At 43.6% G+C, this 72,089-nt stretch overlaps 7 protein-coding genes and 1 pseudogene across 8 annotated transcripts in view; all 8 read left to right on the forward strand.

The window, feature by feature from the left end:
* Positions 1-13,754: 13,754 nt before the first annotated feature.
* On the forward strand, positions 13,755-19,752 carry LOC308152208 (protocadherin gamma-A11; the record flags this gene model as incomplete). The annotated part of the gene is made up of 4 exons (XM_080525128.1): positions 13,755-16,286; positions 18,806-18,864; positions 19,080-19,195; positions 19,382-19,752. The coding sequence occupies 4 exons, from the start codon at positions 13,755-13,757 to the stop codon at positions 19,750-19,752; spliced, it is 3,078 nt and encodes a 1,025-aa protein (XP_080381254.1).
* A 7,074-nt stretch (positions 19,753-26,826) lies between these two features.
* On the forward strand, positions 26,827-38,281 carry LOC308153807 (uncharacterized protein; the record flags this gene model as incomplete). Its single annotated transcript, XM_080526996.1, has 4 exons — positions 26,827-29,181; positions 31,079-32,149; positions 32,824-35,208; positions 37,202-38,281. The coding sequence occupies exons 1-4, from the start codon at positions 26,890-26,892 to the stop codon at positions 38,279-38,281; spliced, it is 6,828 nt and encodes a 2,275-aa protein (XP_080383122.1). The 5' UTR covers positions 26,827-26,889.
* A 679-nt stretch (positions 38,282-38,960) lies between these two features.
* LOC308153808 (protocadherin beta-16-like) lies at positions 38,961-45,491 on the forward strand (the record flags this gene model as incomplete). Its single annotated transcript, XM_080526997.1, has 2 exons — positions 38,961-41,330; positions 44,394-45,491. The coding sequence occupies exons 1-2, from the start codon at positions 39,039-39,041 to the stop codon at positions 45,489-45,491; spliced, it is 3,390 nt and encodes a 1,129-aa protein (XP_080383123.1). The 5' UTR covers positions 38,961-39,038.
* A 1,714-nt stretch (positions 45,492-47,205) lies between these two features.
* Positions 47,206-49,713, forward strand: LOC308153809 (protocadherin beta-16-like; the record flags this gene model as incomplete). Its single annotated transcript, XM_080526998.1, has 1 exon — positions 47,206-49,713. The coding sequence occupies one exon, from the start codon at positions 47,206-47,208 to the stop codon at positions 49,711-49,713; it is 2,508 nt and encodes an 835-aa protein (XP_080383124.1).
* A 1,379-nt stretch (positions 49,714-51,092) lies between these two features.
* LOC308152223 (protocadherin alpha-C2-like) lies at positions 51,093-57,389 on the forward strand (the record flags this gene model as incomplete). The annotated part of the gene is made up of 2 exons (XM_080525147.1): positions 51,093-53,465; positions 57,357-57,389. The coding sequence occupies exons 1-2, from the start codon at positions 51,174-51,176 to the stop codon at positions 57,387-57,389; spliced, it is 2,325 nt and encodes a 774-aa protein (XP_080381273.1). The 5' UTR covers positions 51,093-51,173.
* Positions 57,390-64,324: 6,935 nt separating this feature from the next.
* On the forward strand, positions 64,325-68,082 carry LOC308153810 (protocadherin alpha-C2-like; annotated as a pseudogene). The gene is made up of 2 exons: positions 64,325-64,421; positions 66,109-68,082. The product of its transcript is annotated as a protocadherin alpha-C2-like (transcript).
* A 710-nt stretch (positions 68,083-68,792) lies between these two features.
* LOC308152222 (protocadherin alpha-8-like) lies at positions 68,793-71,168 on the forward strand (the record flags this gene model as incomplete). The annotated part of the gene is made up of 1 exon (XM_080525146.1): positions 68,793-71,168. One exon carries the CDS (start codon positions 68,793-68,795, stop codon positions 71,166-71,168), a length of 2,376 nt encoding a protein of 791 aa, XP_080381272.1.
* A 673-nt stretch (positions 71,169-71,841) lies between these two features.
* The window catches only part of LOC308152219 (protocadherin alpha-2-like), a gene marked incomplete at both ends in the record, with an annotated part of 2,379 nt that continues 2,131 nt past the window's right edge, over positions 71,842-72,089 (forward strand). Inside the window, one exon of the mRNA XM_080525143.1 lies at positions 71,842-72,089. This exon is cut by the window's right edge and continues 2,131 nt beyond it. Coding sequence (XP_080381269.1) covers positions 71,842-72,089 — 248 coding nt within the window.

Genomic DNA, 72,089 nt, shown 5'->3' on the forward strand with positions numbered 1-72,089 from the left:
CAGTATGACAGTATGACAGTATTACAGTATGACAGTATTACAATATTACAGTATGACAGTATTACAGTATGACAATATTACAGTATTACAGTATTACAGTATTACAGTATGACAATATTACAGTATTACAGTATGACAGTATTACAGTATGACAGTATTACAGTATGACAATATTACAGTATTACAGTATTACAGTATGACAGTATTACAGTATTACAGTATGACAGTATTACAGTATGACAGTATTACAGTATGACAGTATTACAGTATTACAATATTACAATATTACAGTATTACAGTATGACAGTATTACAGTATTACAATATTACAGTATTATAATATTACAGTATTACAATATTACAGTATGACAGTATTACAGTATTACAATATTACAGTATTACAATATTACAGTATGACAGTATTACAATATTACAGTATGACAGTATTACAGTATGACAGTATGACAGTATTACAGTATGACAGTATGACAGTATTACAGTATTACAATATTACAGTATTACAGTATGACAGTATTACAGTATTACAATATTACAGTATTACAATATTACAGTATGACAGTATGACAGTATTACAATATTACAGTATTACAGTATGACAGTATTACAGTATGACAGTATTACAGTATTACAGTATTACAATAGTACAGTATTACAATATTACAGTATGACAGTATGATAGTATTACAGCATTACAGTATTACAATATTACAGTATGACAGTATTACAGTATTACAATATTACAGTATTACAGTATGACAGTATTACAGTATGACAGTATTACAGTATTACAATATTACAGTATGACAGTATTACAGTATTACAGTATGACAGTATTACAGTATGACAGTATTACAGTATTACAGTATTACAGTATGACAGTATTACAGTATGACAGTATTACAATATTACAGTATGACAGTATTACAGTATTACAATATTACAGTATGACAGTATTACAGTATTACAATATTACAGTATGACAGTATTACAGTATGACAGTATTACAATATTACAGTATGACAGTATTACAGTATTACAGTATGACAGTATGACAGTATGACAGTATGACACTATTACAGTATGACAGTATTACAGTATGACAGTATTACAGTATGACAGTATTACAGTATGACAGTATGACACTATTACAGTATGACAGTATTACAGTATTACAGTATGACAGTATTACAGTATTACAGTATGACAGTATGACACTATTACAGTATGACAGTATTACAGTATGACAGTATTACAGTATTACAGTATGACAGTATTACAGTATTACAGTATGACAGTATTACAGTATTACAGTATGACAGTATTACAGTATTACAGTATGACAGTATTACAGTATGACAGTATTACACTATTACAGTATGACAGTATTACAGTATTACAGTATTACAGTATTACAGTATGACAGTATTACAGTATTACAGTATTACAATATTACAGTATGACAGTATGACAGTATGACAGTATTACAGTATTACAGTATGACAGTATGACAGTATTACAGTATGACAGTATGACAGTATGACAGTATTACAGTATGACAGTATGACAGTATTACAGTATGACAGTATGACAGTATTACAGTAATACAGTATGACAGTATGACAGTATGACAGTATTACAGTATTACAGTATGACAGTATGACAGTATGACAGTATTACAGTATTACAGTATGACAGTATTACAGTATTACAGTATTACAGTATGACAGTATGACAGTATTACAGTATGACAGTATGACAGTATTACAGTATGACAGTATTACAGTATGACAGTATTACAGTATTACAGTATGACAGTATGACAGTATTACAGTATTACAGTATGACAGTATTACAGTATTACAGTATTACAATATTACAGTATTACAGTATTACAATATTACAGTATGACAGTATGACAGTATTACAGTATTACAATATTACAGTATTACAGTATTACAGTATTACAGTATTACATTATTACAGTATTACAGTATTACAATATTACACTATTACAGTATAACAGTATTACAGTATTACAGTATTACAGTATAACAGTATTACAGTATTACAGTATTACACTATTACAGTATGACAGTATTACAGTATTACAGTATGACAGTATTACAGTATTACAGTATTACAATATTACAGTATTACAGTATTACAATATTACAGTATGACAGTATGACAGTATTACAGTATTACAATATTACAGTATTACAGTATTACAGTATTACAGTATTACATTATTACAGTATTACAATATTACACTATTACAGTATAACAGTAATACAGTATTACAGTATTACAGTATAACAGTATTACAGTATTACAGTATTACAGTATTACAGTATTACACTATTACAGTATTACAGTATTACAGTATTACAGTATGACAGTATTACAGTATTACCTATGGTAGTATTACAGTATTACAGTATTACCTATAGCACTATTACAGTATTACAGTATTACAGTATTACAATATTACACTATTACAGTATGACAGTATTACAGTATTACAGTATGACAGTATTACAGTATTACAATATTACAGTATTACAGTATTACAGTATTACAGTATTACCTGTGGCATTTCAGATGCAGCCATACTGCCTAAAGCTCCTCTCCATACTGCCACCCTCAGGACAGATCTTTTCATTGACGATGATGGGTGCCATAGAACTCCTTATCTTCCTGTAGGTACAGTATTATTGTACCCTACTCCAATTATTATTCTCTTTCCATTGTCATGTTTTTACTTTTAAAAACAGTCTATTTGTTTTCTTTCTTAAAAGCCCACAGGAACAAGAGCTAACACACACTATGGTGCAACACATTGGATGATTGTTTATTCATGTTGATGTGTCTGTATCTGTCCCTATTCAAATCAAATGTAAATGAACAGATGTTTTACTCTTCAGGTAAACACACCCATACCAAAATGACAGGCCGTCTGCCAAGTTGTTGAGACAAACCGGTGGCTGCAAGTTCTCATATTTTCACATGTTAATTAGTTCTATGGCAAATCTCTGGAAAATGTCTGGCAAACACTTCCGGCAGACATTGTTGGCAGACACCAACACCACATTACGTGGGGGTGGTGGAGGTAGTGGAGGTGGAGGTGGTGGTGGTGCTAGCGGAGGTGGTGATAGTTGAGGTGGAGGTGGTGGTGGTGGTGGTAGTCGAGGTGGAGGTGGTCGTGGTGGAGGTGGTGATGGTGATGGTGGAGGAGGGGATGGTGATGGTGGAGGAGGTGGCAGTGGTAGTGGAGGTAGAGGAGTTGGTGGTGGTGGAGGTAGAGGAGTTGGTGGTGGTGGAGGTGGAGCTGGTGGTGGTGGAGCTGGTGGTGGTGGAGGTGGTGAAGGTGGTTGTGGTGGAGGTGGTGGTGGCAGTGGTAGTGGTGGTGGTGGTGGTGGTGCTGGTAGTGGAGGTGGTGATGGTGGTAGTGGAGGTGGAGGTGGAGGAGGTGGCAGTGGTAGTGGAGGTGGTGATGGTGGTAGTGGAGGTGGAGGTGGTGGAGGTGGTGCTGGAGGTGGCAGTGGTATTGGAGGTGGTGATTGTGGTAGTGGAGGTGGAGGTGGAGGTGGTGGTGCTGGTGGTGGAGGTGGTGGTGGTGGTGGTGGAGGAGGTGGCAGTGGTAGTGGAGGTGGTGGTAGCGGAGGTGGTGGTGGTGGAGTTGGTGGTGGTGGTGGAGGTGGTGGTGGTGGTGGTGGAGGTGGTGGTAGCGGTGGTGGTGGTGGTGGAGGTGGTTGTGGTGGTGGTGGAGGTGGTTGTGCTGGTGGTGGTGGAGGTGAAGGAGGTGGCAGTGGTAGTGGAGGTGGAGGTGGTGGTTGTGGAGGTTGAGGAGGTGGCAGTGGTAGTGGAGGTGGAGGTGGAGGTGGAGGTGGAGGTGGAGGTGGAGGTGGAGGCAGTGGTAGTGGTGGTGGTGGTGGAGGTGATGGTGGATCTCAACAGGGGTGGGACGGCAGTAGTGTTTTGTGTCACATGACCATCAGCCTGGTTGTCCAGCTCATCTCCAGGCTTTAGCTCTGCCGTTTAATGTCGCTTTATGATACGTTAATGACGCAGGTTCGAGGTCTGGTTCATTCCATAATCTCCATGAATAATGAGAGAGATAAGTCTGATGTGTTCTCTACTGTGGTGACAGCAAAGACTCTGGAATGGGGAGGATCAAAGGCTCATGATGGACGTGTTGCCACACCCACCTGTTCCGTCTTGAATTCCCTCTGCTCTCAGCATGTGTGTGTGTGTGTGTGTGTGTGTGTGTGTGTGTGTGTGTGTGTCTGTGTCTGTGCCTGTGTGTTATGTCTAGCTGAGTATTTGTGTGTCTGCATGTGTGCGTTCGCATCTGTTACCAGGTGGATCTGGAGATCTGTATGTATGTATGCCTGTCTGGGTCTGCCTGTGTGTGTGTGTGTGTGTGTGTGTGTGTGTGTGTGTGTGTGTGTGTGCAGGCTGTTTCGACACGTCTGTGTAACTTGCGGGAATCTTATAATCTGGAGCTAGCTGGAATATGTGCTCATGTCTGTGTCTGTCTGCCACCGCTCCACACCCTCTCACTCCTTCTCTCTCTCTTTTCTCTCGCTCCCTCGTTCTTTTGACAGCTCTAATAAGTCCAGTAGATCGGGTTACACCCCCCTGATCCGAGCCAACTTCTCCCCGTTTTTCTGTTCTTTGTCTCTGTCCCCCCGTTTCTTTATTTTTCTCTCCCTCTGTTCTCTCTCTCCCTCGTTCTCTACCTCACTCTCGTATAAATACGTACTCACTCTCTCTTACTCTAACACACTCTTTCTCACGAACATGCAGGCAGGCAGACACACACCAAACACACACACACACACACACACACACACACATGCGCACGCACACACACACACACACACACACACACACACACACACACACACACACACACACACACACACACACACTGACAGACAGACACCCACACCCATACATACACACACACACACACACACACTGTCTCTCCAGGCCTCTCAGGTTGCTGACATTTTCCATTTTTGCGCGTATAAAGTAATAATAATAATATTAGCGGGTGTGACAGAGCAAGGGTCCGTGGGCCGCCACTGCCAGCCTCCTATAAATATCCCCCTTTTTCTGGGGAATCCGAGACGCAGCACAGAACTTCAGTTTACACAGCTGAGGAGCATGTGGAAGAAACTCTCCATTTCCCCCCCCCCTCCCTCTCTCTCTCTCTCTCTCTCCCCCTTTTCCTCCCTTCCTCTCTCCTCTTTTTATCCCTCTCTTCATTCCTATCACTCCACTTCTCGGTGAGTCCTGCCCAGGCAGCCAGGCCGCTACTGTACCTCTCTCTTCTCTCTCTCTCTCTCTCTCTCTCTCTCTCTCTCTCTCTCTCTCTCTCTCTCTCTCTCTCTCTCTTTTTTCATTTTCTCTTTTTCATCTCTCACCTTCCTGTTTCTCTTTACTTTGCCCCCCCCCCCACCCCATTTCTACCCTGCATACCAGCCTATTCCTTGTGTCTCCTCACCCAAATCACTCCATCACTCCCTCTCTCTTCTATTGAGTCACTCCATCACTCCCTCTCTCTTCCGTTGAGTCTGTGTATCGCTCCCTCTCTCCTCGTGTGACTGATGTGGTGGTGAGACCTGGGTCATGGTGGAGGGGGAGGTCAGTGGAGGGTGTTGATGTGGAGAGGAAAGTGAGTGGAACTCATCCTTTTCTCCTCCTCTCTCTCTCTCTCTCTCTCTCTCTCTCTCTCTCCCCCCTCCCCTCCTCTCCCGTTGTTGCAGGCTCTCCCTCCCTCTCTCCCCTCTTTCTCCTCAACATCTGCTGCAGCAATCAAAAGTTATCTTCCCATAGGGGCCATGCATGCACACGCCTGGCCACACACACACACACACACACACACACACACACACACACACACACACACACACACACACACTCAAGGTCATGGACCTCTACACACATAAAAGCAGAAGCACACTGATTCAAGAAGCCATAGCACTTATACACACGTGACGGCCTTCTTGACATGTACATATTTGATCACATGGGCACACCAAAGTACGTACATGCGTATGTCTGTTTGCGTGAGTCTGATCGAAAGGCCAGCAGAGCTTCCCCTACCTTTGAGTTTGTTGGTCTCTGTCTCCCCCTAGTGCATAATCAATATGAGTACAACTGCTCGTAATTGCTCCAATCAGACATTACAACTTCTTACAATAATAGGCCTACGTCCACTCAGCGATGTCGTCTTATCGTGAGATTACCTCGGACGCTGCTTGGCGTTTTGCCGTCTTCCCTTTTAAAGTTGCCTAATTGTATGACGACTATCTTCAATAGTTCATTATGTAGTCTATATCTTTAATCATGCATTCATATCGGCCTAGTTGAGACTTGTTTGTTTTTTACTCCTGTGTCTAAATGAGCCATGGTCGCTTTTCTGTGACGATCTCCGTCATACGGAAATAATACGTCTTAAGAGTCTAATTGAATAAAACAGGCCAGGACCCTGAACATCCCAGAATGAGAAAACATGACAATGGCGCTCTTGAATATTATATGTCAAACCACTTCTCATTAATGGTGTTATCTCTGGGCGCAAACTGGACTGTATGTATATGTTTTTAACTGAAAGCAAACCACCTGCACAAACAAAGGGGTGAAACAAGACTACACAGCTACTATGAGCCACCAAGCTAAACTGTTACAAACTACACTACTCAAAGACATGCATCCCTAGACCATCACTGACACACCAAACCGGTCATGTTGGATGATGTTGCAGGCAGCATAACATTCGCCACGGCGAACCAGACTCTTCCACGTCTGTCACATGTGCTCAGTGTGAACCTGCTCTCATCTGTGAAGAGAACAGGGCACCACTGGTGAACCTGCCAATTCTGGTGTTCTCTGGCAAATGCCAATCGAGCTGCACGGTGCTGGGCTGTGAGCAGAAGTCCCACTAGAGGACGTCGGGCCCTCATGGAGCCTGTTTCTGACAGTTTGGTCAGAAACATGCACACGAGTAGCCCGCTGGAGGTCATTTCCTAGGGCTCTGGCAGTGCAGCTCCTGTTCCTCCTCACACAAAGGAGCAGGTGCCAGTCCTGCTGCTGGGTTATTCTTCTACGGCCCTGTTCAGTTCTCCTCGTGTAATGGCCCCTCTCCCGGTATCTCCTCTATGCTCTTGAGACTGTGCTGGGAGACACAGCAAACCTTCTTGCGATGGCGGATGTGCCATCCTGGAGGAGCTGGACTACCTGTGCAACCTGAATGGGCTGCAGGTACCACCTCATGCTACCAGTAGTGACAAGGGCACTAGCAAAATGCAAAACTAGAGAAAAGTCTGTCAGGAAGGATATGGAATGGAGAGAGAAATGCTCTGTGGCCATGACCTGCAAAACCATTTCCTTTCTGGGGGTTGTCTGGCTGTTGCCTCTCATGTCCACCTGTTGTCGCTTTCATTTGCACCAAAACAGGCAAAATTGATTAACAATCGTTTACGCTTCCTAACTGGACAGGTCGATATCCCAGAAGTTTAATTGACTTGGGGGGTATTCCATCAACGTGGCTAAAGGACAATCCAGGCTTATTTTGATAAATCCCCCAAGATTTATAAAGAAATCCAGCCTTATTTTGATAAATCTCACGAGACATATGCATAGAGTTAATACGTTCAGAAAGCATATTGGTTTACGCCGAATAATGTGACATTCATTTGGCGCAATCGAGCTCGTGCAATAAAATGAATGGGGGATATGGTAACTAACTACTGTTAGGCCACCAAGATCTCCAGGGACCCATCCCACCCTGGGAACGAACACTTTGTTAGGCTGCCCTCGGGCAGGCGGTTCAGGACCATGTCCGCACGGACAAATAGACTGAAGCTCAGCTTCTACCCTAGGGCCATTCAGGCCCTGAACACAGCAAAGACCTAGGTTCTAGGCCCTGGACAATCTAGACAACTTGATGGCAGCTACTAGATTGTAAACATAAGTGCAATATTGAAATACAACTGTGAACATTTCAAACCTGCTAACTGCGACACTTTAAATGAATGTGCAACAATACTATGTGCAATATGACAACCCTTGTGTACATAAGGTTCAGATATAGGAAAAGTTAGGATATTTATAGCATAGCATAGAGTACAGCACAGTGTTTTATTGTATAGTATAGTAGTATAGTATAGTAGATAGTGTACATAGCCTTTATTTATGTAAACCAGCTCTTTTCCCTTTTTTATTTTACCCTTGGCCCTCTTGTCTTTTTCCAAGCACCAGGGGAGCCCCCCCTCCTAAATTTCGTTGTATGGTACCTGTACTGTATTAATGACAATAAAGACCATTCATTCATTCATTCATACTGTCCCCTTGGCTGAGTGGCGTACGCCCGGTATAAACACAACCGGTAGATGGCGTGCTAACATAATTTAAAGAAAGACAGCAGCGTGTAAATTGCGGACTTCCCCAATATCTGACCCTTATTGGAAATAAATCCAGCTTCAATAAGAAACTGACTTTTGCCTTGACCATAATACTCATACAAATCCTGCAGCGAACCATAGTCGATCAATGCACCTGTTGATCACCGTCTCCCACCCATCCCATAACCCATCATTGCCTCATTTTAAGTACCCCTGCTCCACTACCCCCGCTATCCTTCACCTCCGCTCTTCCTCACCCCTACCTCCTCCGTCTCTCTCCCCTCTCTCTGACTGTTAGTATTTTAATGCATCTGTATTTGCCATTGTTTTATTGTTTTATAGTTTTATTGTTTTATTGTTTTAATGTTTTATTGTTTATTGTATTACTTAACCTTGTTTTATTTCTTGTTTTATTTCCCCAAAGAGCCATTGCTTTTTGGTCAGGCTGCATTTGCAAATAAGAATTTGTTCTTACATGTTTGCCTGGTTAAATAAAGGTTAAATAAATTTAAAAAATACTGTCGTTCTGGTGTGAGCTCTCTGTCTTCTTCTTTTATTTGGATGCAGATATGGTGGTTGAAACAAATGCAGCTCTCAAATTTCATTTTAATTCTGTTATCGTATATGTTATTTAGTTTTAATGAGTGAATGCTGTTGACTAATTATTCCTTTGTTGGTTGATTTTGTTGTTATTGTATATAGCCTAACAATGTTGTTATTGTCTGTCTTTCATGTGGACCCTAGGAAGAATAGTCTTCACTATGTGTGATGACTAATGGATATCCGTTTAAATAAACAAAAATAAACAGAAGAGGGAAGAGCTTTGAAATGAATCACAAAATAGCTATTTCAGTCTCTTAGGATAGCCTGCTAGCAGGGTTGCTGGTTCGTCGGGTTAGGCTACCCGTGAAGGACGCCTGTTTGCTCTGATTTTACCGGTCTCTCCCCGGTAGGAGGCGCTCACAGACTCCTGAATAGCAGCTAGACAGAATTCTGGGAATCGAGAATCTCATTTGATTTAGTGAGACTATATAATATAATAATAGGCGATATTTCAAACGGTGTTATTTTTGACAGGGTGTTCTCATACTCATGTGTACACATAGGCCGTGTCAGTTCCGTAGAGGCGGAAGTTTGAAGTCATACAATCCTCTGACGTAGCCCGATACACCGTGCAGGCTACACAGTCTTATAGCGTTTTACTGCCTTGGACCGCTGCGCTGGTTTAGCTCAGTGGTTACTTCTACACTCGATGAATGGTCTGTGGCCCATCTAACGGTGGTTCGCGGACCCGGCAACTCCACGGGCGCTGTCCAGCGTTTTCTTTCTTTTCTTTCTTCTTTCTTCTTCAAAGACCTAGGTTCTAGGCCCTGGACAATCTAGACAATTTGATGGCAGCTACTAGATTGAAATCAAGTGCAATACTGAAACACAACTGTGAACATTTCAAACCTGCAAACTGCGACACTTTAAATGAATGTAGCCTTTATTTATGTAAACTAGCTTTTTTCCCTTCTTGTTTTTAGATTTTTTTCCTAGCACCAGGGGAGCCCCCCTCCCAAATTTCGTTGTATGGTACCTGTACTATATCAATGACAATAAAGACCATTCATTCATTCATTCATTCATTATTATTATTCTTCACGGGTTTTTCATTGGTAGGCTAAATGGTACATTGATTCGAAAGCGTGTTGTCAGTGATGGCCGTTCTTGGGTGCAATAGTCATAATACCATCAAGGATACGTTTTTAGATGATTCCTGAATTGGCAGTAGACTACTAGAAATGGAGCCTAATTGACCCAAACACCAGAATGTTTTCGTGCTAAATCATAGCCTATGCCTTAACGGCTGCTCTTTGTAATGTACAATAGCCTTAGACAGGCCTATAGGCTACATTGAGGAGTGGTGAATAAAATATAATAATATAAATAATGTGTGTGTAGTTTTAATGAGACTGACAACACTGCTCTTATTGCTCTTTTTTGCCATTGTATATTATTGATTTTATTTTATTTTTGCTCATAGCCTATAGTTGTTTATGCACCAACCAATTCAGTCAATTTCCTGTATGTGCGAATATACAAAAAAATACTTATGATTCTAATTCTGCTTTCAAATCAATTGACCATTTACCAATGAAAAACACGTGAAGAAAAAAGAAAAGAAAACGCTGGACAGCGCCCGTGGTTTGTCGTCCGCGAACCATGAAATGGTCCATGAACGTGTTTCTTTTTTAGAAGTAACCACTGAGCTAAACCGGCGCCGCGGAACACCTCAGTGAAACGCTTTAAGACTGTGTTGCCTATGTCACCAGTGGGGTTACACCTACTCGGTGTACAGAGCTACGTCAGAGAGGACTTTGAACTTTCCCCTCCACTTCACCACTTCACTTGTCTCCACTTCACCACTTCACTTGTCTGTGCTTTCCTGCAGAGTCGTGTTCAGTGCTAAATAGACTTATAGCCTTCATATTTCTCTATCAATGTACGACAAAGCCCATTTATATACCAGCGCCGATAGAGCCAACCGTCACTAATGACGTTTATGAAGAAAAAAGAACAATCGAATAGGCTAAATAAAAGTAAGAAATTAATTTTTAAAAAGTAGCAAAAGTACCAAAGTAACATGTTTTAAAGATAGTTAGCACATTGTATTCTTTCTTCAAACACCTAACCATCCTAACTGCAATACATTTTGGAGCTAAATCATAAACTAAATCGATACAGGCTACAGTGCTCCGATGTGGGCTACAGAAACAATAGCCTAGTTAGGCCATTATGGCCTAAAGAGCACTCGGCCTATCGGTAGGCTTGTTGTCCTCAGTTTGCTCCGGTGTACGGGCTTATATCCGGCAGATGGCGCTCTAGGACCATGAATGAGAAGGGGCTCTGAATTCAGTCACTGGGTTGCGATTGGAGTTTAGGTCAATTCCATTTAAATTCCATCATTTCAGGAAGGGAATTTTGGAAATCCCACTTTTTATTTGAATATTCACCCCCTAAATTTAAATGGAACTGAACCAAATATAGGCTTAGGGCCTTTATACAACTGGAAGGATGCCTCAAGAAGAGTATGCCAAGTAAAAGTCTGTCAATCTCTCTCTCTCTCTCTCTCTCTCTCTCTCTCTCTCTCTCTCTCTCTCTCTCTCTCTCTCTCTCTCTCTCTCTCTGCAGTCTCCCTCTTGATTTTACTTTCTCACCCCTCTCTCTCTCTCTGCTATCTCCCTCTTGAGAAGTTACAAGTTCAGAGAAAGTAGTGGTGTACAATGGGGGTGGGAGGCGGGGGGGCTGTGGTGAGGGGGAAAGGGTTTAATGCACCGTGTAATGCATGTTAATGTAACCGGCACCCGGGCCTGTCGGTACATCCAACAGAGTACTCCGGGATTACTCGTCACAAAACATTTGTATTCTTCTGTCGGGGAACGGTTGATCCCGGATAGCTACACACTAATCCTTCACTCCGTTAATTAAAAAGACGAGGAAACCAATGGAACTGCATGGTGTTTTTTTCCAGAAATGTAATCATCATCTCGAGAAGCTTAACCATCTGCTGGAGGTTAAATCTGGGAGCAGATTGTGTTTTTGTGGTTATTTAAACTATGCGGATTTGACTTTTTCCGCGAAGGGGCGGGTGGTTGTCGATAGGAGTGCCGGCCGGGGGAGTATGGTCCTTAAGGGAGGGTGTCGGGGTGTTTGGTCTCCGTGGCTGATGTCGTCATCTCAACCGGAGACACGAGCTTGAGCCACCGCGGCTTTTAATTAGAATGCGACTCGAGTCTGTCGAGAGGCGAAAGCGAGCGCGCATCTTCAGCGTGTGTGTGTGTGTGTGTGTGTGTGTGTGTGTGTGTGTGTGTGTGTGTGTGTGCGTGTGTGTGTGTGCGTGCGCGCGCGCGTGCGTGTGGGTGTCTGTGCGTGCTTGTGGGTGGGTGGGTGTGCTGTCTGACTGACTGACCAGGATTAACGGGAGAAAGATTAGATCAGAGCCAACATGTGCCCCACTCTTAAGTTGTCCTCCTTGCCTTCTCAAGGCATAACTGCCTTATTATAAAGTTATTCCTTCATCATGCTCAAATTACTCAATGACTGCATGTGTCTGAGCAAACCACCGCCTTTGTCATCATATTTGTCACGGTGTATTTACCCTAATAAATATAGGTCTAACTGTAAATAATCGGACTTAAATCCGAACAATAATACCTGATAGATTAAATTGAAGTGTGATTATGGTTTTATGACATTTTTGCTTTTATGTTGATTGTGTTGATACGTGTCCGGGTCTACTTATAGAAACAAAGCCGTGTAATGCGTGTTTGTACGGGGGTATGAGCGCCACTCCGATCATCATTGTGATCATTATTATGCTTAAAGATAGGCTCTCATAAATATCTATTAAAATTGAATAACCCATTAAGGATTCTTTTTGTAAACCCCCAAATGGTGTCTGATGATTAATGGATGGGACTGGGACCGTTTAGGCCGCGTGGGCAAGTCTTCAAATAAAAGACATCATCGAATGGCGCCAGACACACAGTGGCCATATACCGCTGTGAAAAAGTCAACTTTTTTCTTCTCTTCGTATTTTTCTGAAGTCATATTTTATTAAGTGTTTATCTGCACACTGATTGGACACTGTGCCTCGACAGACAGTGTGGAAACCTGCGTCACTCAGATGCCCGTGAGAACGACACCCTGGATGAAAAGTAATTTAGTTTGAATCCAGATCAGACCTGTCTTGTGTTTCCGAAACGTATACACTTTTTCTCTTTAATCGGCCGCAGTGAAATGGTTAAACGTGGGACAGTAATTAGAGTCGCTGCTCTCGTGTCGCCGTCCTCCAATACGTTGCTGCGCGATGCCCCCCGCACGCGCCCCTCCCCTCTGTTACACACACACACACACACACACACACACACACACACACACACACACACACACGCACACACACACACACACGCACACACCAGCTCCTCCGAATGTCTAATACATTGGAAAATCAAAGCGCGAGCCTCCCCCGGTCCTCCTCACACACCGCTGGTGCTGCGCGCGGGGAGCAGACGCACAACACAGATAGCGCGCTCTCTTCTCTCCTCCGCCTCGAAGTTTACCTCGGTAGTCGTCTGATAAAAGCAGCCTGTATCTAGTACCTCTAAATGAGACACATATCGTTTTTAAATGTATTTATGATTGTTTTTTTTGTTTTTTTTAAACCAACGCGAACAAATCCATTCATCCGTTTATCGAACGCATGCATCATGTCAGTGACGGTAAACTCGTCTGGCGCTGTTTTAAACACTGTTGAGGGTCTCTGAGCTCCGCTGAGATGGACCACAGGCTCGCCAGGACCAGATGGACCCCGGTGACCGCGCTGCTGGTGGTGGGCTTACTCGTCTGCGCGTGTGTGGTGGACCTGGTCCTCGCGCAGATACGGTACTCTATTCCGGAGGAGTTGGAACACGGGGCTTTCGTCGGCAACATCGCCGAGGACTTGGGTCTGGACGTGGCCAAGCTGTCCGCCCGTCGCTTCCGGATAGTCTCCGGTGCCAAGAAACAGTACCTAGAGGTGAATCTGGAGAACGGTATTTTATTCGTGAACGAGAAGATAGACCGCGAGGAGCTCTGCGAGCAGAGTCCGACCTGCTTCCTCCACCTGCAGGTGGTCATCGAGAACCCGCTGGAGCTGTACCGGGTGGAGGTGGAGATCCTGGACGTGAACGACAACTCTCCCGGTTTCCCGTGGAGCGAGTTCAATCTCGACATCACGGAGTCGGCGGCGCCCGGGTCCCGCTTCCCGTTAGAGAGCGCGCAGGACCAGGACGTCGGCAGCAACTCGCTCCGCTCCTACCAGCTGAGTGCCAACGACCACTTTTTGCTGAACATTCAGACGCGCAACGACGGGAGCAAGTTCGCCGAGCTCGTACTGGACACCCCGCTGGACCGGGAGCGGAGGAAGACGCACGAGATGGTGCTGACCGCCGTGGACGGGGGTTCACCGGAGGAGCGCTCGGGCACGGCGCTCATCACCGTCACGGTGCTGGACGCCAACGACAACGTGCCCGTGTTCGACCGGTCCGTGTACCGGGCGAGCCTGGTCGAGAACGCACCGAGGGGGACGCTCGTGCTGAAGCTGAACGCCACCGACAGGGACGAGGGCTCGAACGGCGAGGTGTCCTACGCTTTCAGCGGGCACGCACCGCTCAAAGTGCGCGAGCTGTTCAGCGTGGACCCGTACACCGGGGAGGTCCGCGTGAAGGGGGTGGTGGATTACGAGAAGGCGAGTGTGTACGAACTTTACGTGCAGGCTAGAGACCGGGGTCCGTCGGCCGTGGCCGTGCACAGTAAGGTCCTGGTGGACATCTTGGACGTCAACGACAACGCGCCGGAGGTCATCCTCACCTCCGTGTCCACACCGGTGCAGGAGGACGCGCCGCCGGGCACCGTGATAGCCGTCATCAGCGTCACGGACCGGGACTCGGGAGAGAACGGCAACGTGGACTGCCAGATACCCAGTAACGTCCCGTTCCAGCTGCACTCCTCCTTTAAGAACTACTACACTCTGGTCACCAGCGAGTTTCTGGACCGGGAAGCCGTGTCCGAGTACAACATCAGCCTGACCGCTCGAGACCTGGGCTCCCCGTCGCTCTCCACGAGAAAAACGGTCCTCGTTCAAGTGTCGGACATGAACGACAACTCCCCGCGCTTCGCCCAGCCGTCCTACACCGTGTACGTGACCGAGAATAACGCCCCGGGCGCCTCCATTTGCTCGGTCACCGCGTTCGACCCGGACTCCAGTCAGAACGCGTACCTGTCCTACTCCATCCTGGACGGGGAGATCCAGGGCATGCCGGTGTCCACCTACGTCTCCATCAACTCCGATAACGGAAACATTTACGCGCTCCGCTCCTTCGACTACGAGCAGCTGAGGAACTTTCAGATCCGGGTGCAGGCGCGGGACGCCGGTTTCCCCCCGCTCGGCAGCAACGTCACGGTGAACGTCTTCGTGTTGGACCAGAACGACAACGCTCCGGTCGTCGTGTCTCCGCTCCCCAAGAACGGCACCGTGGCTACGGAGGTGGTGCCGCGGTCGGTTGACGCGGGTTACCTGGTGGCTAAGATCACCGCCTTGGACGCGGACGCGGGGCAGAACTCCCGGTTATCGTACCAGGTGCTGCAGGCTACAGACCCGGGGCTGTTCAGCGTCGCTCTCTACACCGGAGAAATCAGAACGATTCGCCGCTTCGTTGATAAAGACGCCACCAGGCAGAGACTCGTCGTCCTGGTCAAGGACAACGGCCAGCCGCCGCTCTCCGCCACCGTGTCCATCCTCCTCTCCCTGGTCGACAACGTGCCCGAGTCGCTGTCTGATTACAGTGACCTCACCCTCAGTCCGCAGCCCCCCTCCAACCTGGCCTTGTACCTGATCGTGTCACTGAGCACCATATCGCTCATCTTCCTGGTGGCTATTATCGTGCTGGCAGCGGTCAAGTGCTACAAGGACAGGGAGACCCTCAGCGGGTACAACCTCCCCCCGTTCGCCTGCTGCTGCTGCGGGGGCTTCCAACCCGAGCCTCCCCCCGAGGTGTTCAAAAAGTCCAACCTTAACCTGCAGGTCTCCACCGGAGCTAAGGTGCCCACCAACTGTATGGAGGTGAACGGCAACGGCAGCCTCTCCCAAGCCTACTGTTATAAAGTATGTCTGACCCCCGAATCAGCCAAAAGTGACTTCATGTTCCTGAAGCCTTGCAGCCCGAGTGGCACCCCGAGGAACAACGAGGCGAAGGGGGCAGACAATATGGCCTGGAGCGCGCAAAACCGGAGCGCAACAGTGAACAACGGTGCCACCACACCGAATGAGGTAATATAACAGTAAATGTGTTGGCGCTGCATGGGCAACCAGAATTCATTTCGTTATACTTTCAATACACTGTGTGTTTAGTTCTGATCATCATAACGTATGATTCTTAGATGTAATCGAATCAAGGTCAAATCATACATTATTACTCCATCCACGTAAGCCTCAACGTATTGTAACTTGAACGGAATTAGATTTACACCAGCCTCATTGGTCTGTGCGTTTGTGCGCAAATTCACTCATAAATAAATCATCTTTATCTTTTCTGTTTATATGTAGGCTATACTGCCATAAATAGAATAGTAGTTACAAAGTACAATATGTTTCAATCAAGTTATTTTAAATACTTGGGAGAGGGAAACAAGAGATACGTCTAAACACTGTCATTTTTACGTCCGTTCCTCCGCTTATCTCTCCGCTCGCACGTGAAACTGAACACCCGAGACATCGGTTATAACGGACAAACTGAGCAGAGAGGAATGAACCTCGACATACAAGCCTATCGCCTGGATGCAGCTTCCTCATATCCAGTTCTCATGTAGCATAGTACTCTATCTTTTATGCGAAACAACCATTTTGTTTATTCATAAACAATTGTCATATTAATTGAGAAACCCCATAACCCATGCGTTATGATGTGTTATGATAAAGGCATTTATGTCATTCGATGACATTGACTCGAGGTCCTTCTCGGAATGAGAGCGAGAAATGTCGTCTACTTTTTCCTCACATATCCAACAGTGCGAATAGTTGTTTTTTTCTTTTTACCATAATTTAAAGGTTAATAGGCTATACATGATACAATGTGAATAGCAGTTATCTCTGAGATAGAATAGCGACTGTCTGGTTGTATTCCACTGCGACCAGCCGCAGTCGTGCACCTCTCACTGATTGTCAAACTAACGCTTTTGGACAGATAACCCCACTAACTACGCCTCAAGGGCACAGACGCGGCCGAGCCATTATACAGCACACAATGCGGCACATACGCAAGGGGGTCGCGTCCATTATTGATGAAAAATGTCAAAGGACTGGTTTTGGGGCGACAGGGGGAGTGTGTGTGTGTGTGTGTGTGTGTGTGTGTGTGTGTGTGTGTGTGTGTGTGCGTGTGTGTGTGCGTGTGTGTGTGTGTGTGTGTGTGTGTGTGTGTGTGTGTGTGTGGGGGGGGGGGGGGGGGGGCAAGGACCTGCTTGGGACGTGGCGCGCCTGTAGATAGCACCCGCGTTGTCCTCGGAGAGGGAGATGTGGCTATGTGTTTTGTCTGAATTCTGAGAGAGGAAGGAAGGAGGGAGGGAGGGAGGGAGGCAGGCAAGCGCGGGATGTCGACACCAAAATCCACTAGATGGAACCAGCAGACCGTGAATGTGTGCGTATTGTCCGTTGTCATCTCTATAATTCAATACAATGTAGACGGGCAGTGATGGAGAACCTGGACACACTTCTCCCTCGAATCCACGCGTCTCTGTTTGATAGAGGACAACAAATGTCAGTCCGTTCATAGCGCACACCTCTGGCCATAGAAAGAGAGGATTTGAGGTCACGGTGATTGTTCGGCTCCCAGCGACGTCCCTCCAGGGGCTGGATGTCCTCGATGACGGTAATTGGTTCCCTAATCAGCCATGTTCTCCACGCGTCCCCTCGATGAGTCACACTGGATATCCATGCCCCGAATGACACCAGAAATATAACACACTCAAATTGGTGATAATCCTACTTTTATTAGCTATACACAGACCCAAGCTATACAGTTATCTACGCGCCAATAAGGTGAAGTGTGAACAGTGTTAGTGAACTATGTATGAACAGGTGAGATGACCTAGTTAGTCGGACGGCGAAGTCTTCAAGCCTCTCAGTGTGGCTATAATTAAAGTATGCTCTCGGAGCATCAGGCTGATATTAATGTAAAAAATAATGCCTAAAACTTCGCTACAACAATTACGTGTATAATTTTCTTAATTTCCTCAGTGGCACGGTTTCCTTTGAAGATTAAAATCGTGTTTCGTTTCATCCCGATGGGGTTCTAATTGGTTTTTGTGCGGAGCTAGCGTGGAATGTATTTTGAATACCGAGGCTAATAATACGCTTACGTCGCATTCTCCTTGTTAACAGCTCTAAGTGAATTAATAGAGCGTGGAATCCACACTACGACTTACACCCGGAATAAATATCACTCGGCAGCGACCGCCCCCCCCCCCCTCCTCACGACCCCCTTTAGAGGATGAAAGCGAAATAAGTGACAGGCGAGTCACTCCTCTTCTCCGACCGCTGTGAGAAAAGGTGTCTACAATATGACCACAGGGGGGCAGTCAAGCTCCATACATTTTATTTTTTGTCATTATCAACATTCAATGAGGCATCCGTCCCTAAGAATGACATGAATGGATCGAATAAAAAGTGACATTAATGAACGTCTATGAAAATGTTAATTCTCTAGCTAGATGATAATTGGATGTTATTGGATTCCTCCAAATTAATTATTATTGTTTGAAATGTTTTAAAAACTATTTTCCCCCATTTTTCAGCTCAAGCAGCCTAATACAGACTGGACTCTCACAAAGAACCAGAATTCTACTCTTAAAAGGTAACCATGACTTCTGTGTGTCTTTTAGGCCACTACTTGAAGTCAAAGTCATCGTCTGTCATCAATTCACTTATGCAAGATACCTATAAAATCTGCTGTTCATCCTATAGCTATCTCACTAGCTGTTAGAGAACCATTAATAGAGCAGATACTGCCGTGTGTGATCATGAATAGAGCATTTTTGTGATTGAATATTGGCTGTCTCTCCTCCGCAGCTACAATTCCATCAACATGGACGGCACCCTAATGCGAAAGGCCATGCATGCAGACCCAGAGAACTACATCACCCCCATGGCTGGCCAGTACTGGACCTGGGGCACTCACATGAGGGGTACGCACGTACGCATGCACACACACACACACACACAGACACACACACACACACACACACACACACACACATATAGAGGGGCTCACTATGTGTGAGAGTGGTGCATGGTGTTTGTGTTAAAGAATGACTGATATGAATGATTCATATCCGACTCATCTCCATGTTCCTCTGTCCCTCTCCCTCCAGACTACAAGATGTCCCCTCCGTCCCAGGGCCTCCCTCCTCCTCGCTCCTGGACCCCCCGGTGCACCCCCCCGCCCCAGCAGCAGCAGCAGCAGCAGCAGCCCTCCCTCCCCCCCCTCCCCCCACACCCCCACCCACCCCCCCACCCTCACCCTCACCCCCACCCCCCACCAGACTACCAGCACAACGTCTACATTCCCGGGACTCCCTCGGGGTTCTGCACCCTCCGACCGACCACCGCGGTCCACCGCAGCGAGCTGGACGTCCACAACGGCTTCTCCACCTTCGGCAAGAAGAGACGCTTCATCTCCCACTACGAACCCCAGGGGGGGGAGGCGGCCGCCGTCATCAACAATGACCTGTACAACGACTAACCAAGACTCTCTCTCAGGAGACGGCAGGAGAGGGATAGAGTACCTGCCTGACTGAATGACCTCTGTGATAGAACAGAGAAACAGAGAAATAGAGGGGGAATGGATGAATGGGTGAATGACCTCTATGATAGAACAGAGAAACAGAGGGGTTAAATGGATGAATAAGTGAACCCAAGAATAATAACCTCTGTGTCACGCAGACGGAACTGACTAATGAGGAGCAGGGCCCAGTTGTTCTAAACGTTTAATCTGGATCAGAATGTTCCTGATTCTTTTTTTGCTATCCAGGGTCAGATCTATCTGGCTTATTTTGCTCGACCTCATCATGGATGACATCAGGATCATTCTGATCCAGGTTAAAAGTTTTGAATGACTGGGCCCAGATGATTGAATGAAAGAGTGAACCAATGAAGTGAACCCAATTCTGTAATGAATAATAAACGGCCATCAGCCAACCTCAACAATAAGGACGGATGAAGATGGAAAAGATGAATGGATGAAGCTCACCTTCTTTATCACTAACTCTGATGGCCACTGTTTCACACGTTACTTTCACATGTTTGCCATAGTCTGTGGTTTTCAATTATCCATGTTATTATTATTATTATTATTATTATTTAGACAATCAGCCTGAAACACACTTTGATGAGAAGCATTCAATAGGGCAAATGTTGGACAGAGCATTGCACATTGTCATGGAGTTCTATTTTTTAATGTGTATGAAAAAGAGGGTGAGTATGAGGGAAACACCAGGTTGCATTCATTCAGTTTTTAATTATTGTTACACTATTGTAACACTATTGTTATCTCACATATATATTTCTAAAATGTGGTTCTGATAAGCAGAGCTAATGTGAATATCTATATATATATGAATATATTTGTTTGTATGATATGCAAACTGCATTTGTGATGCAGGTGACTCTCAAAGGCTTAGCGACACGTGTACTGTACATACATTTCTGAGATTAAAGTATTTTTTCTCATATATTCATGATTCTGTCATAATTGCATTTTAGTATGCAGGCTATAGATGACCCTAATTTCGTACACTTACTGTCTTTAGATTTAATGAAGGTTAGGCCTGCGGTGACAGGTTTAATTCATGGTATAAAATCAAGAAAACAGACACGCTTTAATGTTTTAATCATCTTGAGTCATACATCCTCTTTAAAGTTAGGAAATTGCTTTAGGGTGAAAAAGTTCCACAGAACTCTTGACATCATAAGCTTTTTGCCACGCTAAGCTGTTTTCCGTGCCACGAAATAAACATAGTAAAATGCTAACATATGCTAATCGGCGTGCCTGCATTTCCATTCGCCCGCAGAGAATAGTCGAGGTTCATTAACTGAACAAACAGAATCTCCTCTCGAAATATCATTTTAATTAAAGACGGTGAGCCTGGGAACCAGCGTCGGAGAGGAAGCCACACTTCCAAATGCCACACCTGGATGATCTGCCGAGCCCCGCGCCCCCCTCTCGCTCCCTGCCCTTTTCCTTTTAATTTCCCGGGGAATGAGTTCCGAATGTCAACAGATGAGTATCGGCAAAATTCAGGAGGGTAATTAGTTCGGCTGTTAATAAGGAAACGGTCTCCTTGGAGGAACGAGGCTTGTTGAGCTGGAGAGTAGCCTCCTCTGACTGGGGAGGGGGGAGGCAGGGGAGGGGGGAGGCAGGAGACAAGGGAGGGAGAGTCAGGGGGGGAGGGGGGGCAGGGCAGTGGTATTTAGGTCAGCTCGGCGCACTTCAATGCGTGCGAAAAAGGAAGTGGAGCCTTAATGTGCTTAAAAATAGAGACAGATAATAGTTCTCATCTTATATGAACAAGATGAAACGCCTTGATGTGATGGTGTAAGTGAATATGACCTTCAGAGGCTTTTTGGTCAGGCTAGATTGAGTGGGTGAACTTATTCACATCGTAGGCCACCAGACCCGGCTGTTATGTTACCATAAGCAAAAGCACTAGGTAGGCTAGTTCAGGTGAGTTGATGCAACAAAGATATTTGTTCATTTGACTAGAAAAAACAAGTTGAAAGAATGGTTTACTTGCTTTAATTAGTCCTGTGAACTTGGTCTTTTAAGTTGTAGAAACTTAATTGTGAGTTGAAATTACTTGATATCCTTTCATGGCCTTAATCAAGATTTTAAGGCAGAAAGGTTAGAATTTAAATTAATAAGTCTTGAGACAACTTGCCATTTTTTACAGTGGTGGGCGGAAGTTCGTCCTCTTCAGGTCGCCGCCCACTACTGTACTACAGGCACATGTCCCAGTGAGGTCACGACCTTTGACCTATGATTCCGGGCCCAGTTCTACAGCCAGACCTCAGAGGGCAGTGAATCACCATCTCAGAGCATCACATCTCCCCTGTAGCTCTATGGCCTCTGGGACCTTCAGCAGGGCAAACATGTTCTCCATGCCCTTTCCCTCGTCTGTGTTCACCTCCCACCCCTCATCTATCTCTCCCTCATGTTTATATTTGAGTTGGCTTCCCTCGCTCCTATTTTCTGATCAATACAGGTCAATGAGAGACAGAGAGACTAGCACATTAGTTACGTAAGAAAAAACACTTTACAAAAAATCCATGTAAAAAAAAAAAGACCATGCATAGAACTCCATGACCTAGATATGTCTTATTATGAAGATGATCAACAATCCAGGAAGCCTAAATGGAACACAGCCTCCCACATCGTGGCCTGTATCATATTGGCTGCACAGTGGCCGGTTTGACCCGGTATTAGAAATAATCAAGACATGAGCTGAAATGATGGGGTGATGGGGTCTTTTCAGCCGCAGCCCTGTCCCTCTGCAACGCCCTCCCCAACCACATCAGACAGGCCAACACCCTCCCAACATTTAAACAGGCCCTCAAAGCCCACCTCTTCAAGCTCGCCTTCGCCAGTTAACCCTCTCCCCCTCCCCTTCCCATGTGTCCCCAGCACTACCTCAATTAGGCTGCTATACTTTCTTCTATTTACCTTTTGTTTCCTTTTATTATTACTACTCGATCTTTTCAGTTTGTAAAGCGTCTTTGGGTGTCTAGAAAAGCGCTATATAAGTCTAATGTATTATTATTATTATTATTATTATTATTATTATTATTATTATTACTATTATTACTATTATTAAATCATTAGACGATGCCGATTGCCTCCATTCACCACCAGAGGGCGCTCTTCAATAAGAAACAGGCAGAGAGTTTGAAATGGAACAGATACAGACGCACACATGAATCGCGAAACATAATACAGAACTAACGAGTTTACTTTGTAGTTTGTACTACATGTAATTGGTTTTAGTGTTTGGCGGGCTTCTTGGTCATCTTCAGTGGTCTTCATGTTTGGCTGTGTTGTTTTCTGGTCCTCCTGTCACCTGGAACAGAAAACACAAGCCTCTCAGCATGTCAGGAACACGACACCTCCCACCCTCTCCTCCCTCCTCCACTCGCGTCCCCGTTGGAGGAGAAGATCTAGGTTCCTCCCTGACATATTCTCCTCCAATGCTATTTGAGGACGAAGCGTATGGAGGACAGACGAGAGGACGTCCTAGAAAAGCTATTAGCCTGTATGATGGACAGAGGGAGTTAGAGGAGCGGAATGGCAGACAGCCACGTACTTCATTAGGCATCAATAACAAATATGAATCACTGAAAGTAATACTACAGTAAGATAAGCATTCTAAATGTATTGAGGGCTTTAATAAACGTTAAAACACATGGCTTAATTCTTGCACTGGCGCGATCCCTTACGCGTCTTGGATAACATTGAGACTGACTGATGGTCGGTGCACATATATATATACACATATATAATACTGTACATATATACAACAATACTGAGGAGCCTCAAGGCCAAAACTCAGAGGCTAACCGCTACTCAGGCGATCAGGCTCATGAACAAGCCTGTAGTAGACTATCATCCACAAGCACATACGGACTACCTAAGCTTAAGTTCACAGTCACTTTACTACGGTCACTTATGTCCTGTACTATTGACTCTTTTCATTGAATTATGCCTATTGCCTTATTGTCTTGTGCTGCAATGTCAGGAACCGAAGCCTAATAATTTTACTCTCTTACACTTGTACAATTGTGTAATGTGACATAACAATAAACGTGAAACTTTCATGTCAGTTCTGACACAGTGGCCTTTCAATGTCAGTTCTGGTATACTTAAACTTTTAAACTTAGAGTAACAGTGAGGCGCTGTCCACTTGCATGGTGTTGAAATGTCAAAACATGTATTTAATACGCTGGTTAAGTGATTGAATCACAATAAAGTAATACCATGCCAAGTACCATGTGAAGAGCAAACATATCAAGTTTGGAAACTATATAAGAGACTTGTAAATAAAGCTATTTTAGGTATTTTTTTAGCTTAATAAAATATTTACAGTACAGGCCAAACGTTTGGACACACCTTCTCATTCAATGTGTTTCCTTTATTTTCATGACTATTTACATTGTAGATTCTCACTGAAGGCATCAAAACTATGAATGAACACATGTGGAATGATGTACTTAACAAAAAAGTGTGAAATAACTCTAAATATGTCTTATATTTTAGATTCCTCAAAGTAGCCACCCTTTGTTTTGTTGTTGTTAATAAAATAAACAAATGTTGTTGTTAATAAAATATATAATAATAATATTAAATATATATATAATAACATATTATTATTAACACATATTATATTTAATATGATTATTATATATTTTATTAACAACAAAAAAGCAAAGGGTGGCTACTTTGAGGAATCTAAAATATAAGACATATTTAGAGTTATTTCACACTTTATTGTTAAATACATAATTCCTATGTGTTCATTCATAGTTTTGATGCCTTCAGTGAGAATCTACAATGTACCAAATAGTCATGAAAATAAAGGAAACGCATTGAATGAGAAGGTGTGTCCAAACTTTTGGCCTGTACTGTATATTTGATCATTCAGACGTGTAGGCTACTGCTAAGATACAAGTAAAGTGTCTACCGTGACCAGACGCTAATAGGCCTAGCTATAGCTAAAAATAAATCTTCTAACCTGTGCAGTTTTTCACTCCGTCTCCGTTTCAGGGTTGATGAGGAAAGATAAATATGACCACTAATCAATTTCATTGTGGTGGGATGAAGTTTAACAGCCAAATAGCTGCATTATCATGTCATAGTTACAGAAATGTTTTTATTTTATTTGGGTGTGTCAGTGACTAGCGAATAGTTCATTGTTGCGTCACACAAACAGATTCCCTAGGCAAAACGTTCTAGTTTTCGCGGGTGATGTCTTCATAATCAGTCATATACAGTCAGATAAAAAAAACACGCTATGCCTTGAATCTTGCCTTATAGAACTTAACTTTCACATACTGATTATCCACACGGAAATGGATAACTGTAAATTAACTGTTGCTTAAAACAACTGATTAAAATGTAACATTGTTACGTCCCAAGTCCTGTCGTGCTGGAGTTTTTTGTGTTCATTTCTATATCTCCTCCTCTCACTCTCATTCAGTTCAGGCGTCCGTCTACGATTGGCCTATCATCACTCCATCATCATTCGCGCACCTTTTCCGGACCAATCAGACGTCCGTCCGTCTATTTAAAGCCCTCCTGTCCTCTGTTTGGAAGTCGTTGTCTGTCGTGTTTTGTTTGACGCTGTGGCTGAAAGTAAAGTAGCAGAGCCACGTGCTTTGTTTATCTGTTTCTGGTTCTGGTTGAAATTATACATAGTCTTTGTAATTTTTACGTGCAGGGCCAGAGGGGATGGGGCTAGGAACTGGTGCCACCCAATTTATTTATATTATATCTGGTGTGGTTCGGTAGTTAGGACCTTATTTTGTTTGGCACCGTTCAACGTCCTCTTTGTTTCCCTGTGGCATTAGTACAATACATTATTTCATTTTAGTTCTGGTTTCGTAACGTGTTGTTTGTAACGCGACTACATTCAGCAACATCGCTGTAGCGTGTTAGGCCCTGGTTTTACACTAGACCGAAGGGTCGTAACAAACATTAATATTTACTTACATTGTTACTAGATTAGTCGACATATGACCATATACAGTAGACAATGCTGCAGCATGACTGAAGCCTACGAGGCCCAGGTGCTGTCCGTGTGTGTGGTGCTGAAACCACAGCCAACGGTAACAGTCTGTGTATGCGTCACATTCGGACGCCACACATTCGGACACAGTACCACTTTTACTGTCTAGTTTTCCTGGGTGATGTCATAATCAGTGAGACCAAACCACATACAAACACAATGCATTAGCTTTCACCATAAACATATCAACCTGGTCTCACACGGCAGACGTCAGAATTCGACGTTTATGGACAAACGTCGAAATCTGACGTGAGATTGCATCCAAACGTCGAATTCTGACATGAGATTGCATCCAAACGTCGAATTCCGACGTGACATTGGGGTAGCTCGTTCTGAAAGCGCAGGGGTGCGCATGCGCCTGTCGGGGCTTCTCTCGGGATTTTTCCATTTTTAATTGCACTTTGGATGCAATCTCACGTCAGAATTCGACGTTTGTCCATAAACGTCGAATTCTGACGTCTGCCGTGTGAGACCAGGCTGCACAGAATGTGTCCTTCTTTCTATTAATGCACACTGAAATTAGTGCCTCATCAAGGTATAAAATAGAATGTTTAATATTCAATATCGAAACTGATATGAACCTGACAGTAATGTTAAGACTATCTCTGACATTGTTACCAGATAGTCGAAGTATGGTCATAGTATAGACGGTGCTGCAACGTCATATTCGTCTGGTCCAGCCGACTGGCTGTGACAGCGTTAGTCACAAGGTGTCACTGTTCACTAGGACATGTCGCAGGGTGTAGGCTCTAAAGAAGCCATGACACTCCCATTCATCCCTGCTGCAGGAAAGACATGTCTCGGTTTTAGCTGAAGCAGATATGTCATTTTTATATGATAACAAACAGCCTATATTTCCTTGAACATCAGTTTTATACAAGGGATTTTTCGACAAGCGTTATTAGCATCCCACATCTTATAGCGGGAGTAGGAAGAATCTAACATTTAGGATGCCTCGGCAGAGGGGCTGCCTCTGGGCTGTCTTTGTCTTTAGTGCACTGTGGAGCACCGCTTTGTCCGTGACCCGCTACTCGATCCCCGAAGAGATGGAGAGGGGCTCCGTCGTGGCGAATCTAGCCGCGGATTTGGGACTGGAGGTTGAGGGTCTGTCTCATCGCGAGGTAAAGCTTGATATTTTCCATACCAAGAAATACCTGGATGTCAACAAAAAGACAGGAGAGCTCCATATTGTTGAGACGATAGATAGGGAGTATCTTTGTCCCACCAAAACAACCATTTGTTTCATAAAATTGGACGTTATCATTGAGAGCCCTTTACGCATTTTCAATATTGAGTTAGAAATCACAGACATTAATGATAACGCGCCTCATTTTCGGAGGGACAGGGTTGAGCTTGACGTTTCGGAATCGGCCACGCCAGGAGAGAGATTCTCTCTGCCCAATGCAGTTGATCCAGATGTAGGGATAAATACGGTAAAAATGTACAAACTCAGTGACAGTGAACATTTCACAATCGAAATACAGACTGGGAGTGATGGGACTAAATATGTAGACTTAGTTTTGACCAAGGCTTTAGATCGAGAGGAGCAGGCAGTTCACAATCTGATATTAACAGCGTTGGATGGCGGAATCCCCGCGCGCTCAGGAACAGCTAATATTATTGTTCGTGTGCTAGATGTGAACGACAACGCCCCTCGGTTTGACCAGCCCGTTTCTTCCATTAATATGACAGAGAATTCTCCATCTGGAACGCTGATAATGACACTAAACGCCATAGATCTAGACGAGGGATCCAATGCAGAAATCATCTATTCGTTCACGCTTTACACGTCGGAGAAAACACAAGAGGTGTTTGCATTGAATCCAAATACAGGAGATATAACAGTGAAGGGGACTATTGACTACGAAGACATGAAGTTTTACGAGATGCATGTTGAGGCAAAGGACAGCGGACTGCTTCCCCTGCTGGGTCAGTGTAAAGTTGTAGTGCATGTAACGGATATGAACGACAATTATCCTCAGATAACCATTCAATCTCTAACGAGCACGGTTAATGAGAACATTCCCGTGGGAACAGTCATAGCTATTATAGGCGTGAGTGACAGGGACACGGGGGACAATGGCAAAGTGAATCTTTCCATAAACCAACGCCTGCCGTTTGTTTTAAACAAGTCGTCTGACGTCCATTATGAGCTCATTGTATCAGAACCTTTAGACCGCGAGAAAGTTCCTGAATATGACATCACTTTCGTTGTGACGGACGGCGGAAAGCCCTCCTTGTCTGATAATGAAACGATAACAGTACATCTATTAGATGTAAATGACAACGCGCCACAGTTCCCCCAGACGTTCTATACTATTCCGGTTATGGAGAACAACGCGCCTGGGGCCTTGCTAAGTTCCCTCACTGCGTTTGATCCAGACCTCCACGAAAACCAGTATCTAGTTTATTTCATCATAGAGAAGGAGATAGTGAACACCTCCATGTCCATGTTGTTCTCCATCAATCCGGAGAACGGTAATCTTTACGCGCTAAAGACGTTTGACTATGAGATAGAGAAGGAGTTCCTCTTCCACATTGAGGCCAGAGACTCTGGTGTTCCTCCTCTCAGCAGTAACGTGACTGTCCACATCATTATTGTGGACCAGAACGACAACAGCCCGCTCATAGTCTCTCCGTGGCGCGCGCACGGCTCCGTGGTGGAGGAAAAGATCCCCAGATCCACCGATAAAGGATCCCTGGTCGCCAAGGTGATAGCCATCGACACAGACTCGGTACAGAACTCTCGGATTACATACCAGTTCCTACAGGTTACTGACGCCACGTTATTCAGTCTGGACCAATACAACGGAGAGATCAAAACTATGAGAATGTTCAGTTACAGAGATCCGCGTCACCAACGGCTGGTTGTCATCGCCAAGGACAACGGGGAGCCTTCTCTCTCTGCTACAGTCACCATCAAGCTGTCAACAGTGGAGACTGCTGTTAAAGCCTACTCTGACATGACTGAAGTGCCTCTAGAATATGACATCTTCTCAGACTTAAACCTGTATTTGGTGATCGGGCTGGGCTCGGTGTCGTTTCTGTTGTTGATCACCATATTGGTCACCATCGTGCTGAAGTGTCAGACACCGAAGCCCAGCAAAGCGGCTCCTGTCTGTAGGAACAGCGTGATCAGCGAGAGGAACTCTACCATCGCAGATTCCACCCTGGTCTCCAACGACGCCTACTGGTACAGTCTGTTTCTAGCGGAGACGAGGAAAGGAAAGCTGGTGGTCAGACAGCCTGCACCAAAGGGCTCCAGATACATCGTGTCCAGTATACCAAGGAGCACGGGACTGACAGAGACCAGCGACTCAGCGGCCTCTACACTACAGGTAGGATAAAATACGTTTCTGATCAGCAAACAATTGATTTTGTACTCGTATTATACCCGCTCATAATAGAGTTGTACTCTGTTGTATTGTCTGCGTGTCCCGTTGCAAATCCAAACATTATTTTGATTGTCTAATTATGGGCTTTTGCTAGATTTGTTTTCATTCAAATCAGCCCCGCTGTCAATTGTACCTTTAATCTAAATTTAACGTTGTTCTTTATGTCGAAAAAAAAAAAAACTAAGTTATTTGTACAAATCCAGGCTTAAAATAAATCAGAAGGGCTGAACGCTGATGTGCCGGCTTGTCATAAGCGCAAAGCGTCGCTGTCGACCAGGTAAACGCACTCGCCTGTGAGGTCATAAACGCCATGACAGTTCGTCATAATGGGCGTTGCATGAACAGAGGACAGCTCCCTGGTGCTGAATCCATTGCTAAAAACGACAATAAGCTATTTCCCAGATTTTCACACCAACGCCAAAAGGATTATAGTATTCCATCACTTTCCGTTGCGGTACCTCGATTTACATTTTGTTGGCTGAGCTGCACAATAACACATCCAACAATGGAGTCATATAAAACCGAACAGCGCTGGAGAAGGTACGTCTCGGTCTTTCTTCTTTTCTTTGCCATCCTGAACAAGGTCTCTGCGGTAACCCATTATTCTATTTCTGAGGAAATGAAGGAAGGATCCGTTGTCGCCAATTTAGCCGCAGATTTAGGACTGGATGTGAAAACATTGAGCGAACGTAAAATGCGGATAGACATTATCGCCAATAAGAAATATCTGGATGTGAACAAAGAAACAGGAGAACTGTACATTGTAGAGAAGATTGACAGGGAGTATCTTTGCACCACCAAGACGTCGACCTGCTATCTAAAAATGGAGGTAATAATTGAGAATCCGTTACGGATATTCAATATAGAAATAGAGATAATGGATATGAATGACAATGCACCACAATTTCGAAGGGATGCCATACATCTAGATATATCGGAGTCTACCCCTGTCGGAGAGAGATTCTCTCTAAGCAATGCTGTGGACCCCGACGTCGGAACAAATTCAGTTAAAACATACTATCTGAGTGAAAGCGATCATTTCAACATTGAAGTGCAGACAGGAAGAGACGGCTCAAAGTTTTCTGATTTGATCCTTAAAAAGGCTTTAGACCGAGAGGAGCAGGCTGTTCATAATCTAATACTTACCGCCGTAGACGGAGGAGTGCCCACGCGCTCCGGTACAGCCAGCATTATTGTGCGAGTTTTGGATACTAATGACAACGCCCCTAAGTTTGATAAAGAAACATACAATATAGATATAATGGAAAACTCTCCAATAGGGAGCCTAGTGGTTAAACTGAATGCAACTGACCTAGATGAGGGTACCAATTCAGATATAGTGTATTCTTATAGTCTGTATACGTCGGAGAAAACACAAGAAACATTCACCTTAAACTCTAATAACGGTGAAATCACAGTGACGGAGATGATTAATTATGAGGATTTCAGGATTTATGATATGGAAGTCATAGCAACAGATAAGGGAGCCAATTCGTTATCAGGACAATGTAAATTAACTATCTTAGTAACGGATATGAATGATAACCACCCCGAAATATCCATAAAATCATTCCTAAGTCCAATTAAAGAGAATATAGCAGTAGACACGGTGATAGCAGTGATTAGTGTCAGCGATAAAGATTCAGGTGAAAATGGCCTGGTCGATATTCATATTCCGGATAATTTACCCTTTGCATTGAGAGAGTCTTCTGATAATTATTATGAGTTAGTAGTTTCTGAACCTTTGGACCGCGAAAAGGTCGCAGAATATGACATCACATTCACGGTAACAGACAGGGGTTCCCCTCCGCTATCTGACAATGAAACCATGACGTTAGAACTACTGGACGTTAACGACAACGTTCCACAGTTCCCCCAGACGTTCTATACTATACCTGTTATGGAGAATAACGCGCCTGGGGCCTTGCTAAGTTCCCTCACTGCGTTTGATCCAGACCTCCATGAAAACCAGTATCTAGTTTATTTCATCATAGAGAAGGAGATAGTGAACACCTCCATGTCCATGTTGTTCTCCATCAATCCGGAGAATGGTAATCTTTACGCGCTAAAGACGTTTGACTATGAGATAGAGAAGGAGTTCCTCTTCCACATTGAGGCCAGAGACTCTGGTGTTCCTCCTCTCAGCAGTAACGTGACTGTCCACATCATTATTGTGGACCAGAACGACAACAGCCCGCTCATAGTCTCTCCGTGGCGCGCGCACGGCTCCGTGGTGGAGGAAAAGATCCCCAGATCCACCGATAAAGGATCCCTGATCGCCAAGGTGATAGCCATCGACACAGACTCGGTACAGAACTCTCGGATTACATACCAGTTTCTACAGGTTACTGACGCCACGTTATTCAGTCTGGACCAATACAACGGAGAGATCAAAACTATGAGAATGTTCAGTTACAGAGATCCGCGTCACCAACGGCTGGTTGTCATCGCCAAGGACAACGGGGAGCCTTCTCTCTCTGCTACAGTCACCATCAAGCTGTCAACAGTGGAGACTGCTGTTAAAGCCTACTCTGACATGACTGAAGTGCCTCTAGAATATGACATCTTCTCAGACTTAAACCTGTATTTGGTGATCGGGCTGGGCTCGGTGTCGTTCCTGTTGTTGATCACCATATTGGTCACCATTGTGCTGAAGTGTCAGACACCGAAGCCCAGCAAAGCGGCTCCTGTCTGTAGGAACAGCGTGATCAGCGAGAGGAACTCTACCATCGCAGATTCCACCCTGGTCTCCAACGATGCCTACTGGTACAGTCTGTTTCTAGCGGAGACGAGGAAAGGAAAGCTGGTGGTCAGACAGCCTGCACCAAAGGGCTCCAGATACATCGTGTCCAGTATACCAAGGAGCACGGGACTGACAGAGACCAGCGACTCAGCGGCCTCTACTCTGCAGGTAAGGGTTAGCATAAATGTCTGATCTGCAAACAATTGTTTTTGTACTCGTATCATATACGCTATCATACTAGAGTTGTACTCAGTTTTATTGTCTGCATGTCCCGTTACCTCATGCGTAAATGGCTAGGATACTCTTTGTCTACCATAAGGTCAAACATTATTTTGTCTAATTATGGGCTTTTGCTAGATTTGTTTTCATACAAATCAGCTCTAATGTCTATCAGAGTTAAATGTCTTTCAATTTTTGGGGGCAAAACACATAATGTACCTTTAATCTCCTTTTAGCGTTGTTATTTATGTCGATAATAAAACAAAATCTAAGTTATTTGTACAAATCCAGGCTTAAAATAAGTCAGAAGGGCTGAACGCTGATGTGCCGGCTTGTCATAAGCGCAAAGCGTCGCTGTCGGCCAGGTAAACGCACTCGTCTGTGAGGTCATGAACGCCATTACAGTTCGTCATAATGGGCGTTGTATGAACAGAGGACAGCTCCCTGGTGCTGAATCCATTGCTAACAAAGGTAATGGGCATTTCCCCTTTCTTACAAATCAACGCCAAATGGATTATAGGATTCCATCAATTTCCTTTGCCGTAGGTCTATCTCCATTCATATTTTGTTGACTGAGCTGTACAATAACACATACAACAATGGAGTTATATAAAACCGAACAGCACTGGAGAAGGTACGTCTCGGTCTTTATTTTTTTCATTGCAGTCCTGAACACGGTATCTGCCATTACGCACTATTCTATTCCTGAGGAAATGAAGGAAGGATCCGTTGTCGCCAATTTAGCCGTTGATTTAGGACTGGATGTGAAGACTTTGAGCGAACGTAAAATGCGAATAGACATAATCGCCAATAAGAAATATCTGGATGTGAACAAAGAAACGGGAGAACTGTACATTGTAGAGAAGATTGACAGGGAGTATCTTTGCACCACCAAGACGACGACCTCTTGCTATTTAAAAATGGATGCAACGATTGAAAATCCGATACGAATGTTTAATATAGAATTAGAAATACTGGATATTAACGACAATGCACCTCACTTCCGACGAGATACAATGCATTTGGATTTATCTGAGTCTACCCCTGCGGGCGAAAGATTTTCATTAAACAATGCCGTGGACCCAGACATCGGGTCGAATTCAATTAAAACATATTATCTGAGTGAAAGCGAACATTTCAATATAGAAATTCAGACAGGAAGAGACGGGTCTAAATTTACTGATTTGATTCTGAAAAAGGCTTTAGACCGAGAGGTGCAGGCTGTTCATAATCTAATACTTACCGCCGTAGACGGAGGAGTCCCCACGCGCTCCGGTACAGCCAGCATTATTGTGCGAGTTTTGGATACTAATGACAACGCCCCTAAGTTTGACAAAGAAACATACAATATAGATATAATGGAAAACTCTCCAATAGGGAGCCTAGTGGTTAAACTGAATGCAACTGACTTGGATGAGGGTACCAATTCAGATATAGTGTATTCTTATAGTCTGTATACGTCGGAGAAAACGCAAGAAACATTCACCTTAAACTCTAATAACGGTGAAATCACAGTGACGGAGATGATTAATTATGAGGATTTCAGGATTTATGATATGGAAGTCATAGCAACAGATAAGGGAGCCAATTCGTTATCAGGACAATGTAAATTAACTATCTTAGTAACGGATATGAATGATAACCACCCCGAAATATCCATAAAATCATTCCTAAGTCCAATTAAAGAGAATGTAGCAGTAGACACGGTGATAGCAGTGATTAGTGTCAGCGATAAAGATTCAGGTGAAAATGGCCTGGTCGATATTCATATTCCGGATAATTTACCCTTTGCATTGAGAGAGTCTTCTGATAATTATTATGAGTTAGTAGTTTCTGAACCTTTGGACCGTGAGAAGGTCCCAGAATATGACATCACATTTACGGTAACAGACAGGGGTTCCCCTCCGCTATCTGACAATGAAACCATGACTTTAGAACTACTGGACGTTAACGACAACGTTCCACAGTTCCCCCAGACGTTCTATACTATACCTGTTGTGGAGAATAACGCGCCTGGGGCCTTGCTAAGTTCCCTCACTGCGTTTGATCCAGACCTCCATGAAAACCAGTATCTAGTTTACTTCATCATAGAGAAGGAGATAGTGAATACATCCATGTCGATGCTGTTCTCCATCAATCCGGAGAACGGTAATCTCTACGCGCTAAAGACGTTTGACTATGAGATAGAGAAGGAGTTCCTCTTCCACATTGAGGCCAGAGACTCTGGTGTTCCTCCTCTCAGCAGTAACGTGACTGTCCACATCATTATTGTGGACCAGAACGACAACAGCCCGCTCATAGTCTCTCCGTGGCGCGCGCACGGCTCCGTGGTGGAGGAAAAGATCCCCAGATCCACCGATAAAGGATCCCTGGTCGCCAAGGTTATAGCCATCGACACAGACTCGGTACAGAACTCTCGGATTACATACCAGTTTCTACAGGTTACTGACGCCACGTTATTCAGTCTGGACCAATACAACGGAGAGATCAAAACTATGAGAATGTTCAGTTACAGAGATCCGCGTCACCAACGGCTGGTTGTCATCGCCAAGGACAACGGGGAGCCTTCTCTCTCTGCTACAGTCACCATCAAGCTGTCAACAGTGGAGACTGCTGTTAAAGCCTACTCTGACATGACTGAAGTGCCTCTAGAATATGACATCTTCTCAGACTTAAACCTGTATTTGGTGATCGGGCTGGGCTCGGTGTCGTTTCTGTTGTTGATCACCATATTGGTCACCATCGTGCTGAAGTGTCAGACACCGAAGCCCAGCAAAGCGGCTCCTGTCTGTAGGAACAGCGTGATCAGCGAGAGGAACTCTACCATCGCAGATTCCACCCTGGTCTCCAACGATGCCTACTGGTACAGTCTGTTTCTAGCAGAGACGAGGAAAGGAAAGCTGGTGGTCAGACAGCCTGCACCAAAGGGCTCCAGATACATCGTGTCCAGTATACCAAGGAGCACGGGACTGACAGAGACCAGCGACTCAGCGGCCTCTACTCTGCAGGTAGGCTAAATCAACTGCAAAATATGGTTTTCACTGTAGCCTTACATATCAATGAGTTTAACAGTCACCAAGTGCGTTAAAGTGTAAACTCTCTTTCGTAAGCAGTGGCGCGTATCAGTCGGGCCAATATGTAATGACAAAATTCGATTGATATTTGCTTTTAATAATCAATTTAATATAGGATCAACAAACATTACCAAAAACATTTGTCCCAAAACTAATCCTGATCCTAACCATATTAGGAAACCGTCGTCTGACGACCAATTGTTTTCTTCTCTGATGAAAACCTTTAATACAATCAATGGTGCTTTACACGTTGTAATCCTTATCCAGTTTTGAATGTACATGTACAGTTCGACTAAATCATAGAGATTTGGAGAGCAGGCTCGTTTTATGCGCAAAGCGTCGCTGTTGACCAGTTAAAAAGTATTCCTCAGACGTCATGGTCGCCATGACACTTCGTCACAGTAAGGAAGGCTCGGTATGCACAGAGTGGACAGCTCCTGGTTCTGAATTCTCCCGGAAAAAAGGATTATATTGCACCCTCTCGTCTTACAACTGCGAACGTGTTATGATATTGTCTTGTTGATTATTATCATACTCTGACCCAATTTAAGCTGACTGCATTGCACATATTGGAGAACATAACATGCCAACAATGGAGGCGCATTTTACGGTACAACCATGGAGAAGGTACGTTTCGGTATTTATTTTCTTTGCCACTCTGAACACGGCATTTGCCGTTACTCATTATTCTATTCCCGAGGAAATGGAGGGAGGCTCCGTCGTCGCCAATTTAGCCGCAGATTTGGGTTTGGATGTGAAAACATTAAGTACACGGAAGATGCGGTTAGATGTCATAGCCAATAAGAAATATCTGGACGTGAACAAAGAAACGGGAGAGCTCTATATTGTAGAAAGGATTGACAGAGAGTATATCTGCACTTCTAAGACATCTACATCATGTTATTTGAAAATGGAGGCTATTATAGAAAACCCACAGCGGATATTTTATATCGAAATAGAGATAATGGACATCAATGATAACGCGCCCCATTTTCGAAGGGATACAATAAACTTGGACATATCGGAAGCAACCCAGGCTGGTGAACGGTTCTCGGTTAACAATGCAGTGGACCCAGACGTTGGTTCAAACTCAGTAAAAACATATCTATTGAGCGAAAGTGACCATTTCACAATCGAAATTCAGACAGGAAGAGACGGATCCAAGTTTGCCGATTTGATTTTGAAAAAGGCTTTAGACCGAGAGGGGCAGGCTGTTCATAATCTAATACTCACTGCTGTAGACGGAGGAGTCCCCGCGCGCTCCGGTACAGCCAGCATCATTGTTCGCGTGCTGGATACTAATGACAACGCCCCTAGGTTTGACAGAGAAATCTACAACATATATATAATGGAAAACTCTCCAATCGGAAGTCTTGTGGTTAAACTGAATGCATCTGACTTAGATGAGGGCACCAATTCAGATATCATATATTCATACAGTTTATATACATCAGAGAAAACGCAGGAAACGTTCAGTTTAAACCCAGATAACGGTGAAATATCGGTAAAGGAGATGATTAATTATGAAGATTTCAGGATTTATGATATGGAGGTTATAGCAACAGATAAGGGAGCCAATTCTCTATCAGGACAATGTAAATTAACTATCTTAGTAACGGATATGAATGACAATCACCCAGAAATATCCATAAAATCATTCCAGAGCCCAATCAAAGAGAATGTAGCAGTAGACACGGTGATAGCAGTAGTTAGTGTCAGCGATAAAGATTCAGGTGATAATGGCGTGGTCGATATTCATATTCCTGACCAATTACCTTTTGCGCTAAGAGAGTCTTCTGATAATTATTATGAGTTAGTAGTTTCTGAACCTTTGGACCGTGAGAAGGTCCCAGAATATGACATTACTTTCACTGTAACAGACAGGGGTTCCCCTCCGCTATCTGACAATGAAACTATGACTTTAGAACTACTGGACGTTAATGACAACGTTCCACAGTTCCCCCAGACGTTCTATACTATACCTGTTATGGAGAATAACGCGCCTGGGGCCTTGCTAAGTTCCCTCACTGCGTTTGATCCAGACCTCCATGAAAACCAGTATCTAGTTTATTTCATCATAGAGAAGGAGATAGTGAACATCTCCATGTCCATGTTGTTCTCCATCAATCCGGAGAACGGTAATCTTTACGCACTAAAGACGTTCGACTATGAGATAGAGAAGGAGTTCCTCTTCCACATTGAGGCCAGAGACTCTGGTGTTCCTCCTCTCAGCAGTAACGTGACTGTCCACATCATTATTGTGGACCAGAACGACAACAGCCCGCTCATAGTCTCTCCGTGGCGCGCGCACGGCTCCGTGGTGGAGGAAAAGATCCCCAGATCCACCGATAAAGGATCCCTGATCGCCAAGGTGATAGCCATAGACACAGACTCGGTACAGAACTCTCGGATTACATACCAGTTTCTACAGGTTACTGACGCCACGTTATTCAGTCTGGACCAATACAACGGAGAGATCAAAACTATGAGAATGTTCAGTTACAGAGATCCGCGTCACCAACGGCTGGTTGTCATCGCCAAGGACAACGGGGAGCCTTCTCTCTCTGCTACAGTCACCATCAAGCTGTCAACAGTGGAGACTGCTGTTAAAGCCTACTCTGACATGACTGAAGTGCCTCTAGAATATGACATCTTCTCAGACTTAAACCTGTATTTGGTGATCGGGCTGGGCTCGGTGTCGTTCCTGTTGTTGATCACCATATTGGTCACCATCGTGCTGAAGTGTCAGACACCGAAGCCCAGCAAAGCGGCTCCTGTCTGTAGGAACAGCGTGATCAGCGAGAGGAACTCTACCATCGCAGATTCCACCCTGGTCTCCAACGATGCCTACTGGTACAGTCTGTTTCTAGCGGAGACGAGGAAAGGAAAGCTGGTGGTCAGACAGCCTGCACCAAAGGGCTCCAGATACATCGTGTCCAGTATACCAAGGAGCACGGGACTGACAGAGACCAGCGACTCAGCGGCCTCTACTCTGCAGGTAGGCTAAATCAACTGCAAAATATGGTTTTCACTGTAGCCTTACATATCAATGAGTTTAACAGTCACCAAGTGCGTTAAAGTGTAAACTCTCTTTCATAAGCAGTGGCGCGTATCAGTCGGGCCAATATGTAATGACAAAATTCGATTGATATTTGCTTTTAATAATCAATTTAATATAGGATCAACAAACATTACCAAAAACCTTTGTCCCAAAACTAATCCTGATCCTAACCATAGGAAACCGTCGTCTGACGACCAAATGTTTTCTTCTCTGATGAAAACCTTTAATACAATCAATGGTGCTTTACACGTTGTAATCCTTATCCAGTTTTGAATGTACATGTACAGTTCGACTAAATCATAGAGATTTGGAGAACAGGCTCGTTTAATGCGCAAAGCGTCGCTGTTGACCAGTTAAAAAGTATTCCTCAGACGTCATGTTCGCCATGACAGTTCATCACAGTAAGGAAGGCTCGGTATGCACAGAGTGGACAGCTCCTGGTTCTGAATTCTCCCGGAAAAAAGGATTATATTGCACTCGCTCGTCTTACAACTGCGAACGTGTTATGATATTGTCTTGTTGCTTATTATTATACTCTGACCCTAATTAAGCTGACTGCATTGCACATATTGGAGAACATAACATGCCAACAATGGAGGCGCATTTTACGGTACAACCATGGAGAAGGTACGTTTCGGTCTTTATTTTCTTTGCCACTCTGAACACGGCATTTGCCGTTACTCATTATTCTATTCCCGAGGAAATGGAGGGAGGCTCCGTCGTCGCCAATTTAGCCGCAGATTTGGGTTTGGATGTGAAAACATTAAGTACACGGAAGATGCGGTTAGATGTCATAGCCAATAAGAAATATCTGGACGTGAACAAAGAAACGGGAGAGCTGTATATTGTAGAAAGGATTGACAGAGAGTATATCTGCACTTCTAAGTCATCTACGTCTTGTTATCTAAAAATGGAGGCTATAATTGAAAACCCAAAACGCATATTCTTTATAGAGATAGAGATATTGGACATTAATGATAACGCTCCCCATTTTCGGAGGGACACAGATCTGGATATATCGGAAGCAACCCAGGCTGGTGAACGGTTCTCGGTTAACAATGCAGTGGACCCAGACGTTGGTTCAAACTCAGTAAAAACATACATATTGAGCGAAAGTGACCATTTCACAATCGAAATTCAGACAGGAAGAGACGGGTCAAAGTTTGCAGATTTGATTCTAAAAAAGGCTTTAGACCGAGAGGAGCAGGCTGTTCATAATCTGATACTCACTGCTGTCGACGGAGGAGTCCCCGCGCGCTCCGGTACAGCCAGCATCATTGTTCGCGTGCTGGATACTAATGACAACGCCCCTAAGTTTGACAGAGAAACATATAATATAAATATAATGGAAAACTCTCCAATAGGGAGCCTTGTGGTTAAATTGAATGCAACTGACTTAGACGAGGGCACCAATTCAGATATAATATATTCATACAGTTTATATACATCAGAGAAAACGCAAGAAACGTTCAGTTTAAACTCAGATAACGGTGAAATATCGGTAAAGGAGATGATTAATTATGAAGATTTCAGGATTTATGATATGGAGGTTATAGCAACAGATAAGGGAGCCAATTATTTAACTGGACAATGTAAATTGACAATAATAGTAACGGATATGAATGACAATCACCCAGAAATATCCATAAAATCATTCCAAAGTCCAATCAAGGAGAATGTAGCATTAGACACGGTGATAGCAGTGATTAGTGTCAGCGATAAAGATTCAGGTGATAATGGCGTGGTCGATATTAACATTCCTGATAATTTACCCTTTGCATTGAGAGAGTCTTCTGATAATTATTATGAGTTAGTAGTTTCTGAACCTTTGGACCGTGAGAAGGTCCCAGAATATGACATCACATTCACCGTTAAAGACAGGGGTTCCCCTCCGCTATCTGACAATGAAACTATGACTTTAGAACTACTGGACGTTAACGACAACGTTCCACAGTTCCCCCAGTCGTTCTATACTATACCTGTTATGGAGAATAACGCGCCTGGGGCCTTGCTAAGTTCCCTCACTGCGTTTGATCCAGACCTCCATGAAAACCAGTATCTAGTTTATTTCATCATAGAGAAGGAGATAGTGAATACATCCATGTCGATGTTGTTCTCCATCAATCCAGAGAACGGTAATCTTTACGCGCTAAAGACGTTTGACTACGAGATAGAGAAGGAGTTCCTTTTCCACATTGAGGCCAGAGACTCTGGTGTTCCTCCTCTCAGCAGTAACGTGACTGTCCACATCATTATTGTGGACCAGAACGACAACAGCCCGCTCATAGTCTCTCCGTGGCGCGCGCACGGCTCCGTGGTGGAGGAAAAGATCCCCAGATCCACCGATAAAGGATCCCTGGTCGCCAAGGTGATAGCCATAGACACAGACTCGGTACAGAACTCTCGGATTACATACCAGTTTCTACAGGTTACTGACGCCACGTTATTCAGTCTGGACCAATACAACGGAGAGATCAAAACTATGAGAATGTTCAGTTACAGAGATCCGCGTCACCAACGGCTGGTTGTCATCGCCAAGGACAACGGGGAGCCTTCTCTCTCTGCTACAGTCACCATCAAGCTGTCAACAGTGGAGACTGCTGTTAAAGCCTACTCTGACATGACTGAAGTGCCTCTAGAATATGACATCTTCTCAGACTTAAACCTGTATTTGGTGATCGGGTTGGGCTCGGTATCGTTTCTGTTGTTGATCACCATATTGGTCACCATCGTGCTGAAGTGTCAGACACCGAAGCCCAGCAAAGCGGCTCCTGTCTGTAGGAACAGCGTGATCAGCGAGAGGAACTCTACCATCGCAGATTCCACCCTGGTCTCCAACGATGCCTACTGGTACAGTCTGTTTCTAGCGGAGACGAGGAAAGGAAAGCTGGTGGTCAGACAGCCTGCACCAAAGGGCTCCAGATACATTGTGTCCAGTATACCAAGGAGCACGGGACTGACCGAGACCAGCGACTCAGCGGCCTCTACTCTGCAGGTAAGATAAACGAATATACGCTGCACCCTTTACGTATGTTGTCTGTAGCCTATATACGACTTTTTAAACAATATCACATCGTGCGTAAATAGCTATCTTCTTTTTCCCCATTTAATGAAAGACACACTTGGATGATCATATAACACGCTGATAAAGTAGAACGTCATTGGAGATACCCAAACAAGTGCGCAGCGCTGTAACACTGGCATGCAGACATGTTGCTGTTAAACTTGATCGCACTGTAATACAATGTACTAGTGGTAATTATGTCGCTTTCCCCATCATCCCAGAAACGAGGACATTGTGAAAACTGAGCAAGTGTTACGAACCCCAGGTCTTATGGCTCTACGTCTAGGGGGTGTAGGGGGGAGCCGTAACATAAAGGGTGTACGTACGCTGCCACTTGTAGTGTGGGAGGGAAACGACTAAATAAAAGGCACAACACGAACGAACTAAAGTGCAATGATTTAATGAACAAATGGTGGTGTACAAAAACACAAGCCATAGGACAACAGGCAGACTATGAGCGGTGTCAACCCAAAGAAACAAAAGAATAAAGTGTGACCCTACCAGTGTACAATTCTACATAATGACAGCCGCTCCTTTGCCTACTGTATTTAACATAGATGAGGCTACGTGATGTAATGTATACCCAAGGGTATCTCACCTACGCCTGTTTCCTATGGCTAGTGTGTGACAATACAAAAATAGAAAATAAACTATAGTCAAATACTAAATCAAATAAACAAACAACCAACTTAATCTTAATCTAAACAAACTACTAAATGGAAAATGGAAAGATACGTACTAAATAACACAAATAACAAATAACCTAAAGCTAAGAGTCGACAAACTAACAAACAAAACACAACTAAACAGTCGACTAACAATGGGAGACAAGGAGGAGCATTTAAACAGACGGGCAGCCCTCTGATTGGAGGATGGGCAGCCTTCTGATTGGGAGTGGGATGATGAATGAGGGAATGATTGGCCAATTGACAACACCTGGATGGAGAATGATAGAGGAGAACACAGAAGGGAAGGAAACACAACAAGGACACATGTGGACGTAACAGCAAGTTATAATCGTATTTCACTTGTCACGTTAGCCACGTTACTTGTACCAGTATGTCATCAATATCAAGCAAAACATATTGTGTCACGCAAAAAATAATAATTAGCTAAACAACTATTTACTAGTCTCCTATGGACCTTCCAATACAAATGTGCTATGTTTGTCGAGACAGTTTTGATGTCATGGTATTATTTGATCATGATGCAAACTTTACCGGCGTATAAGGTAGGTCTTATCAGATGCCATTATTGGTATCAAAATCAAATATAGTAGACCTACATGTTAAACTGCACATCAACCATTTTGGTGCATGTATCTTTAGTATTTTAATTGTTATTTTGTACACAAATAGGCCTGTAAATTCAAAGGAGCACATAGTGCAGGCTTGTTACGCGCGCAAAGTGTCGCTGTTGACTAGATAATAAGCGATGGTTTGTGAGGTCATAGTCGCCATGACAGTTCGTCATGACAGCAGTGAATAAGCTGAATGAACAGCGCCCAGTGCTGAATCCATCTTCAACGAAAACAGAACCATTTTATTTTATTTGCTATTGAGACAAAGCTGAGAAGGATTCTATCCATTACTTACTATCATAACCGTGGCTTTCTCGACTCACATTCGGGTTGACGGCACTGCGCATAGTGCAAATATAACAATGGAGACGTATGTATCCACACAGAGGTTGAGAAGGTACGTCTCGGTCTTTCTTCTTTTCTCCGTCGCACTGAACACGGTGGCTGCCGTGACTCACTACTCTATTCCCGAAGAAATGGAGGAAGGATCTGTTGTCGCCAATTTAGCCACAGATTTGGGACTCGATGTGAAAACGTTGACTAGACGAAAAATGCGGTTGGATGTTGTCGCCACTAAAAAATATTTGGAGGTGAACAAAGAAACGGGTGATCTCTACATTTTACAAAAAATGGACCGAGAAAATCTTTGCGCCTCTAAAGCGAATTGCTTTCTTAAATTGGACGCTACAATTGAAAATCCATTACGAATGTTTAACATTGAACTAGAAATCATGGATATCAACGACAATGCACCTTATTTTAGAAGGGATGAAATGCAGTTGGATATATCGGAGTCTAGTCCAGTAGGAGAGCGCTTCTCGTTAAACAATGCAGTGGACGCTGATGTTGGTGTTAATTCGTTAAAAACATACCATCTAAGCGAAAGTGATCACTTTAACATAGAAATTCAGACCGGAAGAGATGGGTCAAAGTTTGCTGATTTGATTCTGAAAAAGGCTTTAGACAGAGAGGAGCAGGCTGTTCATAATTTAATACTCACGGCTGTAGACGGAGGAGTCCCCACGCGCTCCGGTACAGCCAGCATCATTGTTCGCGTGCTGGATACTAATGACAACGCCCCTAGGTTTGACAGAGAAAGCTTCACTATCGAGATGATGGAAAACTCTCCAATTGGGAGTCTTGTAGTTAAACTGAATGCAACTGACTTAGATGAGGGCACCAATTCAGATATCATATATTCATACAGTTTATATACATCAGAGAAAACGCAGGAAACGTTCACTTTAAACCCAGATAACGGTGAAATATCGGTAAAGGAGATGATTAATTATGAAGACTTCAGGATTTATGATATGGAGGTTATAGCAAAAGATAAGGGAGCCAATTCTTTATCAGGACAATGTAAATTAACTATCATAGTAACGGATATGAATGATAACCACCCCGAAATATCTATAAAATCATTTCAAAGTCCAATTAAAGAGAATGTAGCAGTAGACACTGTGATAGCAGTGGTTAGTGTCAGCGATAAAGATTCGGGTGAAAATGGCATAGTCGATATTCATATTCCTGATAATTTACCTTTTACGCTGAGAGAGTCTTCTGATAACTATTATGAGTTAGTAGTTTCTGAGACTTTGGACCGAGAGAAGGTCCCAGAATATGACATCACATTTACTGTAACAGACAGGGGTTCCCCTCCGCTATCTGACAATGAAACTATGACTTTAGAACTACTGGACGTTAACGACAACGTCCCACAGTTCCCCCAGACGTTCTATACTATACCTGTTATGGAGAATAACGCGCCTGGGGCCTTACTAAGTTCCCTCACTGCGTTTGATCCAGACCTCCATGAAAACCAGTATCTAGTTTATTTCATCATAGAGAAGGAGATAGTGAACATCTCCATGTCCATGTTGTTCTCCATCAATCCGGAGAACGGGAATCTTTACGCGCTAAAGACGTTCGACTATGAGATAGAGAAGGAGTTCCTCTTCCACATTGAGGCCAGAGACTCTGGTGTTCCTCCTCTCAGCAGTAACGTGACTGTCCACATCATTATTGTGGACCAGAACGACAACAGCCCGCTCATAGTCTCTCCGTGGCGCGCGCACGGCTCCGTAGTGGAGGAAAAGATCCCCAGATCCACCGATAAAGGATCCCTGATCGCCAAGGTGATAGCCATAGACACAGACTCGGTACAGAACTCTCGGATTACATACCAGTTTCTACAGGTTACTGATGCCACGTTATTCAGTCTGGACCAATACAACGGAGAGATCAAAACTATGAGGATGTTCAGTTACAGAGATCCGCGTCACCAACGGCTGGTTGTCATCGCCAAGGACAACGGGGAGCCTTCTCTCTCTGCTACAGTCACCATCAAGCTGTCAACAGTGGAGACTGCTGTTAAAGCCTACTCTGACATGACTGAAGTGCCTCTAGAATATGACATCTTCTCAGACTTAAACCTGTATTTGGTGATCGGGCTGGGCTCGGTGTCGTTCCTGTTGTTGATCACCATATTGGTCACCATCGTGCTGAAGTGTCAGACACCGAAGCCCAGCAAAGCGGCTCCTGTCTGTAGGAACAGCGTGATCAGCGAGAGGAACTCTACCATCGCAGATTCCACCCTGGTCTCCAACGATGCCTACTGGTACAGTCTGTTTCTAGCGGAGACGAGGAAAGGAAAGCTGGTGGTCAGACAGCCTGCACCAAAGGGCTCCAGATACATCGTGTCCAGTATACCAAGGAGCACGGGACTGACAGAGACCAGCAACTCAGCGGCCTCTACTCTGCAGGTAAGAAAGGCTCCCTATGCAAAATAAGCATACGACCTGAAATAGCTTTGATTTAGGCGTTTTCTTTTCTTTTCAATGCGTAAAGGCAGAACAAAATCAGGATAGAGTTCATAGGCTTCGGGTTCTGGAGCAAACCAACGAGTATATCAGCAGTATATTTACCATGGCTTAATTAATTCTCTAATCATTATTGTTTCACACTTTTTCAATATGGCATCTTTAACCGCCGGGATCGAACCCACGCCATCCACGCATGCCAAACCTACGCGTATACCACTGACTAGACCAAGGGACCACCTCCATGCCCAATGAGGACATTTGGACTTAGAAGTCTCAGGCAGTTTAGTTTAGTTTAGTTTATTAGTTTATTATATCGAGGACAATCCAAATACATGAACCATATAAAATACAGTAAAAAAGGCAGCGTTAGCCTAGTCGGCTAATTTTCAGCTGAAGTCCCCGGCCAATTGCAAGATGGCATCCTGAAAAGTAACGTCATTAGTTAAAATAAAACATTTAAATATTCTAAGAACACGTGGCTGAGACAAGGTACCCCAACATCACACTTGACAAAAAACGTAAGCAAGCTGAGGTGATTGAAGGGGCTACAACAAACACCACATACACACTTATGGGGTCAGCGACATTTCAAGCACATAGAAGCCACAGGACAATTACAGGCCACATAACATTAAGCACTTATAAACAGCAATACATTAAACAAAACAAAACATACAAAAAAAGGCATTATGGGGAGGCAGCACAGAGAGGGATTAATGAGGACAAGTATAGTTCTGTGTCAGCCAGGCTTTCATGTGTGTTGTGAAGGTGGAGTAAGTATGTATGTCTTTGAGTTGGTTGGGTAGTGAGTTCCAGTTTTCTATTGCTATCACTGAGAAGGATTGCTTACTGAAGGTGCTTTTCCTGAATGGAACTATAAGGTCGCCACGAGAGGTGCTTCTGGTGGGCCGTAAGCTGTGGTCACGCTGGTTTATGAAAGAGTTAAGCGGGGGGGGGGGGGGGGGAGCTTTGTTATGCAGAATTTTATGGATGAGACAGATGTTTTTGTATTTGATGGTGTCTTCCCAGCTAAGGTATTTACATTTGTCTAGGATGGTACAGTAGTGTGTGCTGTTGGGCTTCTGGTCCATGACCTTAAGGGTCTGCTTGTATAGGGTGGCTAATGGCTTTAGGGAAGTGCTGTATGCATGGCCCCAGCTTGTCAAACAATATGTGAGGTGCTACCAATCACTGGAGTGTGATTCCAAATCACCTCCACTAAAATTACAACTCGATTGTTTTCACTGTACGACTGCGTCATCCATTGGAGCAACAACAAACTAACTTCGAATTAAATGATGTGGCCTTATTTGCGAGTCCTTTATAACTCTTGGCCTGAACACAAAACTATTTTTGTGATGCGTTTCGTTCACAAGCTTGCAGAATGACATTTAGGAATGCAAGTGCTGATGAAATGCACAAAGTGTCGCTGCTCACCAGTAAAACGCATTCGTTCTTGATGTAGACCTACTGGTGTAAGTCGCCATGACAGTTTGTCAGAAGAAGGAGAGAAAGACACATTCCCAGGACAGCTCCCAGGTTCTGAATCCATCGTTTACAATGGATTAACAAATAACCTGCATCTTGATTCACCATCGGAAAGACCTCCGTGCATTTTTAAATATAGTGGTAATCTCTATTCGATATTGTGCTTTGTTGCGTAGGTTTAACAATTCTAACAATGGAATCGTACATCAGCGTGCAGTCATGGAGGAGGTACGTCTGGTTCTTTCTTCTTCTCTCTGCCGCCCTGAAAACGGCGTCTGCTGTTACCCACTATTCTATTCCGGAGGAAATGGAAGAAGGTTCAATTGTCGCCAATTTAGCAGCAGATTTGGGAATTGACCTAAAGACTTTGAATAAACGGAAACTTCGGTTAGATATAATCGCCAATAAGAAATACCTAGATGTGAATAAAGAAACGGGAGAGATGTACATTGTTGAAAAGATGGACCGGGAACATCTCTGTGCCTCTAAAACCACATGCTATTTAAAAATGGAAGTTATAATAGAAGATCCAGTTCGAATATTTAACATTGAGTTAGAGGTAATGGATATTAACGACAATGCACCACAGTTTAGAAGGGACGTAATCAATTTAGATATATCCGAGTCTACTGCCGTTAGAGAGCGTTTCTCTCTGAGCAACGCGGTGGACCCAGATGTGGGCACGAATTCGGTGAAAACCTATCATCTAAGCAAGAGCGAGCACTTTGATATTGAGATTCAGTCAGGAAGGGACGGTTCCAAATTTGCAGATCTTATTCTAAAAAAGTCATTAGATCGAGAAAAACAGGCTGTTCATAATGTAATACTCACCGCTGTTGACGGTGGAGTCCCGGCGCGCTCCGGTACAGCAAACATCATTGTTCGCGTGTTGGATACGAATGACAACGCCCCCAAATTTGATAAGGATAGCTACACCATTGATGTGATGGAAAACTCCCCAATTGGAAGCCTTGTGGTTAAACTAAATGCAACAGACTTAGACGATGGGACCAACTCGGATATAATATACTCATATAGTTTGTATACATCAGAGAAAACGCAAGACACCTTCATATTAAACCCAGATAACGGTGAAATATCGGTAAAGGGAATGATAAATTATGAAGACTTTAGGATATATGATATGGAAGTCATAGCAACTGATAAGGGCGCCAATTCTTTATCAGGACAATGTAAATTAACCATTCTTGTCACAGATATGAATGATAACCACCCAGAATTATCTATAAAATCATTTCAAAGTCCAATAAAAGAGAATGTAGCAGTAGACACGGTGATAGCTGTGGTTAGTGTCAGCGATAAAGATTCAGGTGATAATGGAATAGTTGATGTACATATTCCAAATCATTTACCTTTTACGCTGAGAGAGTCTTCTGATAATTATTATGAGTTAGTAGTTTCTGAATCTTTGGACCGTGAAAAGGTCCCAGAATATGACATCACTTTCACCGTTACAGACAGGGGTTCCCCTCCGCTATCTGACAATGAAACTATGACTTTAGAACTATTGGACGTTAACGACAACGTTCCACAGTTCCCCCAGACGATCTATACTATACCTGTTATGGAGAATAACGCGCCTGGGGCCTTGCTAAGTTCCCTCACTGCGTTTGATCCAGACCTCCACGAAAACCAGTATCTAGTTTATTTCATCATAGAGAAGGAGATAGTGAACACCTCCATGTCCATGTTGTTCTCCATCAATCCAGAGAACGGGAATCTTTACGCGCTAAAGACGTTTGACTATGAGATAGAGAAGGAGTTCCTCTTCCACATTGAGGCCAGAGACTCTGGTGTTCCTCCTCTCAGCAGTAACGTGACTGTCCACATCATTATTGTGGACCAGAACGACAACAGCCCGCTCATTGTCTCTCCGTGGCGCGCGCACGGCTCCGTGGTGGAGGAAAAGATCCCCAGATCCACCGATAAAGGATCCCTGGTAGCCAAGGTGATAGCCATAGACACAGACTCAGTACAGAACTCTCGGATTACATACCAGTTTCTACAGGTTACTGACGCCACGTTATTCAGTCTGGACCAATACAACGGAGAGATCAAAACAATGAGAATGTTCAGTTACAGAGATCCACGTCACCAAAGGCTGGTTGTCATCGCCAAGGACAACGGGGAGCCTTCTCTCTCTGCTACAGTCACCATCAAGCTGTCAACAGTGGAGACTGCTGTTAAAGCCTACTCTGACATGACTGAAGTGCCTCTAGAATATGACATCTTCTCAGACTTAAACCTGTATTTGGTGATCGGGCTGGGCTCGGTGTCGTTTCTGTTGTTGATCACCATATTGGTCACCATCGTGCTGAAGTGTCAGACACCGAAGCCCAGCAAAGCGGCTCCTGTCTGTAGGAACAGCGTGATCAGCGAGAGGAACTCTACCATCGCAGATTCCACCCTGGTCTCCAACGATGCCTACTGGTACAGTCTGTTTCTAGCGGAGACGAGGAAAGGAAAGCTGGTGGTCAGACAGCCTGCACCAAAGGGCTCCAGATACATCGTGTCCAGTATACCAAGGAGCACGGGACTGACAGAGACCAGCGACTCAGCGGCCTCTACTCTGCAGGTAAGAAATACGTGGTCATCTGAGAACAAACTAGGCCAAAAATCGTTTGACGTGCGCTGGATTTCCGTGCGTAATAATAGTTTACATGCAAATGGTGTCTGTTAACGAGTATGTGTTAATAACCTCATAGTAGCCAACGGACCCACAGGTGGATCCGAAGTGATATAAAGAGCTTACCTCGATCAATTCTCTCCATCGATATCACATTTTTTTCACAACTTTGCATGCTATACGATGCCACCATTTTTTCCCCGAGACGGTAAACACGGCCTAAGTCACATCCAGTTTTCTCCAACTGGAGAATGTGTCATGTCCGGTCTCAACGCCGAATTTCCATACCATTGGTCGGCCAACCCAAAAAAATCCCTCCCCCCCCCCCAAAAAAGAAAAGAAATCTGATACATGAGAAAGGTCAAAGGTCAAAGACGGTGCCAAAATATCTCCAAATGGCCTAAACATATTGGTGTCCGCCTAAACATACCTGTACTAAAACAGGTACAAAGTTGCATTTGCTCACATTACTAGCATCGACTTTGGCACAAGTACTAATAAGACCCTGGAGTACTGATTCCTAGATGATTTGGGCTTGGTCATCAGGTTTCCAAGGTGATATTCACTGTAAAAGCTGTTGTTTTTTTAGGCGGAGACTGAATTTGAGATGTTTTATAATGTTCTAGCTCTATATATATATTTACTCTGACACAGTAACATAGATTTTGATTCTGACACTTCTACAGCCACTCCACAGGTGTTAGCTTTCATTTGATAACAAGATCATTATGAAGGCCCTTGTGATTGTGGAGATATTCTATATTCACTGTGGGCATGTCATTTCGAGCAGAAAACCAGAAAAATTAGGTGGATAAGATCAGGGACATCCATCGAAGTATACAGTGTTTTTATGTATCCCTTATTTATACATTGAGATGAAAAGTCACATTTGGTATTAATTAATAACATTTTTTTTTTTTTTTTTACAAAGAAACCCTATAAGACGAAGTCATCGATCATGCTTTATTGTTATCAATTAGCCGACGACTGAAACAAATTTAGCTGCTATAAAAAGTACACTTAGAATGCAATTTCCTTCTTAAAGCTGGCTTGAATTCCATGCGATGTATGTAGGCCTAAGTCATATCAAACAATTACAATTCTACCAAGAAGTTGTAATATATTTCTAGAGACGTGATGACTGGTGAAATGCGCAAAGCGTCGCTGCTTACCAATCAAATGAACTCTTACATGATGTCATAGTCGCCATGACAGTTTTCCACTGAGGCAGATCCTCTTTGGTTTAGACAGCTCGCAGGTCCTGAATTCAGAGCTATAGGATATGCAATTCTCACCATCGTCACAGCGTCAAACTATCATCTCCTTTTCTCGCTATACATCCCCCACTACCTTGACGTTTTCGTTTTTCTGAATTACGCACAGAGAAAATCAATCCAAAGATGAAGTCGCATACCAGAACAGAGTCATCTGGCAGGTATGTCTCGGTCTTTATTCTTCTCTCTGCCGCCCTGAACACGGCATCTGCGGTCACTCACTATTCTATTCCCGAGGAAATGGAGGAGGGATCCGTGGTGGCCAATCTAGCCACTGACTTGGGTCTGGATGCGAAAACCATAGCTAAACGTAAAGTCCGACTGGATGTCATCGGCAATAAGAGGTATCTGGAGATGAATAAAAACACGGGGGAGCTAATCATTGCAGAGAAGATTGACAGAGAACAGTTATGTAACAGTAAGACTCCATCATGTTTCCTCAAAATGGATGTTACGATTGAAAACCCAATAAGATTGTTTAACATTGAAGTGGAAATAACGGACATCAATGACAACGCGCCCCAGTTTCGCAGAGACACAATGCACTTGGATGTATCTGAGTCGACACCTGCAGGAGAACGATTCTCGCTAACCAATGCTGTAGACCCTGATTTTGGTTCAAACTCGGTGAAGACGTATTACTTAAGCGACAGTGAGCATTTCAATGTAGAGATTCAGACTGGAAGAGACGGATCGAAATTTGCCGATTTGATTTTGAAAAAGGCTTTAGACCGAGAGGAGCAGGCTGTTCGTGGTCTAATACTCACGGCAGTAGACGGAGGAGTCCCCCCGCGCTCCGGTACAGCCAGCATCATTGTTCGCGTGCTCGATATGAATGACAACGCCCCTAAGTTTGACAAAGAAAGCTACACGATAGATATAATGGAAAACTCTCCAATAGGGAGTCTTGTAGTTAAATTGAATGCAACCGACTCAGATGAAGGTACTAATTCGGAGATAGTATATTCATATAGTCTTTATACATCAGAAAAAACGCAAGAAACATTCACCTTAAACTCGAATAACGGTGAAATCACAGTCAAAGAGATGATTAATTATGAGGATTTTAGGATTTATGAAATGGAGGTTATAGCTACGGATAAAGGGATAATTTCCTTATCAGGACAATGTAAATTAATTATTTTGGTTGCAGATATGAATGACAATCACCCAGAAATATCAATTAAATCATTCCAGAGTCCAATCAAGGAGAATGTAGCAATAAACACGGTGATAGCAGTGGTTAGTGTCAGTGACAAAGATTCAGGAGAAAATGGCAAAGTTGATATTCATATTCCTGATAAATTGCCTTTCACACTGAGGGAGTCCTCTGAAAACTATTATGAGCTTATAGTTTCAGAACCTTTGGACCGTGAGAAGGTCCCAGAATATGACATCACATTTACGGTAACAGACAGGGGTTCCCCTCCGCTATCTGACAATGAAACTATGACTTTAGAACTACTGGACGTTAACGACAACGTTCCACAGTTCCCCCAGACGTACTATACTATACCTGTTATGGAGAATAACGCGCCTGGGGCCTTGCTAAGTTCCCTCACTGCGTTTGATCCAGACCTCCATGAAAACCAGTATCTAGTTTATTTCATCATAGAGAAGGAGATAGTGAACACCTCCATGTCCATGTTGTTCTCCATCAATCCGGAGAATGGTAATCTTTACGCGCTAAAGACGTTTGACTATGAGATAGAGAAGGAGTTCCTCTTCCACATTGAGGCCAGAGACTCTGGTGTTCCTCCTCTCAGCAGTAACGTGACTGTTCACATCATTATTGTGGACCAGAACGACAACAGCCCGCTCATAGTCTCTCCGTGGCGCGAGCACGGCTCCGTGGTGGAGGAAAAGATCCCCAGATCCACCGATAAAGGATCCCTGGTCGCCAAGGTGATAGCCATAGACACAGACTCAGTACAGAACTCTCGGATTACATACCAGTTTCTACAGGTTACTGACGCCACGTTATTCAGTCTGGACCAATACAACGGAGAGATCAAAACTATGAGAATGTTCAGTTACAGAGATCTGCGTCACCAACGGCTGGTTGTCATCGCCAAGGACAACGGGGAGCCTTCTCTCTCTGCTACAGTCACCATCAAGCTGTCAACAGTGGAGACTGCTGTTAAAGCCTACTCTGACATGACTGAAGTGCCTCTAGAATATGACATCTTCTCAGACTTAAACCTGTATTTGGTGATCGGGCTGGGCTCGGTGTCGTTTCTGTTGTTGATCACCATATTGGTCACCATCGTGCTGAAGTGTCAGACACCGAAGCCCAGCAAAGCGGCTCCTGTCTGTAGGAACAGCGTGATCAGCGAGAGGAACTCTACCATCGCAGATTCCACCCTGGTCTCCAACGATGCCTACTGGTACAGTCTGTTTCTAGCGGAGACGAGGAAAGGAAAGCTGGTGGTCAGACAGCCTGCACCAAAGGGCTCCAGATACATCGTGTCCAGTATACCAAGGAGCACGGGACTGACAGAGACCAGCGACTCAGCGGCCTCTACTCTGCAGGTAAGGACACTCTTTCCATCTGATTGAAAAGAATCCTATCGATTTGAAACCGTGCTGGACTTTCGTTTTTTTTCACAGTGATTACTGAAAAATAACATGTATCAAACGCTATTTCTTCCAGGCCCTGAGCCTCAGATTATTAGGCCGATATCTACTATCACTGTAACGACAAAAGCTACTTTTACGTGTGACGATAAATCAACATTGACATCTATTTGCTATCCATTTTATAACCTTTATAAACGCTGTATTTAATGACACATTACTGTGTATGTATAGCCCTTCACACGCCGTTTTCATTATCCACAGTCATAAACGTTAAGTGCTCAACCAAATCTTTTTAAATCAAAGATAAGGCAAATGCGTATTTATAAAGATTGCTCACACTTTCTAAGCAAACTTTGGGATTCATAAAAAACTAACTCGATGGGAGAATGTGCGGTCATCCAAGTAGCACTTTGCGTACGTACATAAACTGGAGAAATGAGCAGCTGCGACTCCGATGGCAGAAGGATAAAACTCGAGAAAGGCTTTGAAATTGATAACATTGTGTAAAATAAATCGAAATATTACCTATCACATATTATTAAGAGTTCCCTGGAGTGCACACAAAAAAACCTCATTCTAAAATGTAATCTACTTTACCATAGAGTATTTGGAGGCCTCTTTATAACTTTCCTTCTTTTCCTTTTCCTGATGTTGATGGCTTCCCAACTGTCACAGGGGATGGAAATTGTATGATGGTTAAATGTGCACATGTTGAGATAAACTAAATAAACAAATATTTGACTGGAATATCATGTTTGGACTTTTATTCACAATCAGGGTGATGTTATATGGTATTAGGAACAGTACACTGTAAAAAACCCTGTATGGAACCCAGGTGGTAACATAGTTACCATGGTATCAAGCAATGTGACCATCAGTAACCACTGCAGGGCATTGTTCGTGGTTCTGAGAGGAATCGATGATGATGATTGCGTATGAAAACGTAGGGTTAATTACAAGCAGCCCTGCAGTTTAATGCACATGGTAAACATGTAACATCCTGTTCACCATGTCGTCATAGACTCCTGCCATGCCATATCAAGTGAGCTACTTACTTCGAACCTATTAAGGCATTCATATTTTCCCTGCCTTTTATTGCTGTTGATATAATAGTCAGGTGTAGATGACTCCACCCTTTCCACCACATTACCAGTCTAAAACAGGTCACCGTCTACATGACCAGCTAATCCTTCTGACGCGAACCCTTTCCCACTGAAAGGCACCTGTGATTTATTCATGTTAATGTCCTTCTAGCACCTCCGTAAGCAGCTGCAGAATCCCTCCCTCATTGAGTGACAGGCTGAGTGATGTTGTTGCTGTGCAGCTTGTGCGTCCTGTGGCCTACATTTCAACACAGTGACTGAAGGCCTCCGTCACACAAAGCTGCACAGCATGACTTTTTGGAGTTACGTGAACACATGGAGATGACCTGGTAGGGTAGCATGTGATTTATATCTGGTACAGCCTGATCAGGGCATTTCACAGAGCTTTTATAGGCCGGAATATAAATTGATTTAAGACAATTGATGGTTATTTAAAGCTTAAGGTCTTGAGTGTCCATCTTCTCATCGTTGATATGCTTTTATTTCCAAAGGCACATCCTTCTTGAGATCCGTTTCATCAAATGTTTCCACCCACAGCAACAAAAATACACCAACCCTTCTTTCTCCCCCAGTGAGGCCAGCCTGGCAGGCTGCAGGCTGCAGGCCTCACTGGGCTGTAGAGCAGAGTGTGAATGCGGCCGCTCCTCCGTCTGTGCTGCAGGGGTTTGCTCTCCGTGCGTTACGTCACTCAGGAGGGAAAAGAGAGCAGGGGAAGGTCTGCAGTAAGAGAGAGAGAGCGGTCAGGGTGCTTGTGTTGAGCTGGTTTTGGCTGTCTCTCTCTCTTTCTTTCTCTCTCTCTCTCATTCTCACTCTTTCTGTCTCTGTCTCTCTCAATTTCAGCAATATCTGCATTCAATGATGATAGGCTTTGACCTCATGTCGTGTTATAACACTTTAATAATGTATCCAGGCCTGTGTTGAACTCATTTGTTTGTATGGATGGTTCCTTTAAAAAGGTAAGTATGTGCAGAATAAGTGAGGTGTGTGTGTGTGTGTGTGTGTGTGTGTGTGTGTGTGTGTGTGTGTGTGTGTGCGTCGCACGTTCTTGTGTGACTGTGGGTTTTTGTGTGGATTGCTTAATTCTGTGCTGTCAGTTTACTAACCAAATCTTTCTCTTTTCAGGCTATCATCCAGTTTTTCTGCCATGCAGTTTTTTTGCCTGTTCTACATTTGTTTGGCTGTAAAATGTTTTTTTGGTTGAGTTATATGACTTTTGGAGCATATGGCATAGGGTTAAAACCAAAGTCTCCTGATTCTGACAAAAAAAATTAAATAAACAAAAGATTAACTAGAGAAGTTTAGTAAAGCCATAGAAAACCATGCATATCATTTGTGTTTATGTTGACACTGACTTGACCATTGAAATGCCTGTTTCTTTTCTCTCCGTTCTAAAGTATCCTAAATGAGAGAAGTCCGCTCTGCAGCTGGAGGTACGCAGAAGTCTCACTCCCCCCACCCCGGACCCTGTTTTCAATACACAAATGACTGTTTCTGTTTTTGTGTTTTTCTTTTCTTTTGCGGTGGAGTTGTTCTTATGTCCTGTTTTTCCTCTTGGAGAAGGAGTTATGATTTTGATGACAAACGTCACGTTGTCAATACACACACACACACACACACACACACACACACACACACACACATACTGTCTACTATCACCTATTATCCTCTTTGGCCAATTTAACAAGTCCTTAGCCTACATATATAAGCCAATCTTACAGGCTCTCCCTCAAGGCCCCAGTCCCTCAGCTCTAACCACATAATCAATATACTTCATATTACTATTCTAATGCTGATGTGTCGGTGGTGGTGTCCTATTGCCCTAGACCTTCTTCCAGTCTTTCTGCCTTGCCACAACAATGCCTGGTGGATGCTTTCCTATCAAGAGAGTCATAATGGCATTGCTTGACCTTATGGGACATCAGAGAGAGTAGTAATCATAATGCTGCTGGTGATATTAATCTGTGGCCTGTTTGACAGAGGCCCTTAATGGTAATCCAGATTAAGGAGGGGGATTAAGATGTGCCCTTTTCCCCCCACTCATGTCCCTGTGCCCTGTACCTGGCCTTGGGGCCACAGAACAATATATACCCCCCAACACCCCCCCCCCCCCAGGCCTGGCACACCAGGCTGGACACACAGACACACACCTACTTCATAATCTACTTTGGTTTTGGATGGGACAAAAGATCTGTCCCCCTGCATCTCAGAGCCAATATGCTCTTACACTGTCCTCCTGTGCATGTGATATTAACCTGTGTTCATCTCCTTTAGTCCCATCACTAAAGCAGATTAGGCACATTATTGTATTTCAGATTGTGTGTTTGTGTGTTTGTGTGTTGGATTAGACTGTGCTGTTTGTGAGTGATTGATTGTTAGACAAGATCACGTGATGACTCCGGTGACTTCTTGTATGCTGCAGTGTGATTTGTGATCTTAATTCTCCGCGCAGGGGGACGCAAAATGAAACTAAGCACCCTGTTACTTAGCAACCACCCTCCCTCACGTAGTCCTGGAGCATGGTATTCATTGATAGCCTCACCCACCCCCCCCCCCCCCCCCCCCCAACACGACATGTTCACGGACCATCCCCTGCCCTCCTCTCTGTCCTTTTGCCTGAAGCACCTGTCTGAGTGACAGACCTCGGCTGCATGAGACATGTCAGGGTCTGGCCCAATCACAAGGCTATGAATGTCATGGATGTCCCTCCCACCTTTGTCTAATTCTCTCCTCTCGTTGGCAGGACTCCACCACGACCAGCAGTAGTTCCTCGTAAGGCCCCTCCCCCCCACCTGTCCACTGGAGGGACGTCCAGATGAACCCCCGGCAAGTGATGAAAGGAACACCCCCTTCTCCTCTCTCCCCAAACCCCCCCCCCCCCCCCACTGATCCTCAACACCTGCATCTCCTTGCCCATTCCATGGTGACTATATGGTGACTTCTTGACCCCGGCCACACCCCCTGATCTCTAAGCACACGCTAACCCAATCAGAGCAAACACATTTATCCCTTCAACACGCATGATTCTGCATGGCTATGGCCCATCACTCTGGGCTTTACATGTCTCTACCCACAGTTGAGAGAAAAGACACTCGAGAAACTAAACCGCACAAGAAATGCTACTTCTGGACACACAGAAGGAGTTCAAAACAACAGTCCACAACATGAACTTAAGGAGACGGGACATTGGAATGTGGAATTGCCTTCAAAGACTGTAACCCGTCTCTAAAAAGGAAATAAACTTGGATATGATGTGTTTTTTTTCCTCCTCTGTATTTCGTCTTGCTCTGTCAGAGCATGGGTGTGGAAATGTATAATCAAACAAACATGTCAGAACAAAAAACAACAGATAGTATTAGTGAGTATAGGACAAAAGGGAATTAGTGTTGTGTGATGTAGTGTAGTTTTCTGTAGTGTACAACAACCTTGTGCTTATATGTGTGAGAGACATGTTTAGAGTCATTTTCATGACATCAATCAATATCAATATCAGAAAGAGTGAGGCCTTCTTTATCAGTGTATAATGGTAGCTGCCTTTTTGTTCATTTGCATGGAGATGTCCATCTAAGTGCTTTGTTGGTAGTGTTAGATCCAGGACCTGAGTCATCCACAGTGTCTACGAAGGCCTCACTCTTCAATCATCCTGTCGTTGTTGTTGTTGTTGTTGTTGTTTTTCATCCAGAACAGAGATTCAAGATGGTAGAGAGATGCAGGAAGGGGAATAGACACACAAGGGTTTGAATAGAAGCCCTGAGAGCGCCACCTTATGACCCCACGGAGGCTGCTGGTCTTGAGAGGGGGTCGGAGGTCAAAGCCATTGGCCTATGTGCTCTGAGGAAACAAACTTGCATTGTGACATCACCTCCAAACCCACATGTCCGACCAGCGTCCTTGACAGGGTGGAACAGGATTCCTCAACCCAGATCTGTGAAGGCTGCTGATGTTCATTTATAAGGATTTAAAGTATGTAGTCAAGAGACTTCAGTTGCTTGTCCTTACTTAAGCGTAACTGGCACAAATGAAAACCTTGGGTCTTTTGGGTCTGGGTTGAGAAATGTGGCTGTACAGATAATACTCCCCACATACTTACTGTATGTGACAATGTATTTGGTTCTGTATGCCAAACTATTCCTGTCTCTCGGCATCAGGTTTTTAATTACCTAAGATGATGACATTTGAACTCAAATCCAAATACGTAGTCCACATATAGTTTGCATTAGCGTAAATGTAATATTCTATTTCAGAGCCTTTTAACGTTTGCTTTAAAATCAAGAAGAGAAGATATGGAGTTTTTTTTTATCAGTTCAATGAATCTGTTAAGAGTGTCCTTTATCAGTATATATTAACATGTTTGATGTTTTTGATGCCAATGCTTTAGTGTCCAAGTGAACAAACAAACAAAAATGTTGGAATTGTTCAATGAAATACACGAAATGTTTTAAAGTTCACATTACTTTTTTAAATCTTTTTTTTTTATCGGTCTATAGAATGTGACTGCGTAACAAAGAGAAACAATATGTATGTAATAGTATTAATAACGACTATTGCTGCTTTAAGTTGTGTTCAAGGCAAGCATAAAAGTGCTTTGTGTATAGTTATCTATTGACAGTGCAATTATGTATGTATTCATTTTGTCCTACTGTGTACTATTGTGATCTGTTACAGTATATCTAAGACCATTACATTTATTACAAAATATCTCTTGCTTTGTGAGTTACTCGATAAATGGTTCACTTAGCTTTCTGGCAGGCCCACGCTCCATAGAAGGCTCCGGCTGAGGTCACTACCACTGGTTAGGAGGTAATCTCTCCTTTCGTTGACGTGTTTTGCTAGGCTTCTTTTGAGGAAGTTAATCAGACAGTAGCAGACTGTGGTGTGGTGCCAATAGTTAGTAAGATCTTATGAAGCGAAAGTTGTCTGCAAGTTTAGTTGCAGTTCAGACTGCATGTTATTAGCAACACTCTACTCTTCATTGAGTTGGCTGTATTATTAAGTACAACGAATGTGAGGAACGATGGGACGTCGTCTACAAAGGTAAGCATGTGCATCGTTGCGATGCCGCTCGACTCATCACAAATGAAATTGTATTAATGTTTTACTACATAAATCGCTCGCTAGCTACATGTTACTTGAGGTAAAGTTGTATGATGGTAACCAGTTTGACATATACTTGTAGCACCGCCTAGAAACTGTAACAATGGGCCCTGTAAAAGACAACATCTGTACTTAAAAGGGTAAGATGTCTTCTTGATAGAATGCTCTAGACAGCACTGCTGTACTTATGATAGGTACTGACTGAGGTCTAGCTTTATGTAGGCCAGTCACACACTCTGCGCTTATGAAACACCTGATTATTAATGTCATAAATGAACAGCCTATGAGGAACTATCAGAACTGCCACTGCTATTTTTATCTTGACCTTTTCTCTCAGACAAGACAGGCCTGTTTCCTATAAGTCATCCGTAGTAGTCAGAGATGCCATTGAAACCCCCCACCTCACCGCCCTATTGAAGAGAAGATGTGTGTGTGACCCTGATTCTGCTGAGCTAATAACTCTGAAGAGCCTGTTAGCATCGCTTGCTAGCAAATCTGCTCCATCTAGCCATGGGCTTCTAGTCTCAGTTTCAGTGTTAATTAAAGGTTCACATCTGGTGTAGTAAAGCTAATTGCACCATTTGTGTTCAAGCTGTTAGCATCTGTGTGTGTTGTAGTTGCTGTTCTACTGTACATATGGTGAAAACAAACAAACTAACCAAAAGGTTGCCTACCTGTAACCTGTGCCACTGTTCTACACAATGGATATTAGAGGTATACTGTATATTTACTGGCATACATTTGTGATCTTGTGATTGCATTATTCTGCCACAATCGTGACCTGCAGCTTCAAATGGTATGTTAAGATGAACGATCCTGGGTTGAGGTACAGATCATGATGGAAGTGATTATTCAAAACAGCTTGTTTTGACCGAGGGTAGTGCAAGCTCTGTAGTAGACTGAACCCCTTTACAATAGCTTGTGTTCTCTCTGTACTGTTATACAATGACACAATATGAGAATTACTATTTTCATTGTGATTCTTTTACTGTATGCACCTCTTTGATGTAAATAGAACTCATTGCTCTGTGTTAGTATGTAAAGGTCAACGGTCATACTCTGTGAAAGACAGAAGCATTAGTTGAACCCCTGACCCCAGTGGCGGGGTTTTATAGAGAGACTGAGCGACTGCATTGTTTGTTGATCTGGTTCATGTTCCCCTGTTGCCTTTGGCTTGCCAGGCTTTCTACTTTTGTTATAAGTGCATTTGTGCATGCATGCATGTGTATGATTGTGCCTGTCCGTATGAGTGTGTGTGTATGTATACTACCATGCTTGTTTTAAAGTGTGTGTGTGTGTGTGTGTGTGTGTGTGTGTGTGTGTGTGTGTGTGTGTGTGTGTGTGTACATCTCCATAGAGAGATGAGGTAATGCAGCAGAGAGACATTTAGGATCAGAGCATGAGTCTCTTATTTTACTATTTATTTTCTTCTTCTTTTTACTGAATTGTGTTGTGACCACATCTCCTGATAATCACTATCAATGTGAATGTCTCATTAGCGTAAATGTAATATTCTATTTCAGAGCCTTTTAACGTTTGCTTTAAAATCAAGAAGAGAAGATATGGTGTTTTTTTATCAGTTCAATGAATCTGTTAAGAGTGTCCTTTATCAGTATATATTAACATGTTTGATGTTTTTGATGCCAATGCTTTAGTATCCAAGTGAACAAACAAACAAAAATGTTGGAATTGTTCAATGAAATACACGAAATGTTTTAAAGTTCACATTACTTTTTTAAATATTTTTTTTTTATCGGTCTATAGAATGTGACTGCGTAACAAAGAGAAACAATATGTATGTAATAGTATTAATAACGACTATTGCTGCTTTAAGTTGTGTTCAAGGCAAGCATAAAAGTGCTTTGTGTATAGTTATCTATTGACAGTGCAATTATGTATGTATTAATTTTGTCCTACTGTGTACTATTGTGATCTGTTACAGTATATCTAAGACCATTACATTTATTACAAAATATCTCTTGCTTTGTGAGTTACTCGATAAATGGTTCACTTAGCTTTCTGGCAGGCCCACGCTCCATAGAAGGCTCCGGCTGAGGTCACTACCACTGGTTAGGAGGTCATCTCTCCTTTCGTTTACGTGTTTTGCTAGGCTTCTTTTGAGGAAGTTAATCAGACAGTAGCAGACTGTGGTGTGGTGCCAATAGTTAGTAAGATCTTATGAAGCGAAAGTTGTCTGCAAGTTTAGTTGCAGTTCAGACTGCATGTTATTAGCAACACTCTACTCTTCATTGAGTTGGCTGTATTATTAAGTACAACGAATGTGAGGAACGATGGGACGTCGTCTACAAAGGTAAGCATGTGCATCGTTGCGATGCCACTCGACTCATCACAAATGAAATTGTATTAATTTTTTACTACATAATTCGCTCGCTAGCTACATGTTACTTGAGGTAAAGTTGTATGATGGTAACCAGTTTGACATATACTTGTAGCACCGCCTAGAAACTGTAACAATGGGCCCTGTAAAAGACAACATCTGTACTTAAAAGGGTAAGATGTCTTCTTGATAGAATGCTCTAGACAGCACTGCTGTACTTATGATAGGTACTGACTGAGGTCTAGCTTTATGTAGGCCAGTCACACACTCTGCGCTTATGAAACACCTGATTATTAATGTCATAAATGAACAGCCTATGAGGAACTATCAGAACTGCCACTGCTATTTTTATCTTGACCTTTTCTCTCAGACAAGACAGGCCTGTTTCCTATAAGTCATCCGTAGTAGTCAGAGATGCCATTGAAACCCCCCACCTCACCGCCCTATTGAAGAGAAGATGTGTGTGTGACCCTGATTCTGCTGAGCTAATAACTCTGAAGAGCCTGTTAGCATCGCTTGCTAGCAAATCTGCTCCATCTAGCCATGGGCTTCTAGTCCTAGTTTCAGTGTTAATTAAAGGTTCACATCTGGTGTAGTAAAGCTAATTGCACCATTTGTGTTCAAGCTGTTAGCATCTGTGTGTGTTGTAGTTGCTGTTCTACTGTACATATGGTGAAAACAAACAAACTAACCAAAAGGTTGCCTACCTGTAACCTGTGTCACTGTTCTACACAATGGATATTAGAGGTATACTGTATATTTACTGGCATACATTTGTGATCTTGTGATTGCATTATTCTGCCACAATCGTGACCTGCAGCTTCAAATGGTATGTTAAGATGAACGATCCTGGGTTGAGGTACAGATCATGATGGAAGTGATTATTCAAAACAGCTTGTTTTGACGGAGGGTAGTGCAAGCTCTGTAGTAGACTGAACCCCTTTACAATAGCTTGTGTTCTCTCTGTACTGTTATACAATGACACAATATGAGAATTACTATTTTCATTGTGATTATTTTACTGTAGGCACCTCTTTGATGTAAATAGAACTCATTGCTCTGTGTTAGTATGTAAAGGTCAACGGTCATACTCTGTGAAAGACAGAAGCATTAGTTGAACCCCTGACCCCAGTGGCTGGGTTTTATAGAGAGACTGAGCGACTGTATTGTTTGTTGATCTGGTTTATGAATGAATGAATGAATGGTCTTTATTGTCATTGATATAGTACAGGTACCATACAACGAAATTTGGGAGGGGGGGCTCCCCTGGTGCTAGGAAAAAAATACTAAAAACAAGAAGGCCTTTGGCCTTTGGCTTGCCAGGCTTTCTACTTTTGTTATAAGTGCATTTGTGCATGCATGCATGTGTATGATTGTGCCTGTCCGTATGAGTGTGTGTGTATGTATACTACCATGCTTGTTTTAAAGTGTGTGTGTGTGTGTGTGTGTGTGTGTGTGTGTGCGTGTGTGTGTGTGTGTGTGTGTGTGCGTGCGTGTGCGTGTGCGTGTGGGTGTGGGTGTGCGTGTGCGTATGTGTGCGTGTGTGTGTGTACATCTCCATAGAGAGATGAGGTAATGCAGCAGAGAGACATTTAGGATCAGAGCATGAGTCTCTTATTTTACTATTTATTTTCTTCTTCTTTTTACTGAATTGTGTTGTGACCACATCTCCTGATAATCACTACTTCTCAGTGTTTTGATGTGTTGCTTGTAAATACAAAATGTGAATAAAAGCTTTAAAATTAAATGGTTTTTACGAGCTGATATTTACCATGGTCTGATGGGAATGGCTGGAGACGATCAGCACTTAGCAGTGTTCCGTTCCCAGAAGTTTTCCGGAACAAAGTGTCTCCCTCCTCCTGACCCAGATAGGAGACTCCCACTGTACTGCTCTGCTGCTGGGAGCCGCTGACAGGCAGACACACGGACAACACACGGCGGCCAGCACTCAGAGCTCCCAGGCTGGCTGCAGCAGGGTGGTATCAGTGGTGATCTTCATAGGCCTGCCCTGCATGGTTCTCCTCTAACCGCACCACATCTGGGCCCTGTTATTCAAAACGTTTAATCTGGATCAGAATGATCCCGATTCTTTTCTCTGATCCAGGATCAGATCGAGCTGGCTGATTTTGAGTCGTATATATGGGAAATCAGCCAGCTCGATCTGATCCTGGATTAAACATTTTGAACAACTGGGCCCTCATGATGATCCTCCCCCGCCCATGACTCCTGTCCTCTGTGACATCCCCAATCCCAGCCTTCGCTCATCCCACAGCTGACTCATGGTCCCCCCCGTCCCCCCCCGGCACCCTGAGAAGGACAGGATGGGTCAGGAGAGGGGTCCGGTGACAGAGGTTAAGGGAGATGAGGAAGGGAAGGGTAGAGTTTCACTGAAGAACGGCTTGCTTTTGGGTGTTTAATGATGTGTGTGTGTGTGTGTGTGTGTGTGTGTGCGTGTGTGTGTGTGTGTGTGTGTGTTGTTATCTGGTGTGAAGTCAAGGTAGGTTTAAGCGTTGTTTTATAATTACCCAGACACATGTTTTTTTTTTCTTCCAGCCAAACAATGATGAGGGAAGATTCATCCTGTATCTAGGCGACAGCGGCTATGGTGTCTCAATGTGACAAATCTAAGGCAGGGAGAAGGGAGGGGGGAAGTGGGGGAGGAGGGGAGGGGAGCGGAGGAAAGGGGGTGAAAAGGGAGGTAAGTCTGTGTATAAACGTTTAACAATTAAGAGACGAATTAGTTGAAAATTAGCTAAAAAACATAGATTTCATTGTCTCCAGCAGCCATGGCCCGCTCCCCCCTCCCCCTCCTGCCCTGTTCTCTCGCTGCGCGCGCCTCGTTTCAGCACCACGGACAGCGACCTGCCTCGCAGAGCTCCGTTGCCACGGCAACGCGCTGCCTGCTCGCAGGGGCACGTGGTGCGCTTTGAAGCAGCCTGTAATTTGATATTCTGACAAGCCCCTCAGCTCGTGTTACAGCATCCGGTGATCGCACAGACAGCAACTGCAGTGATTTAAATGCAATTTTAGCAATATAAGGAACACTGAATTATCTTACTGTCTATACAATACCCATGTCATGGTACTGCTAAGAAATAACGCGTTGTGTTCGCGTGTGTTTCAGAGGGGGAGAGAAAAGGGGGAGAGAGGGGAGGGGAATGATGGAGGAAGAACGAGGGGAGGGGGAGGATACTGTGTGTGTGTGTCTGTGTGTGTGTGTGTGTGTGTGTGTGTGTGTGTGTGTCTCTGCGTGCGTGTGTGTCTGCGTGCGTGTGTGTCTGCGTGCATGTGTGCGTGTGTGTCTGCGTGCGTGTGTGCGTGTGTATGTCATAGAGCGATATGACGATGTTTATGTGTGATTATCATCATTCTATCAGTGAGTTGATTTTTATTCATGGTATTGTCAACTGTTTTACAGTTCGGCCATGCTGCCTCACAGTCATGTGATCGAGGCAATGGCAGCCGAGTTTACTGAACAGTCCTACCTATCTCGGCCAGAGGCTGTCAGTGTTTACCGTTGCAATAGGCAATGGAATACCAGGGGATGTCCTAAAGATGAATGACGAGGGCACACCGGGAGAATTTGAAAGGCATACAATTATCACCTACATATTAAGATGAACTGAATTACTCATAATATCTAACATGTATGGTTTGATGGCAATGGTGAAATGGGCACTTGAGGGTGGCAGAGAGTGTGGATATATTTAAAATAAATCTTAAAACACCCCTTTTTAGCCTGGCTTTTATCTAGTGTTTATCTCAACTTGCAATTGTACTCCTTGTAGCACCCTATAATGTAATAATTTCCTGATAATGTAATAACGCCTGATAATGTAATAAAATGTCCACTTAACTCCATCGAAAATGTAATAAAACCCAATAATGTAATAATTTACCAATAATGTAATAAAATAACCTGACTGTAATAACAGTTTTACTGATAATGTAATACCTTATTACATTATTGGGAATTTATTACACTTTCAGGTGGGTCATTTTTTTTTTTTTACTGATAATGTAATACATTATGTGGATAATGATAACTCCCCTAGATTTCCAGAAGAATCATTCCATTTAACAATAGTGGAGTCCGCAACAACCGGGGCTCGATTTCAAGTGGAGGGGGCACATGATCCAGACGTTGGCTTAAATGCTTTGCAATCATATAAGATAGGCCCTAACCAATATTTTCGTGTGGAAACAGAGGAATTTGGTGATGATGGCAAAATTCCCTTTCTCGTGTTACAAAGGCCTTTGGATAGGGAGCTTATTGCTCAACACAATTTACAGTTATCTGCGTTAGAATATCTGCTACTGGGGAAAGCCACAAAGATCTGGAGCTCTAAATATTTCAGTTACTGTGTCTGACGTAAACGATAACGCGCCGGTGTGTGACAAGCAGAAATACACCGTTACCATAAAGGAAAATGCACCAAAGGGAAAATTTTTGTTGCAAATTGTTGCTTCTGATTCGGACGAAGGAGTGAATGGCGAGGTCGAGTATTCTTTACGGAGTAAATTCAGAGGTTTGGCAGCTGAGCCCTTTGAGTTGGACAGTAAAACGGGGGAACTAAAGGTGAAGGGGGGCCTTGACTTCGAGGAAAAGCAGGTTTACGAGATGAAAGTCCTGGCGGCGGACAAGGGAGCGGTGTCGCTCTCCACACACTGCAACGTGCTGGTCAGAGTGGAGGATGTGAACGACAACAGGCCCGAGATTGACGTCACCTCGCTGTCCAGCCAGATACCCGAGGATGCGCCTCCCGGTACCGTGGTGGCGCTGATGGGGGTGACCGACTTGGACTCCGGTGTGAACGGACAGGTTGTCTGTTCTTTATCGAAGGAGATACCGTTTGATCTGAAGCCCTCCCCCGATGGGCAGTTCTATTCGTTAGTCACCAAAGACTACCTTGATAAGTCCAAATCTCTATATGATATTACAGTCATGGCAAACGACTTAGGGTCCCCAGCTTTGTCTTCAACTAAAGTGATTCAAGTGCAGGTACAAGACGTTAACGATAACAGTCCTCTCTTCACTCAGAGTCCATATACGTTCTATGTAGTTGAAAACAACAAACCTGGTGTGGCAATCTTCTCTGTTAGCGCATCTGATTTGGATGAAGGCGAACATGGACAGGTTTCTTATTCACTGGACCGTATGAAGAAAGGGCAAAGCGTAACATCCTTCCTAAATATAAATGAAGGCAATGGTACCATATATGCCCACAAGACCTTTGACTTTGAGGCGCTCAAAATGTTCCAGTTTCACGTAATTGCAAGAGACTCTGGAACTCCGTCTCTAAGCAGCAACATCACAGTGAACGTGTTCATTCTGGATCAGAACGACAACGCTCCAGTGATCTTGTATCCAGTCAGCGCTAACGGTTCCGCTGAAGGTGTGGAGGAGATTCCTCGCAATGTGAACGCAGGACATTTGGTGACTAAAGTGAGAGCCTATGACGCTGATATAGGATATAACGGCTGGTTATTATTTTCACTCCAGGAAGTTACAGACCACAGTCTCTTTAGTTTGGACCGCTATACAGGACAGATCAGGACACTTCGGTCATTCACAGAGACAGACGAGGCTGAGCATAAACTGGTCATACTGGTAAAAGACAATGGGAACGTTTCACTCTCAGCAACAGCTACTGTGATTATCAACGCTGTGGAGCCCAAAGAGGCTTTTGCAGCTTCTGATGTCAAAAGCTCAGTAAATGTCGAGGAGGCCAACAACGTTACATTTTATTTGATGATTACTTTGGGGTCAGTTTCAGCGCTTTTTCTCGTTAGTATCATCGTGTTGATTGTAATGCAGTGCTCCAAAGCCACAGACTATTCCTCCAAGTATTTACAAGATCCGAATTACGACGGGACACTGTGCCACAGCATCCAGTACAGATCCGGAGACAAACGGTACATGTTAGTTGGACCCAGAATGAGTATAGGTTCTACTATAGTCCCGGGCAGCAATGGGAATACTCTAGTGGTCCCCGGAGACAGGAGGAGAGCTTCTGGAGAGGTAAGAGCTGTTTAGGGGTATTTTTTAAAAACGTTTAAATTACGCTACTTATTGTTATTTTTAGATTTTTTTTTTAAAGAAATGTTATGATTCCAATCACATCAAACCAGTTCTCTGCGTAATTTGCCTCATTGTTTTGTGCAATGTTTTCTCCGTTTGTTGTGAAGGAGAGTGTTGAAAGTCGTTAACATGGTTACTGTTCACTCTCGTGGTTCTGAAACAAACGCTCGAATTTGAATGTTCGGTAACCTACTGCTTCAGGTGTATTACATTTTCTGTTAACTCCTTCGTTTTAGCAAGTCTCTAATTTCTTATGCTCTCGGCCCACTATAATTATTGGTGTTTGTGTATTTATTATTAATTATTATTAATTAATTAAATTAAATTATTATTTATTGATACATAACGCCTAAATGAGGAGTAGGCTATGGGCTATTTGATCAAATAATTGTGGAGATCAGATTCCTGGACCACATGGTGTCAGTGTTATACTAGGTAACAGTGTTGTGCTTTGTACATCAACCCTGCCCCTTAAAGATGCATTTCGTTCCACAAAAATCCTGTCGACATCGGAGACGGCCGTGATATGTTGAACGGAATAGTCTAATCCTTTCACAAGATTTTACTATACATGAATTTCACTATCGGGTATAACACATGGAACTATTTATTCCAGGAAACACTTTGCTCTGATTTTTAGCTCGTGTTTTATTGTATTTCATACGATGGGAGACGGAGGACAAAGGCGCAGATGGGAGTACTGGTGGGTTGCTCTGCGTTTCTCTCTGCTGCTGTGCTTCGGGGAGCAGGTTTCTGCACAGATCAGATACTCTATTCCAGAGGAGGTTAAGGAGGGATTCGTTGTTGGAAATATTGCAAAGGATTTGGGTCTTGACGTCAGTACTTTGGTGGAGAGACGGTTTCGTATCGTTTCTGGATCTAAGGACGCTCTGTTCCAGGTAAATCAGAACAATGGGGTCTTGTATGTTCATAATAATATTGATAGAGAAGAGCTCTGTGAAGGCGATGGAGCTTGCATTATTCACCTGAAGACTGTTGTCGAGAACCCTTTGGAAATACATTATGTAGAATTGGAAATCCGAGATGTAAATGACCATTCGCCTGTATTCTCAGAACATGAGCAGCATTTTGAGATAGCGGAGCACATTCCTCCGGGGACGCGCTTCCAAATCCCGGCAGCTCGTGATCCCGATTTAGGAGTAAACTCTGTTCGTTTTTACAAATTAAGCCAAAGTGATCATTTTGATATCGAGGTAAAAGACAGCGATGAAGACAAAATACCTTTTTTAATATTACAGAAATCTCTGGATAGGGAGCACAAAAGCAACCACACACTGGTGTTAACAGCAATTGATGGAGGGAATCCACCAAGATCAGGTTCTCTAAATATAACAATAACTGTTCTTGACATTAATGACAACAAGCCCGTGTTTACTCGTGACACATATTCAGTAACCTTACAAGAAAACTCACCAGTAGGTACCATTGTGTTACAAGTAAATGCTACTGATTTAGATGAAGGGTCTAACGGTGTTGTTGAATATTCTCTTGGCAGAAACCTTAAGCGCAAAGTGTATGACGTCTTTGAATTGGATAGCATTACAGGTGAAATTCGTGTGAAGGCAGAAGTCGACTTTGAAGACACCGAAGTGTACAAGCTAAATGTGCAGGCTTCAGACAAAGGTCAGCCTCCATGGGCCGTAGAATGCAGAGTCATAATAAAGATACTTGATATAAATGACAACAAACCTGACATTGAGGTAACTTCGCTTTCTAGCATGGTTTCTGAGGATGCAAAACCTGGAACTGTTATTTCATTAATTAGCGTAAACGATATTGATTCCGGGAACAATGGAAAAGTTATATGTAGCCTATCCGAGAGTGAACCCTTCGAGTTAAAACCTTCGTTTAAGGAAAAGATGTACTCTTTAGTGACGAATCAACGATTAAATAGAGAGCACGTGTCCAGCTATGATATCACAATAACAGCCACTGACTGTGGTCAGCCTCCTTTGTCCACATTCAAAACTCTGAGCGTCCAGATATCAGATGTGAACGATAACAGCCCAGAATTCTCCCAGAACCCCCTCGAGCTGTACTTAGTGGAAAATAACACTCCTGGTGGGTCCATATTCTCTGTTAGCGCCTCTGATAAAGACTTGAATGAAAATGCTGTCATCTCATATCAAATTGTTAGAGGTGAGGGGAAACACAATGATATGGCATCCTTCCTCAATATTAATTCTGATATTGGTTATATTTCTGCGCTAAAAAGCTTTGACTTTGAAACCCTCAAAACATTTAAATTCCAAGTAGTTGCTACAGACTCTGGAACTCCGTCTCTAAGCAGCAACGTCACAGTGAACGTGTTCATTCTGGATCAGAACGACAACGCTCCAGTGATCTTGTATCCAGTCAGCGCTAACGGTTCTGCTGAAGGTGTGGAGGAGATTCCCCGCAACGTGAACGCAGGACATTTGGTGACTAAAGTGAGAGCCTATGACGCTGATATAGGATATAACGGCTGGTTATTATTTTCACTCCAGGAAGTTACAGACCACAGTCTCTTTAGTTTGGACCGCTATACAGGACAGATCAGGACACTTCGGTCATTCACAGAGACAGACAAGGCTGAGCATAAACTGGTCATACTGGTAAAAGACAATGGCAACGTTTCACTCTCAGCAACAGCTACTGTGATGATCAACGCCGTGGAGCCCAAAGAGGCTTTTGCAGCTTCTGATGTCAAAAGCTCAGTAAATGTCGAGGAGGAGAACAACGTTACATTTTATTTGATGATTACTTTGGGGTCAGTTTCAGCGCTTTTTCTCGTCAGTATCATCGTGTTGATTGTCATGCAGTGCTCCAAAGCCACAGACTATTCCACCAAGTATTTACAAGATCCGAATTACGACGGGACACTGTGCCACAGCATCCAGTACAGATCCGGAGACAAACGGTACATGTTAGTTGGACCCAGAATGAGTATAGGTTCTACTATAGTCCCGGGCAGCAATGGGAATACTCTCGTGGTCCCAGGAGACAGGAGGAGAGCTTCTGGAGAGGTAAGAGCTGTTTAGATGTATTTTTAAAACGTTTAAAGTATAGGCTGTTATTTTTAGATTATTTTTTCAAGAAATGTTATGATTCCAATCACATCAAACCAGTTCTCTGCGTAATTTGCCTCATTGTTTTGTGCAATGTTTTCTCCGTTTGTTGTGAAGGAGAGTGTTGAAAGTCGTTAACATGGTTACTGTTCACTCTCGTGGTTCTGAAACAAACGCTCGAATTTGCGTGTTCGGTAACCTACTGCTTCAGGTGTATTAAATTGGGCGATCAGTTTTCTGTTAACTCCTTCGTTTTAGCAAGTCTCTAATTTCTTATGCTCTCGGCCCACTATAATGATTGGTGTTTGTGTATTTATTGATACATAACGCCTAAATGAGGAGTAGGCTATGGGCTATTAGATCAAATAATTGTGGAGATCAGATTCCTGGACCACATGGTGTCAGTGTTATACTAGGTAACAGTGTTGTGCTTTGTACATCAACCCTGCCCCTTAAAGATGCATTTCGTTCCACAAAAACCCTGTCGACATCGGAGACGGCCGTGGTATGTTGAACGGAATAGTCTAATTCATTCACAAGATTTCACTATACATGAATTGCACTATCGGGTATAACACATGGAACTATTTATTCCAGGAAACACTTTGCTCTGATTTTTAGCTCGTGTTTTATTGTATTTCATACGATGGGAGACGGAGGACAAAGGCGCAGATGGGAGTACTGGTGGGTTGCTCTGCGTTTCTCTCTGCTGCTGTGCTTCGGGGAGCAGGTTTCTGCACAGATCAGATACTCTATTCCAGAGGAGGTGAAAGAGGGATTCGTTGTTGGAAATATTGCTAAGGATTTGGGACTTGACGTCAGTACTTTGGTGGAGAGGCGATTTCGTATCGTTTCTGGATCTAAGGACGCTCTGTTCCAGGTAAACCAGAAAAA

Source organism: Nansenia antarctica, assembly GCF_963989245.1.
Source record: "Nansenia antarctica genome assembly, chromosome: 3".
Lineage (NCBI taxonomy): Eukaryota > Metazoa > Chordata > Actinopteri > Argentiniformes > Microstomatidae > Nansenia > Nansenia antarctica.